At 39.3% G+C, this 72,089-nt stretch overlaps 1 protein-coding gene across 1 annotated transcript; it reads right to left on the bottom strand.

The window, feature by feature from the left end:
- Positions 1–50,153: 50,153 nt before the first annotated feature.
- On the bottom strand, positions 50,154–63,750 carry DLK1 (delta like non-canonical Notch ligand 1). Its single transcript, XM_062577231.1, has 5 exons — positions 63,681–63,750; positions 62,759–62,822; positions 62,151–62,281; positions 56,735–56,876; positions 50,154–51,276 (listed from the first exon to the last, which is right to left on the bottom strand). The coding sequence occupies exons 1-5, from the start codon at positions 63,748–63,750 to the stop codon at positions 50,541–50,543; spliced, it is 1,143 nt and encodes a 380-aa protein (XP_062433215.1). The 3' UTR covers positions 50,154–50,540.
- Between the last annotated feature and the right edge of the window lie 8,339 nt (positions 63,751–72,089).

The raw sequence follows: 72,089 nt of genomic DNA, 5'->3' as shown, positions 1-72,089 counted from the left end.
CTTGTGTGCCAATATTGCCTATATAGGGAAGTGAGACTAGAAGGGGAGTTCAGTGAAATGATCCTTGTCTACTTTGAGTCTTACAGAAAAAAGTAGTTCTATAATCAGCAGAACAGATGAAATTTGGTTTCCTATGCATTTGTGCCTCATGGATGGAGAGGAAAGGGAAAAGAATGCAAATTTCCTGATGTGTCATGTTAGGTGAGCAGCTGTTAATATGGTTCTTTCCTTTCAATTGCAGCCTTTTCTCATAGAACATATAGGAAATTTTAGAGCTCTCCAGCCTTACGTCATGGTTGGCTGAGACTGACAGACAGAGAAGAACATTACTGGGAAGGGTGAGGGACTCACATACCTGTACACAGCCCTCCTCCACATGAACACTTATGCTCATATGGATGACATGATCTCATAATTCTCATATTCTCAGAAAATCAGGCTAAAAATACCACCCATCTCCACATGAATGCCAAACTTTGCCCAGGACACAGCTGTCACTGAAACAAGAAGGGAGCAGAACCAAGAGTGCATGGCAGGAACATGGGATGACGCTTCCCCTTGGGCTTATGTACACCAGCATAACTTGCCCTGTCCAAGCATGACAGATGTTCTCTATAACAAAAGGATTTGAAGAAAGGGATAGAGATTTCTAACAGGAATCAAGTAGGTGGGGACTAAATGTGAGTGCAGTGTTACTGATGTCTGTGCCCGAGGTAGAGCCAGGCACTTCTAAGTCAGCTTGCAGCTGCCATCATCTGCTGTGTCCCCCATCCAGCTGGCATGCAAAACCCTTCTGCGCATGATGGAGCAAGAAGTCTGATGTGGCCATGTGCTGAACAGGTGTTTTGTGGCTGATTTGCTGGAGCAGGAACATCACACTCATACAGTATGCCTTTTAAAGGCAGATTGGTGTTACGCTTTTGTGAATTAGAGGAAATAAGCCACCTTCGTTACTCTGCTTGGCAAATCGATCGTCTTGGGAGGCAGCAAGGTAAGATGAGGCAACCAGTTGCAACTGGTGGAAGACTCTTTTTGGCATTTTTGTAAAAATGGAAAGGAATTGGGCAGGTAGGGATTGTGTATCTGTCCCAGTGCACAGATGAGTTATCTAGAAAGTGTCTATGTTTTGGTACAGAGCAGATCACAAGAGAAACCTATTGAGCAGAGTGCTGTCATTTTGCCCAGTGTTTTCACGATAATATCTCAGAGAAGGAAAATCTACTCACAAAGAGAAAATACCTGTTTTTGTGGGGGAGTCATGGTCAATTAAACAAAATATAGGAGACAAGATTAATCAGCTGTCAATTATACCAAAGCTCAGAGCCATTGCAAGTATGAAAAAGTGGTTTTCTCAGATGGGCCTTACAGAGGAACTCACAGCATTGCTTAATAATGAAGGCAAGAAACAAAAGCACTAAAAAATCCCCACGTTAGTCAGTTAGCCAGGAAAGTTCTATGGAAAAGTCTTAGATGTGCGTCTCCAACACAGGTAACAAATATCTTATTTGCAAATATTTGTGTTAAAATTAGCACCTTACTCATTTGATAAAATCCATCCTTAATGTGCATGTGAAATTAAACTAAGCCAAAATGACAGTCACAGATCCTGGGAAAGCTGAAAAATCTGTTGTGAAGGAAAGCCCTCGCTATTTTATGACGCATTTCAAATATTTAGGTAGTTAAGCAGCTGACAGTGAAACCAGCATTCAGATTGAAAAAATCTTGGCCATTACTCCTTCAAAGACTAAAGATGAAACAGGCTTTCCACTTTAAACCAAATTAAGTTCCCAATGGGCCATCTTTTTCTCTAGGTCCCAAACCCTAGCTGTTTTTGGCAATAAAGAAATCATTTTACCTCAGTATTTTGCTTCTTATGCATCTCAGTGTTGTAAGAAGAGGACAAACAGAATTAGTGTGGTGCTGTTGCTCCATTTGACATCATAACACCACCAGCTCATTGGCAAAAGCTGCTGCATATGCTCAATATGCTCCACTGACTAGGATGCCATGACTTCCATCCTCAAGGGTATCACACCCCTTGAGGGGAACTATGAGCAGTGAATGATTTTTTTGTGCAGAGTACAAAGCTTTACATGCCAAAAAGACAATGTGTGATGATGAATTAATAATACTTGATGAAGACAGAGATAATGCAACCAATAGGTTATACTAACACAAAGCTATAGTTCAAGGCCCACTGTGTCTGCTTTCATCTTCTGGAGAAGAGTGTATCCTTTGGCTCCTTATGTATTCTCCATGTAGTCAAATGTCTTGACTTCAGCTTCTAAGATCCTCATTAGACCGCATCTTCCCCTTTCTGTGATTCCTTCCCCTGTGTGGTATCAACAATCACAGCCTCACGGCTCTCCAATTACATTCCCTAATGATCACTGTATTGCTGTTATATCCTTTCAGAACTGAAAGGATATCCTTTCCTTTCTACAGGCATGTCAGCTCCACACCACATTAAAATGAACAAGGCAGAGACTCACTCATGCTAACTCCACAACTCGTTTCTCCATGCCTCTTCCCTTTATTTTTTTGTATGCTGGACTCCCTGGTTATCTGAAGTCTCTGTCCCTTCAGAGACAGTCTTTCTCTAGGTTTTGGGAAATGGGCAGGGTTTGGAGAGGCCACAGCTCTTGCTGTAAAGACTGTGGATGCGCAATGGAAAAAAAAAAAAAAAAAAAAGGAGGCAGGGTCCTCAGAGGAGAAGTACAATTATCTGTCCCTGTACTGCTGGAGTATTCATGTTACCTAAGGTAGAGACCTCTAGGTGTCCAAGGTAGAAGGGTTTCTGGACTCCTCCTAAAAAAGAGAAAAATGCCTGTCCAAACAGTGATTCAGGGCACATCCTGCTTTGAATTTCTCTGACAGAGCTTGTTTTTTTTCTATTCACTCCATGTAGAGAAGGTAGGGCTAGAGAGGTCGGTCTCCCTTATGTAGGCATTTATACTACAGGCATAAAGTCATCTGATGCAAATACCTTCTTGGTAGCTGAATGATTTAGAGAGCTTACAGGGCCGGCAGTTGGCTGGTCACCCAGGGGAAGGCACAGTCACCCCACTCAAAGTGCGTCTGAGCTCATAAGGCTGCTCTTCTGTTCTTCTGCACTGCACTTCCTCCAGGTGCAGATAGTGCGATCTATCCCCCCAAACTGTGAATTCTCTGAGCACAGAGATCTGCCTTTTTTTTGAATGTTGAACAAGGTAGGCAGTACATGAGGTATAATAAAATTATTATTCATAACAATAGTTACAACAACATATGATTCATACTATATGCTAGAATACCAGATACTATGGTTATAAAAAAGGAAGAAGACTATTTACCCCTTGATAAGAACATTGAATTAAAAGTGAAGAAAAGAATTGACACAATTTGAAAATGAAAGAGCAATAGCAATTCTTTGTGCTGTGTTGGATGACACATTGGGGATGCAAGAATAGTGTTGTGTAAGCTTAGAATTTGTTCTACTACAAGGCAAAGGGACAGAAAATGACACTGAACAACATCCAAAGAAAGTGATACTAGTTTGAGTTCTATGGTGCTTTGATCTAAGCTAAACCTGCTTCAGTAACTGTGTAGCCATATCACCTGAGCCATATTGCAGAACCCGAGGAAGTGGGAGGAAGTAAAATAATAATGATACTGATGCTTTCATCATGTTCAACTGAAAAATAGAAGTAGACTGAAATCTTTTCATTTTTAATTGCCTTTTGATATTTAATTTGATCATTTGATCAAAAGATTCTGAGTTGACTTTAATAGTAACCTAACTTGGCTTTAAAGGTTCTTTGTAGTGATGAGAGTACTAAAAGAAACTATCACAGACAATAGTGCATATGTTGTAAGACTGTAGCTTCAGTACAAAAGTAGCAATGATAATTACAAAACAAATTTATACATGAATTTACAATTCTTTAAATTGATTGTTTTGCTTCCTCTGAGTTGAGGAAATGTCTTCATTACAAAAATTCAATTGGACAAATGCACACTATTGGGCTTTTTGCTTTATGTCATTGTTCCTCTCAGTTCCAGGGACATAATTCTGTCTTTACACAACTGACCGTAGCGGACTTTGTAAGTGTAAAATGAATATAGTTGCAAAATCAGGTTCATTCAGTGGAATTTGCCTCACCACCTGTTACTGTATTGAAAGGTCTATTCATTGTTTAAAAAAAAGAAAAGAAAAAAAGTGGTATTTCTGTGATGCACATCCACCTACAGCTGGTCTGTGGCTGCTTTCTCTTTGGAAAGTTCTGGTTTCAGTTTGGTTTCCCTGGGAACAATGTAGAAATAGGCTGTTGTGCTGTCTAGAAGCTTGACTTATTCACCAAAATACCACAGTATTCCCTTGAGATACAAATATGTTCATATCCAGAGATAGCTGATATCCATTGGCCTCGCTCATAGAAAGGCTTAATTTAGCAAAAAAAGGCTGATCATGTCGCTCCACCACTCAGATTATTTTGGTTGTCTACTTGGTGTGTAAGTCGTAAAGTTATAACAAATGGGTCCCAAAATTCTGTTTTCAAGATTAACCAATCCAGGAAGTGGGCTTTTTCCTCCCAAACCCAGGAGTCATTTTTATACTATGTTTATTTTAGTTTCTCTTGCCAAATGAAAAAAAAATCAACAACCCCCAAAATCATTGCTGATAGACTAAATTTTTCTGTTCTAGATTGAATAAATATGTTTGACGTAAAAACAAACAGAGAATTAATTGCGTGCCACTGAAACCTTGTTAGAGAATTTACGGAGGGTACTGCTTCTGAGGGGCTAGAAAAAACTGCTTTTTTCAAGAATACCTTCTCCACTGATACTATTTCACATTCAAGTGACCATTAATTTCTTAAAGACTGACTATTCATGTTGTATCAGGTGGATGTTACTCCACTGATTCCCAGCCTTTATTCACACTGGTGCACAGTAGGCTCTAATCAGGCAATACTAGACACAACACAAGCTCCAGTTGTGTCTCAGAACTTAATGGAGTTCAAAGTTCTCCAAGCAGAGGAGCCAACAGAATCACTGATATGATTAATGATGCTTATACTTGCTAAATCTGTCACTAAAATGGAAACTTGCTTGGAACAAGAGTGTTGATTTTTGTGTGTGAGGGATGTCTGAACTGAAATGGGATAGACTAACCCTTCTAGATACTGAGCATCCTGAGGCCCATTAAAGTCCCTAGAAGTTCTGAGTGATAAATACTTCAAGTAACACACTGAAAAAAGATTATTGCAAAACCTGTTGAAGTATAGAGACTATCACTGATTACAGCCCACTGGAAGACTATCAGATCAAGCCTGGTGTGAATGTGTATCTGAGTATGTCTGCATAGTCTTTTGCAGGCAGAATACGTATTTCTTTGCCCAAGAGTTCAGCCAGTTGGATGTGTGACAGCCCTGAACTGGAAGCCATGGTATTGCATTTACAGTGCAGAGCCTAAACTAAAGACCCTGCTGAAAGACAGAAAATACCAGTTTGTGCACAGCAGCATGCTCCATCCAAGGATGCCTAGAGTGAACACACATATGTTTAGAGCGCAAACAGAATGATTTCATGCTTGCCTGCAAAATACCACATGGAAAAATCTCCTGAAAGGGGAAGAACATTAAAACTCTGATGTGAACACTGAAATCTTCACCCTCCTGGCCCCAGGGAAACTGAGGAAAACAGATGGATGGGCTCTTTCCTAATACCACTTATTCTGGTTTGTTTCTTTTCAGATGGAGAGACAAGAGATAGCAAGAGAGGCCTGCAGATGAAGAGAAAAAAATATTAATTGAACTAAATTCCAAAGCCACAAAATGATTGACTTTCACTGGCATGAACTTTGCAAGCCTCAAAACAATACTTTAAAGTGTTTAATTTTTTCACATCAATTTTAATTAAGCTCTCATTAGGCTCTTGTGCCCCTAGAATTTGGCGGACAAAAGAAGCTGGCTTGCCCAGTGAGTTTCCCAAGCTTGCACAGCTCTATTCCTAAGGAGATTTATAGCATTTTTTTTCCTCCCCTTGAAAGAACCTTACATGAACCAATTCAAATGAAAAACACATGGACTAAAAAAGACTTCATCTTGCCAGATACCTTTTTATATCCAAAGCAGTGAACTTGTAGTCAGTTTGTCCTTTCATGTGTTGTTTTTTCTGGCATTGGGACCTAAGAATGGTTTTTTACTACGTGCAGTAGTAAAACAACATATTATGCAATTCCATTTTTCAGGGAGAACACTATGTAATTCATAGGCTTTGCAATGCCACATTTTCAGTTCAACAAATACATAAAAGAGACTTCTTTTCCTCTTGTGGGTAGACATCTAGAAAATTACGTTCAGCAAAGAATATTCTAACTTACCTAACTTTGTTTGTTTGTTTGCTTTTTTACCTATTTCAAAAGTGATTGCATAGTGTAACAGTAAGAAGGTTGGAAATTGTATTTTTATCTCAGTCATTCAAGAACTTGGCACATACGATCGATAATATCTTTTATCTGATGTTTCCAGTTAAAGAATACAGGTGAAAACACAGCATAGCATGATTAGCTGGCAGCCTGCAAGGTCTGATAAGGGAGGAAGATCTTTCTATGACATGTACATGATGGATTAGCAGTTCTGTTAATTTAACTTGTTGGAAATGAGCTCACTGGGATGATTTTCCGGATGATACCATCTTCCAAAGAAAGCTTTCATGATGCTTTTGTGTTTCATATAGTCAATCTCCAAAGGAGGGGTTGGTTCAATTATTAAGAGTACTTTTTAAATTGATAGTTTCATTCTGTAATTTGAAACCAGCAAACAGATGTAATCTTGAAAGACTAAGCCTCTCAAACCATCCTGTGGATTTATTTGGTGCCTACCATCTCTTATGTCTGAAAGAGTCAGTAATTGGCTAGACGTGTGTTCACATGATGGATAGTTACCTACTGATTTTCCAAAATCTGAGCTCACAGCTCAAAAGTGATCTATAATGTAGTAACTGGGAAACTTCCCTAAGGAATATGTTCTCTTAGATTTTACAAAGATGTGCTGTCATTTCAAGGAAGATGCCATTATACTTGCATATGTCTTCTCATGTTCAATCAGTGTTAAGAAAAGGCCAAGTATGGGTGAGCCTAAAACAGCTTATCCTCCCCAAATCATGGAAGTGCTCTGCAAGCAAGCAAGCATGCCTTCTGTATAAATTCATGGAGAAGAAATCCATTGATTGCCGCACAAAGATGTTACCTCAGGCTCAGGAAGCTTCTGAGCTACAACTTTCCAAAGGCTAGGAGACTGCTCTGGGATAGTATTGCTCTATGCTTGTCTTACTATTGCTCTATGTTTGTCTTACGCTTTTCCTTAGGCCTTGTTGGTTCTTCTGTTTAGGCTTAGGTGTCTTTCAAATGAAGGCTCAAGACCCTAGAAAGAGCTGGTCCAGCCCTAACCAGAAAAAGAACAGAACTGTCTTTGTCTTGAGAGGTACTAACTGAGGATATACCTGTGACATCTGCTGGAAAGAAATGTACACAGCAGTCCTTCATTCCATATCTGTAACTGCTTACCTTGGCCTCCAGTTCTTCCCAGTTAGCAGCTAGGGAGGCCATCAATGGCAGATGTGTAGCTACCTGTGCACACTAAATGGAAAAGTGTGCAAAAAGTGGCTGAAAAAGAAACTATTTCCTAATTCCAGCTGGTCAGGGCTCAGCAGATGGATAGATGTGAATCTCCTGTGGCATTGCAGTGAGCATCCTTCTTCCTAAAGGTATTTTCCCCTGCCTCTGAGGGGACTCACCCTGCAATCTCTGGTGGTGAATGATCCTGTTTTTGGCTGTTCCATTAACTGCCATCCTCAGCTGCTAGGCACAGTTGACCTGGAAGGCTGCTGAGTAGGTGGTTTGGCATTCCTCTAGGCACACTGGGATGCTCAGGTCTTGGGCTGTGCATTTACCAACAGAATTTATCACAAGTCTGGCTATCTGACCCCTGTGAGCTCCCACAGGTGGGTTCCATGGAGATGGATTAGAGATGGCTCAGACCAAGTGCAGTCCTGACGTTCTTCTGGGCAAAAGCTAACAGTCTCAATCAGGCCCCAGCTGAGCTTGCTCAGGCAAAAGCTTGTCCGTCTACTCCAAACTTCTTTTGTGGCAGGCTGAATCTCCTGAGCATGTCTCCAGCTCTAAGACCTCCTGCTCCAGCCCTTATCGTCACCATTTGTTTTCTCGTCCTCAATGGGAGTTATAGCAAAGCAGGCTTTGCCATTTTTGTCTTAAAGGCATAGCTCTCCTCTTGTTTGGTGAACCAGCTCTCCTAGAAAGCTGCTATTAAGCCTGCAACATCCAATGCACTTTTACTAAAATGCCAGTGGGCAGGATGCAACGAACAAGAAGTGATCATGGACATAATAGTGGCTCATAAAAAGGACAATCTGATGTCAGAGGAGTGAGATCGCTCCTTGAGGTACTATGGTGCAAAACAAGCATGGCCTGATGGGGATTGGTTCAGACTACTTTACCAAGCACACACAGTTGAAGAATATGATGTCACCTGGGTCAAAGTTTTGCTTGATTCCCCAAAGACTGATGGTCTGTGATCTCCTTGAATGTGTCTGCTGGGGCCAGCCATTGTTCCTCAAATGTTGTTCTGAAAATCTAAATGGTATTAAAAATCCTGACAAGGACAGGGCACATGCAATGATCCAGGCCACAGATGAAGGAATATGGAGATGTTATTGAGGTCATCAGTAAGTCCCTTTATACATAGCTGAAGGTCCAGTAGATGACCCAGTGTGACTCTGGCACTGTGAACACCATTGGCCTTGGAAGATTAGGGTCATGAATCCATATTTGTTTATGAAGTGGCTGAAAAAGGAACTATTCCCTAATTCCAGCTGGTCAGGGCTCAGCAGATGGATAGATGTGAATCTCCTGTGGCATTGCAGTGAACATCCTTCTTCCTAAAGGTATTTTCCCATGCCTCTGGGGGGATTCACCCTGCAGTCTCTGGTGGTGAATGATCCTGTTTTTGGCTATTTCGTTAGACTCTTTGTGATCAACAAGCAACAGGAATTGGTCAGGGCCAACCCTTCTCTCACTGTTGATTTAAGTGGGAGACAGTGGACTTCAGTGTGACTTAGTGTAGTCATTCTTGGTTCTGTTATTCTATGTGTATACCTGTCTATAACTGTATGTGGTTGGGCACAATGATCCCCAGACAATCTTTTGGTCCCTTGTCCTAAAGTTAAGGCTTATGTTTGCTTTGTGACTTTCGGTATGAGATTGACCATTGGCAACATATGGCTTTTCTGTCACAGACTTTGCCATGTGTCTGGCATGGAACCAAACAGTGCAGGTCACTTACTGGGTCTCGTTTGTCAGACCAGATCTAACTTAGAGGGTACAATTCATGGTTAATGTATGAGAAACAGAGATATCACAGTTCTTGTATATTGTCAGCCATTTCCTGAGTGCTAAAAGACCAGAGTGCATCTTTTGTGAGAACTGCTGATGGTAAAGCACTGCTAAGATATAGGCATACCTACTACACTAAGGCTTTGAAGTCACCCTGATATAGCAAATGAATGAAATAAGGTGCAGTGTGAAATTGTGGGAGCAGAACTTCCATGTTTAGCATAGAAAAGACATAGCCCATTCTAATGTCATGCTACTACACACATTCTTTATCACACAAACAAGTCAGATTAGCTCATCTCCATAACCAGCTCAAAAAAAAAAAAAAAAAAAAAAAAAAAAAAGCATATATAGCATGAGAGGAGATATGGAATGAACTGAAACAGTGTACACCTCATTTTGATATTTCCTTAGCCTTCCTTGTTGCTGGGATGGATAAATCTGTCTGGCCAGAGTGCCCACAAGAACAGGCAATATACATATATATTGGGGAATTCATCTAGAGTGCAAAGGAGTCTTTTGCTTCTTACCCTGTTCCTCCAGTGGTGAAATCATGTTCTCTTAGCTCTTCTCCCTAATCCTTCCAATTCAGATCCAGTCTGTATGTTCTTTTGCATGAAGATCTCCCTTTCTGAATGTTCCCTTATAGCTATTATGCATGAGGGATATTGCTTTTTGGCTTGAGTTTCCAGGTAGAGTTTTATCTTCCCCATGAATGGATCCTGTCCTACAGACCCTACAGACACTGCTGATACAAGTGCCAGTGGTATTTAGTGATGAGGGAAGCATACTGAGGATATTCTCCAAGTGAAAGGAAGTGACTTAAGATGTGTCACAGTAAGATACGTTACAAGAGAAGGCTAGTTAAAAAGTATGCTATTTATACCATGCATACACAAGGTAGGATATCTCCTAGCATTATATAAGACTACACTTTGCCTCTGCATTTTAACATTTGATAAATGCGAATGTTCGAGATATTTTCACTCATTCATTTTACTGCAAGCATCATGTGCTATGCTTTATATCAGAGAGGAAACTACCTGAAATCACTGAGCTTTCGTTGTTAGACCATACCAGGAGAGACACATGAAACGAACGCAGGGGCACAGGAAAACTACTAGCTCTCTATGTACTGTCAGTGCTGTTCTGTTTCTTGATAGCTCTAAGAACTGAAAACCCCACATTCTTTCTTTGTATGTTTATATTACATCCTCTCCACTGTGATGCATGCCTGTAACTTTGGGGGCATAGACAAACCTGGAGGCTTTTATTCACTGACATTTCCATGTTTTCATGTTGTAGAGATTTCCATACCTTTTCAGATTATTTGGGAAATTAATCTAACTAAAAAAACCAGAGTGACTTGTGCTTGACCTCACATCTTCTCTACACTATTTGTTTTGAACTCTAGTAATTTGTAACTGGTCCAATATTTTGACCAGACACGTGGTATAATTCCTTTTCCCTAACTAGTTGAGCATAACTTCTTGGATCAGACTGCAGCTGCGAAGTCTCTCTGTGTTAATTTCAAATTCACTTTCTGGAAATATTTAGCAATATTTAATTAAAATTTACAGTGACTATCCTTTTTTGCAAGCCAGATCGCAAGATACTTTCTGGGTGAGACTGCATGGAAAGAGTCCGAATCATTTAATTTGACTAGACAGAAAGATGTGCATAGAAAGTTAGTTGTCTACCTCTGCTTAATCATAGTGTATGCACTATGGTACTGAAGACGCTCAATAACTCAATTAACTTTCTAGGTATATAGATCATATACAATAGAGATGAGGAAAGTGTTTTAGAAATATTATGACTTGGACAGCTCAAGATTTCTCCCTTCAGAGCCTATTTCATATTTGCCAGGAAAATCATTGCCATCTTATAATATTTTTACTAAAATATGAAAACAGTTCAAAGACAGCTAGCCCCAAATCTTCCCATATGTCTGCCACAAACAACACCCAGGAAGAATATGGCAGAGGTGCTCTGCTTAGTGGTAGAAGCAGGAAACATAAATTTGCAGAACACCTGGGGAGCAACTTGGCAGACATTTGCCAGTGAGATCTGTGAGCTGGGATAGATGTGAAGCCAGAGCCTGCCACCATTTGGGAAAGCCTGTTGCTTTGCCCTTCTTGGTACAGATTGAAGTTTTCATTTGAAACTGATCCCTACGCCTTTAGGAAGGTGGAAGAAATGGAGGCAAGGGCAAGAAATGTCATTGCCTAGACTGTTGGCTTCACTGAAGGGCAAATTCCCTCTGCACCTCTGAAGGAAACTGGGCTCAGCAGGTCATCTCACCAGCCCTCCTCAGTCTACATCGTGGAGACCGTTTTCATAGTGCTGTCCGGTTGATGCACTGAAGGAACAGCTGGAGTAATTCCTGGCTGGGAAATTTCAAAGACTGCTGTATGGAGATGATAGCAAATTTTTTCCCCAAGAGATATAGAAAAATGTACCAATAAATGCATGGTTTTCACGTGGCCAATATACCTTGCACAAGTTGAGTTCATTCTGAACCAGCTGGCTGTTTCAGGTGGCTAGAGGGAATCAGCTCATTGTGCAAACTCCCTGTTAAAGCTTTGCAGTTAAATTTTGTGTGTGAAATAAAAGTACATCTGTGTTTAATTTTACAACTTTGCCATACATCATAACCTCAGAAGAACCCCTCAACATCATGCAAATTAAATCAAGTATTCAGATGATTTGCATACATGTTTTTCTGGATTAGACATTACATTGGAATGCGCTGGCAGCGAATGACTGTGACTAATGTAACAGAGCCTTACATTTAGCATACTGCATTATACAGTTTTATGCATGGTAATGTAATAATTAGTTTGTCAAGATATCACGCTCAGCTCAAATTTAAATACTGTTGCTCTCTGCTGGTTAGTTTTGTGAACTACACATTTGTTTAATATGAAAACTGCCCATTAAATTATTCTCAAAGACTTCAGGTCCCATTCCACCAGCTGCTATTCAGGCATAATGATTTCTGTGAGAAACAGAGAAACACATGCAGCAACAAACTGGATCACTTTCTGTCTTTCCCTTTCAGAACTTTTCCACAAAATCCTTAGTTCTTATTCTACAGAATTACTATCCAGTCAGTCGTCTTATATTTGCAGATTCGATTGTTCTTCACATACCCTTATTCCTTCTTTCTCCTACTTTTCTCACCTCCTGAATAAACGTGCTGAAGAGTAATACTGAAGGGCAATCCTTTTCTCAATTTTACAAAGAAGTGGCAGCCAAAACTGCTTTTTCTGAGGAAATTGAACTAGTCAGCACATTAGGCATATTCTGATTATACTGCTTGGACTGAGTTTTTTGGAGGACATAAGTTAATCAGGAAACCAGATGAAATGACCAGCACAGTTATTTTGATCAAGTTAAGTTAGTTAATCATGGGTAAAGCAAAATTTTCCATGTAATATTGAGTATTTTATATAAGTAAGTAATTGTGATGAAAAATCATTAATTTGCAGTGAATTTTATCACTTGTTGCAATTCAACATTTTAAATAGCATTGAAAATTTGTGAATTATAGACTAAGTCTTTTCTCTCTATTTACTTCCAAGTACTAAGAACATTAAGATCCACATTCTTCATATCTGATCCTACTGAGGTCAATAACAAAAGCTCCTTGCTGAGTTTACTTCATCACAGATGTGTGTTGCGTGGATTTGCCGAAGTCTTCAAATACCTCTTGGTCTATTTTTCCTTTCCAACAGACAGTCCCTGCAAGTCTCCTGATTTTAATTTTAATTATATGCTCCAGTTGCTGCCATAAAACAAGTTAGTTTTGGCCCTAATGTCATAGAATGTCAGGAAACATTTTTATATGGAGAATCAACGCATGATAATTATATGATATTTCTTGTGAGGAAGTTGTGCTCCCACAGTTCTTATGCAGGCAATATTTCCACTTGTTGCTGGCCTTTATTTACAGTGTTTTCCAATACTGCAAACCCAAAAGTCAAGAAAAAAATATGTCAGTGATGGACTGCATGTACAGTGTTTATAGCAGATTGAGGGTTTCTTATGGGCTGTGAAATATGGGAAACTTGGTAAAAATTCAACACAGATTTTACATGCAGATCACAAATCAGGAGAGGAGATATGCCATGCGGCTTTACTTTAGCTCCATGGAACTGCAAATCAATAGGATTTTGGGGAGAGAAAGGATTGTCCAGCAAAAATCACAGAAATATTACATGTCTAGTTTTTATCCTTTGTAGCAATTAAATAGTATAGGTTATGTCTAATTTTTATCCCTTGTAGCAATTAAATAGTCAGTATAGGTTATGTGTTTTCCAAGTCAAAAGAATTATGTTTAGCTATTCTGAGTAATTCATAGACTGATAGTTTTTTAGACCATAAATAACCGTGCTGGTCATTTCATCTGGTTTCCTGATTAACTTATGTTAGAGCCACTGGAGCACCATGGCTCTTCCTATTCACTTGAATAACGTCTAGAGCCACCAGTGGTTCTCTGCAATCACCGCTGGCCCTCCAGTCTTTTATGGATCTCTCCGCTTCTTTAAGGCAGCTGGAGACAGTATTTTTTCTAAAGGCCAGCCTGATATAAAGAGAATGAGCAAGCTACTGAGCAGCAACCAGATCTCCAGCTATGTCCCGTTCTATTGAAAAATCTAATCACGGCAACTATAGAGGTAGGCTCTATCTTTATCCAGATAGGAGTTTGTGTCTGGAGGAGGAGGAGGAAAAAAAAAAAAAAGAACAGCTTCCTGAAGTCTTTCCTTTTAAAGCAGGTTAATTAGGTTAATTAGTCTTTATCTGCATTTTGTAAAAATATTTTAGAAAGGACACAGTAAAGTTGCCATATTTATAGAAGATAAAAGAAAAGGAAACCCCAGAACTACCTTACCATAAGAAGACTAGTTAAAAGGAAGCTAAAAAGGAGCCGCTCAAATGGCAAAGTTTTCAAGCTTGCACAGACAATGTTTAAAACCACCACATCAGAGGATCACAGTTAATGAACACTACTAATTAAATGGGACCATTCAACAAAAACTCAACTACAGAAAGAAAGAGTCCAGCTTTGTGAAGAAGCAGGATGAAAGAGTAAAGTAGAAGTAAAAAAGACATCCTCCCCAAAGGTGGAAGCCACGTCCAAGTGGAGGGAAAAGAATGGGGCATAAAGAGCAGAACTAGAATGAAAATAGATAAAGTAGACCTAGGAAAGGCATAGAGAAGAGAAACAAGGATAAATATGTGTTTGGAACAACTTTAATACACAATAGACCCCCCCCCATCTGCCTTTTCAGCTTGGAAAAGAAAAATGTATAAAAATACAAATACTGAAGTAAGTAGGAAACAACTGCCTAGCATTTCCTTCTGTGTAAAAGTAAGAAGACACACATGTTTCAAAGCAATGAAAATAACTACTTTTTAAAAGTACTTTTGACAAATTTGAGTATTTACATTACCAAATTTATTGACATGTAATGTGGTAGTGGGAAAAAGTCCAAAGAAGTTCAAAACCAGCCTAACAAAATTAACAAAGAAATATGCATATTCACAGAGTGTATTAAACATGACAGTTTGGATAAAATGATTGATTCAGAAAGTCCTTAAACTTATAGAAATGGAGTAAGTACAGCAAGGGAAATACAATTATCAAAGTATGCTAATAATGGAACAGTCCATAATATCTCTTTTTATGCTAAATCATCTATTTCTTTAACATTACCAGCAGCAGGACTGTCAGTGACCAGCATTGCTGTTCTCCTGCACATTTGCTACATGAGAATGTCTTACAATGTATAAATCAGCAGAATTTTGATGGGTATATAGAATTATCGGTATTCTAGATTTTGGCAAAGAAAGGATCGTACCTGTCTAGGGGCTTGGTAGTGTGTTAAATACTGACGGTATTCGTTTCCTTTGCCCCCTCCTTTCTCCTTGTCTTCCTCTATGTTTTACTACAGTAACTCTAAGACAAAGATTTCATTCAGTAAATGCCAGTGACCAGGATTTGACTTGTGAGTACAGTTCCCTTCTCTATGCTTTCTTCTGTACTCTTTGCTTTAAATGGGCTTTCTTCCCTTAAATTGCTGGCCAGCCTGAGTCAATTTGTTTCCCTCTCTGGAGAGCCTCCTTTAGTATCTAGCTGAGATAGCTTCTAGCAAGCTCTTTCAGAGGCCATAATCTATGTTATGGTCAATGCTAATAAATCTAGCACTACCAGTCAGCTCAGGCTGTGCATGCTGGCCCGTGTCCCACCATATACTCACAAGCAGCTTTAGCTGGAGACCAGTTCTGTATCTGGACAACTCGCCCTTCTGCTCATTAAAGAATACATATTTACTTGTAGTTCTTTTGAGTGTTCACTGCCTGACAGATTTTGCCTTCGACTTCAGAGCACTGGGATGTAAGTGTTCATAGGGAAAGCACAGCGCCTGCCACCTGGCCAAGAGTTTGCCAGGGGCCTCAGACTGGCTTTCTGCTGTGGATACTAACTCATTGCTGCAGCTGAAGTCTCTTCATCTATTTTAAGTAGTGCTTGCTGACAGTGTTTAAGCACTGGCTTTTATTTTTTATATACTGCAGCATGTACCTTCCCCTCAGGGTTAAACCTTTCCTCCTCCTCTGCTTTCCTCCTTCTCCTCTAGTTTGATGGGGTTAGGATCCAGAGTCTGATATGCTGCCTGACAGTTATCATTGCGTTTTCTGGCCTAGCCTCGTATCTTCAGGCACTTATGACATTGGGCCATTTTATGCTGACAACCTGATGTAAAATGAGCTCCTCCACATGGAAACAGCCCTCAGGAGAGCAAGCTCCTTCCAATTGGCTTCATATTTTGTTTACTGAAGCAGTTTGATTGTCTTTGTGTTAAACTCACATATCTTGTAATTTTTCAGTGCTGCTTCCATTACTTTTGCTAATTTCAAAGTTTTGGGCCAGGTTAAGTTCTCCTCTGCCAATAGTCATCCTTTGAATTCTCTCCTCATTAATACCATAAAACAATTTATATTATAGCATGCCCTCTAGGACATTTCCAAATGAACAACATGCAGTTAGCCTTCATTCTACCACACAGAGTTGCAGTTTCCTGTTGCCTCTCATCTTATTATGAAATTTAACACATACTACAGAAATGCTTAGCTTTGTTGAGTTCACTCTTAAGATCTTTTGCAAGTCCTCTAAATTATTACCACAGAAAACAGGGCTGGAATAAAGCTTGTCCTGGGCATCCATCTGCCCCAAGGCCAGAGGAGTTCTACCTGAGTGAACTGTTGTTCCTCTGAGACTGTAAAAACTGTTTGAGTAGGAGAAGGTTTTACTGCCATTGATGAAAAGCTTTTCTTTATCTGTAAATCTGGTCTGCAAGATTAGGGTGATAGAACTTAATGTAAATTGCTGCCAGTCCTCATTTTCTTCATTGCATCTGTTCAGCCTGCCTAAAAAATAGCTGTTCTTATAATTATGACCTCCCCCATCCGCAACAGTTTTGAAATGCGACCAACAGCCCAGAACCTAGTTCTTCCTGTAACTACAGTATTGTACAAAAGCTCGTTGTTCCTTTCTCTTACATGTAGAAACAAGGTCCTAGCTGCTACCGGTCCTTCTTGGTTAACAGTGTTTAACACAGAACCTCAATTTTGGCACCTTTCAGACACAGCTCTGGGCCTGGTGTTTCAGCGTGACTCTCTCTCGACAGTTCCCCTCTCCCTGAAAGAAGTTAGAGTTCACTTTAGTCACAAAGGGGGTTGATACAGCTGGGACAGGAGCTCTGACACCGTGACAAGCCAAGCACCTAATTTTTTTAAGTCATTGCCGAAGCTGGTGCCTGTAACAGTTGCAAAAATCAGCCTTAGGGCTTCTAACACATCTAGTCTCTGTGCTATTGAGAGCAGATTGTATATCTGGCTAGATAATTTTTGTATCTTCTTTGGCCTTGGCTTTTTCAGCCTGCTTCTTAGTGATTCAGAAAGGCTTTACCAAGGCTTTTGTATCTGGTATTACAGATGTAACACAGAGCTCAAGGGAGATGACATACTTTGGATCCGGTTTAGACTTGGCTTCTCAGGGAAATGTTTGCTGTTGTGATTCTACTTTGTAACTTAATACCATTTTTATATTCAGCTCTGAATTCTGCAAATGTTAAGGAGCAAAGCTTCCTGACTTCCCCAGGAGATGCAGCGTTAGCAATATTTTATGTACAGTGGAGTTAAAGGACCAAGTAATGAAAAGAAGTTGGTGACAGAGTCCGTACTAACCTGGAATCTCCCTTCTGATTAAATCACTAGAAAAAGAACATCTTCTGCACTCTGTAAGTACTTTTGAATCAGCTGAAAAACCTCCAGGTCCTGGAAGTTGTGATGCTAATAAGTTATACTGACTGAATGAAGGAGGAAGGCAGATGTACGGTAAAGCTCTCTGGCCTGAGTAAGTGTGACTTTGCCTTCTTAGCAGTGTTGACAAAGCTTTCTACCTTATATTATTCTCACTGCTACACATGGAGTATACATGCTGGATTCAATAAGAATTAAATAAGATATCCAGTTTCTGGCCTAACTGCATTAAAATCATCCATCTTACGTGCCCTTTGGTAGGTTTCATTATTAAAGCTTATTATTCTGAAAAAAACATGACATGAATACCTTGCAGTCCCCAGAGGAGTGGTACTAGAATTAATTTTGTACAGAATCTTCATCAGTGACCTAGAGAAAGGAATGCCCACTGAGATCACCAAGTTCGTAGATGTGATGAAGCTTTTTCAGCTTAGTCTTCATGGACAGTGAAGAACTCCAGAAAGACTTCACAAAACTGAGTGAGTGGGTAGGCAGAAGGTGGGGGTGCAACTTCAGTGCTGAAATATTAGGTTAGGCATCAAAGGAGTAACAATCTAAACCATACGTATGTGATGCTGAGCTCAGAACTGGCAGCTGCAACTCAGGAAAGGGTTCTTGGAGTCATCACTAGCAATCCTCTGCAACCACCAGCTCTGTGTGTGGTGGAAGCCTGAAAAAACAACAAAATTTTAGGCATCATCAAGAAGGAGAACTGAAAACAGGACAGAATGTAATTTGGCTTGGTGCATGGTCTTTTGAATACTGTGCACAGTTCTGGACTCTGCATCTCAAAAGAACATAGTGGAGTTAGAGAGGTATAGAGAAGAACAAATAAAGTGATTGAGAAGATGGAGCAGCTGCCTTATGGCAGAGATACTACAAAGTCTGAGGCTCTTCAATGTGGAGAAGAGAAAAACTGAGGGGGGCAATATAAGTCTGAAGTGGTCTCTCTCCTGGGACCCTGTGAACTTGCCTGTAGCCACTGCTCCATGCAGGATTTTAAAACCTGTACCTTTAATTTGTCTCCCATGCTGATTCTGTTGTCCTTTATTTTTTTTCTTTCTCTTTTGGTGATAAAAACTTCCACGTGTTTGTGTCTGGATGGGGCAAAAGGACAAAGACATGGGGTTATGAGGAATAAAGATGGAATATAAAAGTGTCCCCAAGGTGTGGTTCAGAACCAGACCGTCTAGGTGTTATGCATCTTACCAACAGGCAGTAAGGGGTGAGGAGGCCCAAGAAGGACATTTTCAGGGCCAGAAGAGGTTGGGGGCTACCCTCCCACAGGATTTGACCAACCTAGGAGAGGTTTATGGGATTGATGGGTCACTCCATGGAAGCAGAATAGAGAAAATCCGTGCAGGGAGCAGAAGGGCACCTGTGGACAGGATTGGCAGGAGGACTCTACTCTGACTCCTCCAAAAGTCCTTCTGCATGTGGGGTAGTGGTGGCAGATGGTGTGCTAGATTAGTAGTGAATCTGAATGTGTAAGATATTTCTTTTGTTCTTACTCAGCAAACTAAAGCAAAGTTTAACTCATTCCTAAAGACCTACACAGGCCAACATTAGATAAGGCACAATAAAAATGAAACAAAATGTTAATGAGGAATTTGAAACCTCTTTAGCAACATGACATCATTACTCAAGGATCCTAGAATATGGTAAAATGGAGCAGGGACAGAAGACTGTCTTTATTTTGAATTAGTATTATAGGTAGTTTATTTCTGATAGTTTGTTCAAAGTCCTGCCTTAAAGGCAGAGACTAAAAGAGGCAGAGAATAAAATCTATGAAGCTTGGTGGAGGAGAGAGCATAGATGTGGTTGAAGTGAAAAGAGGCAAATAGGCAGCCAACAGATGCCCTGCAATGTACTGTGTTCAGAGTTTATGAAGAAGGTTGAGAGGTAATGGAGAAACTACATGTAACTGAGTAAATCATAAGGTCACAGTGGCTAACTACAAGGAAGGGTATCTCCTCTGCTTGAGGGGAGACAATGAGTTTTACTGGCTCGTATCAGCTGCTGGGCAGTTCTAGGGGCCATCCTGGCAGTAGCTCTTCTAATGTGACCCTGCCTATGCTCTCTTCCTTGGATGCTGCAGTAGAAGAGATGGAAGTCTGCTCCACAAAAAAACTTGATCTCCTCTCCCCATTTATCCTGTCCTTCTGACTCTGTGCAATTATACTGTTGTCCTTTATTACTGTGGGAGAAGGATCAAGTATTAGATATATTGGAGTGAGTCACCTTTTCTTACTAAAGGAAAGAACCCCTGACAATAACTATCTGCATAGTGCACAACTTAGTACAAATATATTCTTGATCTCTGAATACTTACAGAGATACCAACTGCCTGGAGAATGCCAGAAAATGAGCGAGAGGTGCTGCATGACCAGAAGGAGGGAGAGCCTAAAAATACAGCAGTGTTTACCTTCTTTGACAGACAGACAGCAGTAAAACCATCATCAGAGACAGTCAACAGTTACTGTTGTTCATAATTATGACAGCATCTTATTTTCTGCTGTTGCCTTGGCCCTCAGGTTCTAGTACTTTTTTCCTTGAGGATAAATTCAAATGAATTTCCAGATTATGTCAATAGATTATTTTACATCTCTAACATGCTATTTTTTTTCCTATAAATAATGTGCTCTCTTTTTCCAAACTCCCTGTATGAGATTGAACTAGTGTAGTTTGCTTAGCTTTTTCCTTGGAAGGCTGATAGCAATCAGGCACTTTGAACAATCTATGTAGGTCATTTCAAAGCTAATTAATCCTGCTTTTCAGACTGAAAATTATTTTCAAGGAAATGTTCTAAAACAGCTGTTCCAGGGATTTTAAATGGGTTTTAATCATATGCACATTTAGAGCATTACCATTATTTCTAGAAAATGAAATGGATTCAGATTCATTGACAAGACTTAAACAGCAAAGCCGAGGATGACATGATTCCAGATCTATTTCCTAAGCAAGGAAAGGAAAATTAAAAGGTAATCACTAATATGTTTCTGAATGAGCTGTGTAAAAGAAAACCAGTAATAGAAGAGTGCCACAGAAGATATTTGAGCAGGTATTTTTTTCCACAATGGTAGTATTTAAACCCTACATCCTTAAGGAGGAATTGTGTCAATGCAAGAGCTCTGCCAGATTCAATACAAGAGTTTCCTCATGTGTTAAATGCTTTTCTTAATACAGGGTTATCTGGCTTTAAATTTTAGAGGTCAGTGGATTCAGAAGAGGTATGCAGTTTGCACTGAGTTTTTGATTTTATACTGGTACCACTTGCTTTTTTCATTTGATCAACAAAGAGCCTTTTTCTTTACTCAGAGCTTTGGGTAGGGTGGCAGGAGGGAAATAAATCTGTGAACTCCCTCACATGGTTGATACAAAATTCTCTTCCTCTGCCCCTCAAGCTGGCAATGGCAGCCTTGCCAAACTTCAGAGTTTGCTCAGTGTTGACTGTTGCTGTTGAGCTACAAGACTGCTAATAGCCAAGTTTCATGTATGTAATAACAACATGGCTCCTTATCTGGCAAAGGCAGCTCTGTGCTTACTTTTTAGCAGATGTGTCAGGGAGAGCAGTTAAATGATCAAGTCTAGCATGGAGTTTTCCGACACATAATACATTAGACAGCCATCCTAAGAATCAATGTATCATGCAATCTGCACTCAGTACAAAATCTCCAGTAGTTCTTTTGGGTTGTGTTTCTCAGAGTATGCTCCATGCCTCACAGTTAGTCCTTAATACATTGGAACATGGTCTGTGAAATTAGAAAGAAACCACATATACTCCCCAAACTTCCAAGCAAACAGACTTTCCTTTCATATTGTAATAAATGACCATTCAAACTTTATGTGGCTCATAAATGAAGACAATTGTGGGAACACTGTAGAGATGGTCTGAGAATTTTTCTTTCTAAAAGCATCCTCATGGTTCTTCAATTAAGTGAAATTAAGAAACACTGGCCTACAGAGTGGGTCTGTAGAATCAGGCTGTCAACAAGAATTATAATGCTTGGAGCTAAAGGATCTATATTTTCAGGAAGTAGGTAAGACTGTCTTAGGCATCTGGTTTATAGATAAAAAAGTCCAGGAAAGAGATTTTTCTATCGAAACTGCAATGGATCTTTCCCATCATCTGATAGTGACTACACTGACTCCCAACAGATTGCTTGAGGTGGCATTCTAAATTCATAGGCAAATATAAAGCTGCTTCTGTATACAGTTTGTCTGTAGCACCTCTCCTGCAATGTTATTCTGAACCCCTCCAGTCCTTCCTTCTGTCTTCAGAATATTGCCAGAGGGAGAGGAAGGGAGGGAAGATTCAGGTCTATCTCAAGCATCAGGCATCACAAGGCAACTTGAGGTTTGCTCACATTTTTCTTGAACATTAATTTTGATAATTTCAAGTATTAAAAGTTTGTTTGACTAGATTGTTTTAGAAAGTAAATGAATCTGCTCCTCAAAGTGTTTCATGTCTGAACAGACACCCCCATCTTGAATGAAGAAACCACAGAATGGGCTATTCTGCTGGGGGGGTACTGGTCTTTGGCCTGCTCCCAGTTCTGTGATCCTGAGCCTCCAATCCTCCTTTCAAGAACATCTCTATGACAGACTTTCCAGGTTCTAGCTGCCTCTAGGGATCTGTGAGTACTGATTCCCCTCCTCATTAAGCTCTGATGCCAGTGGTACTCATCCTGGCTGGATGCCCTAACCACTAATATAGTAAAGAACAAGGTGGGCACCATCACCACTTTTTTCTGTATTTTGAAAGGAAGGTTTCTTTAGTGTTCTGTTTCCAAAAGTACAAGTTAGGAACAACTTAGTCCAGGAAGTTAAGGGAATATTGTTTTGACCCTTTACAGGCTTTTACATTCACTGCAGTTACAATGGACTGTACCCAAGAATTACATATTCATATACCAGGTGCTTCTTTTCAGTCCTATATTCCTAAGAAGCTTAGATTTGTGAATTGGAGTTTCATGTTGTCTCGTAACTTGCTGTCTCTTACTTGCAGTTAGGGGAGGAAGTCCAGAAACAGGCAGAACTGGCTGCTTAACTTTTTCCAAACAGGCTGTTTTATGCATGCTACGAGATAGTTCACTGGCACCACACCTCTCCCATTCACCATCTAGGTGCTTCAGAGCCCCAAAAGTGATGTGGAGCAAACCTCAACATCATCATGCCTAAGTCTCTTTGTAGTCCTGGGTGCAAGCCACTTAGGTGGTCTGAACATTTGATCCACAATTTATAAGACAGACTTCACGGAATGTGAGAAGTGTTAATCAAGGGGGGAAAAAAAAGGCTCTAATAAGCATTTCAGCTTTGTTAATTTGCACAGATGGCTGAACTGGAGGGAATATGCAGAAAGAAAAGATAGATCCTGAAAATACGTTAGAAACAGTTTTTCACCCAAATAGAAATAAATTTGTGAAGCAGCCAAATAGGCAAGATTGCTGAGGCAGCAGTGTAGATGCCAGGTTCAGGCAGTAAACAATTGGGTGTCATCACGATGGAAACACATTATTAAGAAAGACAAAGTTTTAAAGAAACAACCCAAAAAGCAGTTGTATAAATCTCATCTCTACTCTCTAATGGGCTTCTTGCTCAGCAAGATCTTGGATCTAGTTTCAAATGCATTACTTTTCATACAGATGCTAGAGATGAGCACACTGTGCTCTCATAAGCAGGACAAAAATAATATATATCATTTACCAACCTGAAATATGTATGGTCCCTCAAAAAATACATGCTGCTTGAAGGATTACAAATCTGCCCATTGAAATAAATGACATTCAGGAATGGCGTGGGTCCCAGCTCCTTACATTATACTCGTGTGTTTTTATAAGTATATCAATCCTGTATTCCCCCTCCCCCCCCATGAGATTGAGAAAAGGAGTTTTACAAGGTATACACATGTAAAAACACTACAAAAAGGGTTCCTCTCTACTGGCCCCACACATTTGCTAATCACAATTAAAAACATGAGACTGGAAAGGACTTCTTAATCTCAGATCCCAGGCCTGTGCTAGCTAGCCCAGACAGCCATGCCACAATTCCTGTCAAAAAGTAGCCTCCTAGTTTTTTTTTTTTTTTTTTTTTTTTTCCTCTAATTAAAAGTCACTTTAGGCTGTCTTAGCTGGAAAATTTGGAAATTTATTTGTTCTGTTGAGGAAGGTATGGGTTGATCTCTGCAAAGCCTAACAGAAACAGCATAAGTGGATTTTGTAATAAAGATACCGAGTGTTCGGACTGCAAGCATGAAGTAACTGCAGTTTTGGTTTGCTGTATAATGAAGAGATTACTACCAATCCACATAACGACAAAGTTAACATATGGCTTACTTAATAGGCTAACTTTAATACATTTGGTTATACAAGGGGGCATGCACAAGCACACTGACACTTCTAACTATCCTGCAAATGATCCGATTCATGCGTTGAGCTTTTTAATCATATGAACTGGTGATAATTGCAAGCGCTCTAAAGTGTACGCCAGCATCATTCCAGTGTAATTGTAGTGAAGAAAGTCTTGGCTTTTGCAAAGGCACTAGCAGAACTCCCATTGTCCTCACTAAGTCAGGGTTGCCCCTACTATCAAACATGATTAGCAACATTCTGTTAATTGTTTATTGAGTGGGACTACTTTGTTGAGCAGGACCCACAACAAGAAAAAGCTAGTCCTAACACTATTACGCAGGTCAGACTTTTCCAGTGCTCTCGGTATGTCCGCAGAGCAGAGACATGGAAAGCGTAGGCCTGATACCACATTGCATGAACGAGCTGTTAGACTGGCAATGATGCAGATATTTGCTTTTCTTTAGTGTGACACTTCTAACGTGTTTTAAAGGGGTACTAAAATAAAGTATGGGAGACTATTGGATACAGAGACATGGAAGAAAAGAAAAGAATTACAAATGTACTGAATGATAAAGGAGGGAGTGATGGAGGTAGAAAACAGGCAATTTCTATGACTGGCTACTTCCGTTTTTCTCTTCCTTCCCTAATGAGGAGCTGGGCCATATCTCAATGTAGATCATCTGTTCTACCATTTGAAGTTATATAAAATGCTTGCAGATAACTTCAGATAATACTATCTAGTAGGTGGGGAAAGGAATGAAAAGCTGCAAAACATTACCAGGAGTCCTGTAAACAATTCTAGTATTCCTGTTGTAAGGACTAATTTCAGCAACTGAAGTGTTTGCAGAAACATTAGTTTTTGAGTAAATATTAGAGAATGTCCATGGAAAATGAATGCTGAAGTCAGAAGAGTCATCACCTTAACCACAGAACTCAGTTACAGAATTTCTCTCAGCTTTCTGGAGGTAGAAAAAGGCCATGTCACTAGTCATCCTACAAAAATTACCTCAGAAACTGAGTTTGAACACTGGTATCTCACAATGTACTGCCTGTGAATAATCTACAAAACGAAACAGGTCTGGGAATGCTTGCACGCACTCTAATTCAACCCACACTCTTCATTTTCTCTCTGTCTCTTTCATTCCTTTATTGTATTATATTAAACTGAATGGATAATTTCAGCAATTAAAAGACAAAATAGTTTTCCTGGGCTAAGAAATTGCACTGTTTCATTAGACTTCTTATAAAAGAACAGGATATTTGTCCTGAGCACTAAGTTTGATTTAAGATTTATATTAAAATTCAGCATTTTGATTTTGGTGTAATACAGAAAGGGTTAAATGGATTAGAAAGGCTAACATAAAAACCTCCAAAAGATTAAAATATTTACCACTTGACAAAGGCATACATAATTAAGTTGGCAGCTCTTTACTACAAATACACGTTTGAAAGTTCAGATTTGGAAAGGTTTTAGAGGATTACTTTTATTAAAATGTCTCGGGTTGCTAGAAATAGACCCCATGGTACACAAACAGTAAACCCCACACAAGGTCACGTACTTCCTACCTGTTGAATAAAGAAAAGCATGTTGGACTTCTTTGCCAAAAATCCCCCCTCGTGCCTTTGTTTTAAACAATCCCAAGTGTGTTATGAAGCTAATTTTAGGGCCTTTCTGCTTCCTGCGTCCCTGTGGCTTAAGATTCCATGTCTAGAAGCAACAGATAATTGGGATCTTTTGAAATCAAGTACTTGTGTTTTCCATTTTTAGCTACGTTACTAATGATGAACTGAAATTCTTTCCAGAATTTCACCTCTTCAGTTTAGGAACGAGTAGTCAAAATTAGTAATAACTCCTTGGTTTGTGTTTTATTTTAACAGCTAAAGAGGCTGAACAGCCTTGGGAAAGGAACAGCTTGCTAGTCTAATTGAAGCTGGCAATACTTCCATGTCTTATTTCAGCTGGTAGGTACTGTAGCAACCAAGGTCATGTAAGAAAGTTTCAGCATATGGTAACAGCTGTGTCTGTGATTGCAATATTTTCTGCAGATGGTTTATTCATCATTAGATAACAGTCATGATTATTAAGGGACTAATTGGACCTTCAGACAGTTAGAGAGTGGAGGAATTAGAAAACAAAAGTTTAGTGTAACTTAGGGGGTGGCTATATTCAACTCCTTACTAAACCTCTTTTTTTCTCTAATATAAGAAAAAATTTCATTCCTTTGTTTGACTTCTGCCAAACTGTTTCTTCATCTCTCGCTAGACAGGAGATGCAGTCTCCATCTTTAGGATTTTCTAAATACCAATGTCATCCTTTTGTCCTGTGCAGTGCTACTAACAAAATCTGTGTTTTGGATATACTATTAAACCCTGGTATGCTGTTCATGACATCAGAGTGAACTTTATCTTTACTCCTGACAGCCTTGCACTTGCTTGTACGAGGTCAAGGAGACTGGATGTAACAAGTTGTTGAGTCAGCCTAGGGAAAGAAGTGAGCACTATTCTCTATCTCCTACAGATCAGCAGGACATTTCCTGCTGTTTCAAATCACAACACAAAATATGTTCCTACTCCTCCAAAATAGAAAGAAAACAGAAAGTTACCAAAGAGAAGTAGTCTGTTAGGATCCTAGAGTTAGCATTATCATTTATGCCAGTGCTGGAATATCCCTTATTCAGGGGATTGGGTTAGATTAGGTACTTTAAACTGTTTTTCTGTGTTTTGTTAAGTTGAGGCCAGCTTATATGAATTTTCCATTGATTTTAGATGAAAAATTGGGGCACAGAAGTACCTCACAGGAGTGTAGGTGGCAGAATCTATCTTCTGGAGGATATCTTGGAAGCTTTCAGTAAATTTTTCCTATGTTCCCTTAGGAATTTGGAACGTTTTGTTATTCCATAGTAATAATAAGTAATATTAACAATAGCAGCAACTATGCTGTGTATGAGGATGAAGCTCTCAGGGGCTTCTGTAAAGCTTTGGAATACTCAACAACACTGTATCATTTAACACACCATCAATATTTACAAACCTGATTTTCAGTCTTTTCATAAAGTTCCTGTAATCAGTTCCTGGTCATGGGGTGTTAGCTACAAAGAGCTATGCACAACAATTCAGCTATTAAAAAAAACAGAAAGACCCACCATTTAGTCTTGCTGGATTTCTACATTACAATCTGCTCTTTTACTTTCTTTCTCTGGAAATATGTATTCTTTTGTTTCAGCTGCAGCCACAAAAAAGGCTAGACTAAAAGGATACTGATGTCTTACATAATAGAAATTTTTTCACTGTCTGATCTTTATTCTTTCTAGGCTGGGTTTGCAAGTTATTTAAGGACACCTTAAAGTTACAGTACTCTAGAGCACTGCTACAGTGACCACAATTCCACTGTTATGCTTGGGATAACTATACTCTCTCGGAAAATAATACTGAATATGGTTATTGTACCACTTTTGAATATGTTATGATCTGCATATTATGTCCTGTCCAACCATATACACGTGTCATAAGGTTTTGCTCTGGCAATATTATTGTATAGTGATTGAGCTTTGGCTAGCTTGAAGACCTATTGGGCTGAGATCCATGGTGGGAAGATGAGGTGATATTCCATCCTCCAATCCTCTTTTCATCCTAGTAAAAGATTACCAGTAAAAGATTGCCAGGCATTAATTTTTTTGAGTCTTTCTCCTCAGATATGGAAAAGATTTTGGGAGACATGCTACTGAATGGAACAAAATTATATTCAAGAATAACGGTCTCAAAGGAGAAATGGGAGTTCAAATCATTGCAGAAGATGAAGAAGAAAAATTAATAACAGTTGACAGGTGAAAAGCACAAGATCTAAACCTAGGAAGCAAGCGAAGAACAGAATAAAGGGCAAGGGCTTATATATCACCAAATAATATTGTTAGGCTGGAGGGGAGCCCTTAATCACTCACTGGAATCCAACAGTGTAACATTACTTCCATCATAGACAGGGAAAGCAATTACCTTAGGGGTAATTGCATCCCCTGAAGGGACACCTTCTGCAGGCTGGGGAAGGGACCAGCCCTCTCAGTATCTCTCTGATAATATCACACCTGGAACATCTGTGCAGATGTGCCTCTGTTGAACTCAGTGCCAAGGACAAGTACAACTGGTTATTCAGACAAGAGCTCTTCGGGGCAGTTTACTTAGGAGATGTCCACGCATGTCAGAAGGACATTTGGGAGACGTTACATTTTCACACTATAGCACATACACTGCCTTGCCATACGTTGTTCTTCATTCAAAGCTACCTCTATAGATTTAATGAATTAACATCACTTTCCATTTGAAACATTCCTTTAAGAAAAATAAATGAATATATAACAGGAAATAATTAGAACAAGGACAAAAATTAAGACCCTAAAGTTGTACTCTACAGTTACCTTAAGCAGATTATTGAAACCCTGTTCCTTAATTTACTGATATTCTACAATGAGGATAATCTTTATCCACAGGATTTTGTGAATGGAATTTGTAAAGTGCTTTGAGGGCTTCTCCATGGAAGTCCTATAATCTGGAATTTCAAAGCTTCATTAAAAGGTATTAGCATAGTGTATTTAAGAAGCAAGTAAAGTAAACATAAAAGTTACTGTGTTATGATCTAAACATTTATGCTCACTCATTAATATACTGAAGCAGTAATTATAATAAGCTAAGTACAGAGCTATATGACTTCCAGAAAGTCATAACCAGCCCAGCACTCAAAAACGCAGAACTTTCTAATTCTTTAATACATACATTACAAAGGACATTAAACAACAATGTACTCCACAGTATACACTGAATACCTTTTCTGATGTTTACTATCTCATTTCCATTATTCTTTTACTACAGTGTCATCATACTCAGCACTGTCAAACTTTAACTTGAAATTCCCTTGAAAGATAGCAAAAAATGAATATTCTAAAGATTCTTGTTGTTTGAAGAATCCATGTTATCCATTTCATGAAATTTTAATTGCAAAATTGAAGGTACAAAATGAGATATTATTAGTATAATAGTTTTTATTATTTCGTATTCCTACTTTACATTAGAGACAGGCCATTATCATCTAGGATCCTTGGTATACAGTATATATCAATTAAGTGTTAGGTAGGTTGCTGAAAAGCAAACTTAATTTGTTCTTGTGCAGAACTCCTTTCTTAGTGTCTTACTATACACAAACAAATCAACGATTTATAATCTCTCTTTAGCCAGATATCTAACCTTTGTTTGAAGAATTAAAGGGAGAAGCAATTCATTGCAACCCTAGGAGCATTGCTTTGGAGATTACTTGCTTCATTTATCAAGAAGAAAACAGATTCACATGTGTTAACTGACTTCTTATCCCAACTTCTGAACTGAATTACGTCTTTTTCTGTCTGGTTAAAGTTTTGTCAGATACCAAACCCTCCACGAAGGTACTAACTAAGCATGATTATGCTGCTTAATCCTCTCTGAGATACTCCTATCTTCCCAGAAATTCAAGTCACCATGTGTCTGTTCTGCCATGTGCATGTGAGCCAGTTTCTGAAGCTATGCAACCATAGGAGTGTGTGTAAGGCTGGACAAATAATCCCTTTTCTTTTTTTTTAGGGGGGGGCAGGATATAGTCTCATGGATTCACCATCTTACTAACTTAGTTAACTACCGGCAAGCATGAAACAACTTCTACCTATTAGGCTGTGAAAGAAGATGAAAAGCTTGCTTTTCTGGGTACACATGCTCTGCTTCTACAGCGCTCACCTCTGAATGAGGCCCAGGGAGTTCTTGTGAATTTTAGGGGGAAACAGAATTGATGCAGAAAAATCTGTGCTCCTTTTAACACAATTTTTTTGGCATAGACAGGAATTTGGCTGCAAGTTTTTAAAGTGCTCTACAGATGGTGTGTGAGACTCTAAATAGTTATTGTTGTTGGATATAATCAATAGTGTAGTTAAGAACCTTTCCAAATCAATACCCACTCAAGCTAAGAACTGGCCTAAACTGCACTTGGGAGGAGGAAGGAAAGAAACTTAGCAAACAATCAATTCAGACATGTTAATGAGGGGAACACAGGTTTATCAAAGCTGGGCTGAACTTTCTGATGACCTCCTTCAACAGCCTCTTCTACTTCTATTAAATCAGATTTTAAATGAACAAGGAATAGAAATCTCCCACAATACACATTCTAAAATTAGAAACAAGGCTTAAGAACATGCTTCCACATCTAGTACACAGCTAGAGTATTTCATTATAGCAATCACAATGCATTTGAAGAGAGACTCATCTAAGCCAGTATTGAGCTGATGGAGGGGGAGAGCAGGACTTAAGAAATGCTTGCTATTCCTTCTATTAAAATTAGAAGAGACTGGTACATTTTCAGGTCATAGGCTGCTTGTGTCTTTGTTAGGTGTCCAAGGAGAGTGCACTGCTGTACTGATTTAAAAGCAGCAACAGTGAGAGAAGAATCCAACCTTAAAGGGAGAGATGGATCAAAAGCACAATATTGAAATCGTTATCAAATATCCTCGGAGCAAGCCTCTTGTGCTTAGCTTTGGACAGGAGGTAGACAACAATTTTCTGCCAACGTAACCTGAAATTTCTGCTGGACAGATGATTCTATGAGAATAGTTGATGCCGCCTCAAAATAATGATGGTAAAATATTTTATTTACCCAAACTGAGCTGTTTTCTCCTCCTCCCCAATCTCCCTTCAAACTAGTCTGTAATATTTAATTTCCAAAAAATGTTAGATTTCATTTCCTTCTCGGCCATTGCCTCATAGATGTTGCAGCCCTGTTTTCCCCTCTGACATAAGACTCAAGTACTTCGCTACAGCATGATTCCTGAAGGGTAGCTGGGACCTGCTGTCCTAGCTTCTGTTTCTTTTATGTTCTTCTGAGAATTTTTTTTCTTTGGCAATATACTGATTTACTTCTGAGACTTGTGGCATGATGTTGAAGTAACATGGCCAGTGCATGGCTGGTGATCGGTCCTGAGGAATCTGGGTACTGGCATCCAGACCTTCAAGCCAACAAAATCTCTTGCAAAACATGGTTTGAGGTTGAAATGAGTTTAAATAAGCAAGAGTCTAAAGAAAATAAAGATGGTTATTTACAATTTAAGCATTTTTTAATTTCAGCTTTTCAAATAATGATGGGGACAGCTTCCCATGGAGCTAGATTTCCTACTTTTGCTTGGTTTCTGTTTGGATACACCTGTCCCCAGGAAAAGAAAAAAACAAGAATATCATTTCCTGGGTATCTTTTCCCTGCACTGGTTCTAGAGCATGCACAGATAGCACAGGAGTGTGTCAGTAGATAGGAACATGGCTAAACGGTTTCTTCATCAGCTCAAGCTAACACATAAGGTGACCTGTTTGCACTGACAAATATGGTACAGAGTGAGGGCTCCGATCCCATCCACCTACCTTTGCTGCAACTATTTCCTTAGAATGAAAGTTTTTTGAGGTAACAAGTAGTAATGCAAAAGAAAGTACCAGCAAGCTATACCTCAACAGTCTGTGCACCAAGTCTGTGTTTCCTGCGGTTTCTCAACAGGAGGGGAAAATAATCTCCTACAGACCACCCTAAATCATCAAAACAGTATGAACTGTACTTGCTATGCCAAGAACCAGGCATCAAAGCTCAAGTGCTTACATATTCTATTAAGTGTTTTAATATTAGAATAGGGAGACCAAAAAAACTGCAACCTTTTGGCTCCCTGAGGTCTCCTAAAGAAGGCCATGGGGGACAAAACACTATTTTTTCTGTTCTTCTCTACAATATTAAACCACTTAATAGAATATGTAAGCTCTTGAGCTTTGATGCCTGGTTCTTGGCATGCCAGAGGCTTTGTTACATGTTTTTACAGTAATTGAAAGAAATATCCATCTGCAGTAATTTCATTTTTTAGCAAGCTGAACAGATTCTTGGGAGGCAGGAGCTGCAAACATATGAAACAGAATAAAATAGTTTCTATCGAGCTGAATTCTTTTAGTTCTGCTTTTGAGGAAACAATCGCAGAAAGTTCAAAAGAGGCCAAGACCTCTGATAGTTAGATGCCTGCTGTGGAGGAGCCCTGAGATCAGTGCTGGCACGTTCACAGTGCTGGGTCAAACAGTGCTGCATGCAGCCAGCCCTGGGGACGCTTGCAAACCTATCACGCCTCATTAGAGGATAAGGCTGGGGTTATGGCAGCAGACCTGGGTGTAAGATAGCAGCTCTTATTTTCCAGCACAGACATGTTTTCTGAGTGATGACGCTCTGGTAACCCAGTCTGATCTGCCCTGTAAGAGATCTTTCCACTTTCTTACCCTTCACAGTATTATGAGTTGTTTACATGCTTTTTGGGACGGTGATTTCTCTCCTGCTGTTTCCATACAGCTTGCACCCATGGGACGCTAATGCTGGTTGAGTGATGCAGGTAATATTAAGTGAAAACCAAGTGGCAATATTCAGGGAACAGCTACTTGGAAAGCAGGTAACTGGAAAAAATGGGAAATACTATGAGCAGGGGTGACCTGATATCTTAGAGGAAAAGCAAAACAGTAAAATGGAACCAAGAAAAAAAAAACTAGAGAATTCTGTAAAGCAAGAACCTTGTAGACATTTGGCAAGGTGCAGAACAGGGAAAATTTCTCTGAATAGTGAAGACTCAAGTTTCCACACTGAAGTTTGTTATGGCCTTTGAGAGCTCAGAATTTTTACAGCTTCAGCAGATGGACTTCGCCCAGGTAATATGTTATTTTTTTGGAATGTCAGATGTGTGGTTAGCAGCACCCCCACCAACATCTTTCATTTCTGAAGCTGGCACTGTTGTGGAGATTGGCAACCAATTGCCTACGATGCGTGCTCACAGCACTGTGACATCCCGAAGCAGAAAATCTCTGCAGTGCTCCGTGAACACTAGTTCCAATTTTAAAGCACAAAATTCAAAAAGTAAGGTCTGTACACTGCTTTATCTTTTGCTTTTATCTTCTTACTGCTGAAGTAAAGCAAGGATTTATTTGCTCCTGTTTGCCCTACACTATTCTCATCTAAAATGCATAGCTACAGAGAAGAATTGCAATGAGATTCCTCTTTTTCTGTCAGATATTAGAGTAGGCTGAGTTTTGCATTTTTTTGGGGCCCTCCAGGTAGCTGAGTATCTCATGGCAAAGGCTTGTAAAAGCCATTCTCTATTTGTGAAGTACATGAGATTTGAACTTGCATTATAAACATCAGAAGCCTTTGACTTTGCAGCTGTCGCCAGGGAGAAGAACCAGGGCTTTTTTGATAAGCAGAGATGATCCCAGCAATGAAATGTCAGTTCAGAGTGTATTGTTGCGTGCAGCTCCTCCTACTCCATTTTTTACTGCCATACAGAAATGCTGGCATGTTCCACGAAGCTGACATCCAGCCTCCAATAGTCAATGCCATCAGAGAAATGGCTTCTTTCCTTCTTATCTTTGTGCCACAAAGTAAGACCATGCCCATAAGTGCCAGAGCTCTAACTTAGGTATAGCTAGACTTTTTGCCATAGCATTAAATCCCACAATGACCACAGCAACAAGACTTTTAATCCAAAAAAGCCAGGTTTTTAGTGCCCTACTTTTAGGCATAGTATCATCTAGTTACTGCACAACACATTAGGAAAAAAAAAAAAGGTAAAAAGGTATTTATAAACCAAGCTGCCTTTGCTTATTGTCCTCTTTTGGGAACATCCCTGATCCAGGTTTGGCTTCAGCCAACTCAGACTCTGGTCTCTAGCGAGTGTTTCTTTCCATCATCATGAAGGTCTGGCTGTGGTCTGCTTACTGCTTTTGTGGCAGTCTATGTCTGTTTGCAGAGCAGGTTCCCAGCTGCTCACAGCAACTGCCTCTGCCTGCCTTACCCTGTTGCCCCCATGCCTCTCTTGCTGTGCTGCCCTCCACACAAGGCATAACCTCTCCCCAAACCCCTAAAAATCCTGCCTGACCTGCTGCCTCTCTTCTTTGCAGGACATAATCTGCTTGTTCTCTGTTTGTGTTAATTACTTCATGTCACAGGTGGCTTACAGCAAAGTGTCAGCTCTGACTAAAAAAGATTTGAGAATAGCTGTAAACGTTCTGGCAAAAAGAAAAAAGAGAATGTTATCTTTGATAAAAATGATGGAGGTCAATAAACTGTAGCTAAAAATGGAGATAGCTATAAGATAAACACCAGCTGTTTTTTAAATCCTTTCAAAGAAGCGTACGAGGTGAATTTCAGGTATTTAAGAGCACATATGCAATGTTCTTGGAAGAGGCACGGCAATAAAGGAATATTAGGAGGAGGAATGTAATGATTGTTGCTGAGCAGAGTAAGTCATTATTAACGTTTGCAATGGACGCCCAGAGAGCAGGCACCAGAACAGTGCAATGGTTTGGCCTTAAAAAGCCTCTAGACACCAACCTTTTTCACGTAGCAAGATGTAAAAGGTCCAGTTTCTGTGTTTTGCATTAGTAGGGGGGAAGTGAATAGAGAAAGCTGACAGCTGCCAGATGGCACAAATAGCTCCACATTACCAAGTACATTTCTAGTCTAAGTTTATGACAGAAGATTTGCAGTTTTGCAAGAGCTCAGCCTTCAGAAGTTACACCTAGAATTTCTTATTGTAAGAAACAGTGTGACTGAACAAGCTGAAGGATTCCTGGCTTTCTCTGGAATATTCCTCAGCTTTATCTCTGGGGCTTCTGGTCATTGGCTATAAATCAAACCTTTGCTTCAGTGAATCCAAATCAGAATTATTCAATTCCTTCTCACAGCTCTCCCTTCCCTTCTCACAGCACCTCTTCAGAAAGTGTTAGTGTTGCTTAGTTTTTAACCTGAACTGCTGTTTCTCCCTCTATCCTTTGCTGGCTGGCCTGAGTTCCTGAAATCAGCTGGGCAATGCTGCAGAGAAGGGCGCTGTCTGCAGGTGTTATGGAAGAGAATGGACAAGGCCACGGAAAAGAGCACAAGCAAGAGTACCGAGGTTTGGGGTGGGGGGCTGTGTGTTAAACCTTACTATCACTTTAGGGGCTTCAAACCCTCAAACAGATTCAGGAGACAAAGAGGAATTTTTAAAGCAGGACCTTAATGAACTATGTGTCCATGTCATTACAGTGAGCTAATCTTAAAGAAAAAATGAAAGAGTGATCAAAAAACTTCTGTGACCAGTCATGAGTGAAGATCACTAGTGTAAGAAGGAAAGGTAGCTCATCTGCACGCATCTTCGTTTCTGGGGGGTCTGCATGTAATTCTACTGAGTTCGGCCAGCTAAAGGATAAAGTTGTTTTCCTGTAAGCCAGGCTCTTTCTTGCAGAGCAAAACAGGAGTAAATAGATCTATATTCTGTTCAGTAGTGAGAGCGCACCAGAAAACTGTTCTTTAGATAAAAGTTGATATGCATGCTCTCATGAAATGAAGACTACAGTCTGGATACTTGCACAAAAACAACTTTTTGCTCTGGCTGAATTTGTTCTGCTTGTTCACAGGTATGTGCTAATGGGAAAAGAGGCTCAACTCTGAGTGTTTTTTGAAGTTTCAACAACAAAAACATGAAAATCTGTTCTGTGTCATCAGTATTAAGCACTGAGTTTGCATGTCTACAATAACTGCCAAAAGAGTTCTCACCCCAGCTTTGTTGTGATTCTGATGTTCAGTAAATGTCAGTAAAATCAGATAACTACCCCTTCCCTAAATAATGTCCTCTCCCTCTGTCCAGGGGAAGAACATATTGCCAGGGAGCTTTAAATAGAATGAGAGATGGAGAGTGCTGAAACAGCCATGTGTACTTCAAAATTCTCCTGATAAGAGCGGTTGCCATTAACATAGGTTATTTTTGTTCATTGCATATGCAGTTTCTAAATACAATTACTAGTGTGCTATTACCCCCTTCTCCAAAAACATCAGGCAGTTAAACCCAAACTTTTAGCAAAAGCAAGTTTTCAGCTGATCAGAAGGCAAAACAAGACACTCAGTGGGAGCAGAGCCAATTTGAGAATTACTGCACATAAAAAAAAAACTCACAACAAATCTCTTTCTTTGGATCAGTGGCACCTGTTTTCAGGCAGACTCAGTGTAGCTGGTATGTGTGCATGTATACACATATGCTGCTTTTATTTATAGAAGGGTGCACAATCCATTAGAAATTATCTTCTAAAAAGAGCAGACTTTAAAGTCTCTAAAGGTGCTCTTATAAAGAAGCATCCAGCTGCTTGGATACTCAGCCAAATCTCTGGTCTACAAGGGCAGAATAGAAATCTATAAAAAAAACAGGTTGTGTTTTTAATTTTCTTCTACAATATCTCTTGCACTTTGCACCGAAACAAAATATAATGACCAAAGAAAACCAAAAGTCAATCTGAGTTCAAAGGCAAGGATCAGCTCAGTTCATGGATGTCTGAACTGGCATCCTCACTCCACAGGTGGTGAAGGCAACTGGTGTCCCTCATGGCCTTCTCTGTAACACTGGCGCAAAGGTTTGCAAAACCAGCCCCCAAAAGAACAACTATGTCTCTTCACATTTGAATGAATGGGATTTCTTTATTGACTTCTTTTTTTTAAAGTGTCTTTAAAAACAATCTATTAGTAAATTTAATTTTTTTATATGTCATTTTAAAATCCATTCTAGGAAAAATCAAGCACTATCATAAGGCTTGATCTGATAGTCTTCATAAAGAGCTGCCTGATTATTTGGACTAAGGAGTAGTACAGAACAGAGTTCCGGCTGTGCAATGTTCATGTGAACATCCAGACGTGCATTAGTATCTGCATTGCACTTGCATCCATTTTCTACTCACCATCGTGACATATTTTCATACAGACTCTGTATCCCAGTGCACCTCCACTTTTTCCCCCCAGCAGATCTTCTGCCATTCATCGGCATATCTGTTATGGAGTCCTATTCTTTGACAGTGCTCTGTTTCCCCAGCATTTGTTGCTTCCACACAGTGAGAGCTATGCTCTCATCCCAGCTTGCTGAATTTAAGTCTTATCACGTAGGTAAAAGCAGTCTACTGGCAGCCAAAACAGACATGTCTTACTTTGCATTTTTCATGATACCAGTACCTGCGAACAGATTTCTTCACAGATTTTCAGATTTAATTACTACTGGCTTAGCTCGCTTTAAATGATAGCGCTGCGGAACAAGAGACAAGGGCAACTAAATGTGGACGTGAGAAAGTACATCAGTATAATGTTTTCTGCTTGTCCTTCACTGATTCTCCCTTAGGTTCAATGGGGTAGTATTTAGATTAGGATTTTCAGGAAAGGCTGGTGCCTCAGGAGTCCTAGGTCAGCTGAGGTATGTTCCTCAGGCTGGGAAGAAATCCACTGTACCCAGTGGAGGGGGATGACCACTTGTGGTGACCAAACTGGCTCTGGAAGCAGGATGGGAACAGCTCTATTGGCATGCTACTGCCCTGCTTAAGAAAAAAAAAACAAAAAAAAAACAAACAAACAAACAAAAAAACCCAAAGAAACAAAAGAAACACACACAGCTGAGGAAATGAGTTTATAAACTCAAGGTCAGCTCTGGGCTAACACCACTGCCCTGCTCTCACAGTCCAGCCAAATGCCTGCTCCATGCTCTCCTGAGTGTGTAGGTTTACACTCAGCCTGGCATTACTTGGTGGGGTTTTTTATTTTTTATTTTTTACTGTGCTACAAGCCTATAGAAACATCAGCTCTACGTAGGATTTAACACATACAGCAAGGCACTAGAACAAAGGGCCATGCCCCCAAAAGTAACGAACACATGCTGTCATAACATGACAGTTAAAGTAACCTCCCTGCCCCTACGAAACCTTTTAATTCTGCAGCCTCCCCAGCACATATGTTTTACCAGCTCCAGCTCACTCCTGCACTGGTAAATATGTATCATCAACTACCCTTTCACTATTTTATGCTAACGGAGTCCACATCCCTGCTGGAAGACATAACGCCGTTGCATTTGGTACAGTAAGCTTACTGAGGGTTTACTCAGCTGCAAGCAATAGTACTGGTTGTTGCATAGAGTGTTTTACCCTCTGACCACAGACACAAAACTAGTACACAAGAGGGAAAAACAGGAATTACACTTCTGAAATTTCTTTTTGAATTTTTGCTCTGGCACAGACATCATTCAACCATCACGAAGCACTGAGTAAAGAAGAAATTTTAAGCTAGCAGAGAGAGAGTGGTCAAGATTCATTTTCTTAAAATCAAAGAACTGTCCTCTACAGAAAAATCCTAGTATTTACCTGTTGCAGGAGCACCAAAAGGATTAGGTAACATTTTTGCAATAAAAATGCTTATTCTAAAAATACGTCAGTGTCACTGATTAAAAAGAAACTCAGAACAGAACTTTGAATGAGAATCAAAACCATTACACACTAGTATGAGGGTTATAAAAATCAATGTCATACTTAGATTGGGCATGTTTCTATGGTACAAGTCAAAACAAAATTTACATTTTTTTTCCATGGGAAAACAGAGTTCAAAACCTAAAACCATTCTAGCATCTAGGCTTTGCTGTGATTTTGGTGATATACCCTTCTGAAATACTTGCACCCAAGAAGAAACTTCAGCACTCTTTCACCACTATCATGTCTCATGGACCTAGCTGTCCTGGAGAGGATCCAACATGATCCTGAGACACTGAGAAGCTTTCAGAAATGATGTTTGAAGGAAAGTTGGTACACACTTTTTTTTTTTTTTTTTTTTTTTAATTCAAGTCACTGTTACAATCTCAGCATGAACAGGAGTGTAACTCACAGCTCCTGTTCTGTTCACTCGCGTCAGTATGCCATCTTACACATAGAATCCAATTACTTTGGGGGAATGTGTTGGTTGGGTGGGTGGGTAGGAGGGGAGGGAAGGAAAAAAAATTTTTTTTGACCATTCAGTACAATGAAAGAATTGCAGGAGCCTTACTCAAGCTGGACCTTTTGAGCCCCACCACTAGATCCGTGTTAAGGCAGAACAAGTTGGCTATATGCACAATGCTTGCTGGTTTGTTGAAGTGCTAAACTTACATACCCCAGCGCTCGTAGGATATTCCCACTGAACTTTGAGACACACACAGTCATGTCAAATGAGAATACAGCCCTAAAGTCCTCTATGCCTTGGGTTTTAGTTCTAATTTTAGACTGAACCTAAAATCTTTTTTCAGATAAAAAAAAAAAAAAAAAAAAAAAAAAAAGAAGCAGCTCTCTCTCTGGAGTCTACTTTCTTCCCACTTCCCCTTTTCAAGGGTATGGATTTCAGAAAGGCTCTGAACAAACATTGTGAAGCTCTTCAGTCTAATATCCTCAATGCACATGTCTCCGCCACTGGGAGGAATTCAGTGCAAGAAGCCTGGGTTCATCGCATACCAAGTGTGGAGACCTACACAGCCCAGCAGGATAATGCATCCCTGTGACCAGCTGTGTCTCGTAACTGTGTATGCAGCTCTCAGCTCACAGCAAACACAAGGCATCATGAGTTCACTGAAACTCAAAGACAAAATGACTCAGATTGCTTTTTATTTGCTGCAGGATAGGCAGATTTGTGCAGCCTGTAATCAGAGACAGTTAAAGGCACAATAGCTTGTTATCTGTGATAGAACAAATTTCATCCAGAAGCTCTGAGAGTTGAGAAGAAATGATCTCTGACCTGTAGAAGGTGTATTTCTACTTTTAAAAGGTTCAGTATTTGTCTGGATCAGTTGTTTCCAATGAACCTGGCAGATGCTCCCCTCACTCTTGCTATTTTAACTATTGCATTAACACAGAGAAATTCTTGGCACCTCAATAAAACTCCTGTTAAAAGAACATGAAGTTTGTATGGGCAGACCTCAGCCCAGTACAGTTATGCTTCAACACAACTGTCATTATTATTTTTCCAATAACCAGCAGAAGAGACTTAATCTATTCTCATCCTTGGAAACCAAGCTGTTTTTTCGCTGAGACTTAAAACAACAACAGCCTGAGCCAGACACTGAGCATGGGAAACCTGAGTGTAGATGATTTGCATCAGGCTTTGCTATTGCAGCCCCAGCCCAGGCACTTAGAAAGGAGTGTTGGTCAAGTTTACGTACACACAGACTTACCTTAGCTAAGTATATTTACAGTAAAATCACAACCCAGAAAATACAAACAACAGTGAATAAGACTTGCTGGACATGTAGATAGAAATACTGCCCTATTTTTCCACATTTATTGTGTGGAATATATATTCTTAACTGCTTTAGCGCTGTTAAAAAAAAAAAAAAAAAAAGTTCCCACTTATCCTGTGACTGAAGTCTTCCTTCTGCAAAGATGAAGCCAGAGCTGCACATAGTAAACATCCCCGAGCATTAACCATTGTAAGGAACAGTTGTCACCACTCTGTTTGGACTTTCTATACAGCCCATGCCAAGTGCACCATCTAGTCACAGCACTACTCACTACTGCAGCGACAGCCCTCTGAAGTACCTTGCCAACAGTCAAGCACAAACTGCCCATGTTTTAAGCTGTTCATTTACAGCTAAACAAAATTTAGAAATAGGCAAGAGGAGGCAAGTCTTATACATAATCAGCTGGATATACTGAAGCCTTATGGCAAAGGTGGTTCTGCAGGAGAAACATGAACGTTGGTTCGGCAGAGCTTTGTGGGCAACCTTGGTTGGAACATTTTCAATGGGAGCCGGCTCAGTTACGGGCTCAGCACTGCCCACAACAGACAGAACATACGTGTTTATTATGACTCCATCTGAAGACCTATTTAAGCTGATAATTTAAATGAAATAAAGCTGATTTAAGCTCCAATACTTGTACCACAGGCTTAAATAACATTTTCTCCTCTTCTAAATCAAGTTATCCCAAAGACTAGAACATGAAAGCAATGAATCCTTTCATGTTACAATTGATTTTTAAAGAACATCACAGTTCTACTCAAACAACAATTTTTTGCCCAGCAACAGTCATCATCAGGCTGCAGACAGCTCACCAATACTGCAAGCATTTAGACTCTTCTTTGCTGAACAAACACACTGGTTACATCAACCCCCGCTCAATCTCCTCTCTTCCGTCCTCTCTTTAAACTGAGAAGTTACTGCAGGCACTCACCTCTGACAGGATGGCCAATTTCCAGTCATCCTAAGGTAATCTCGTACACCCCACCACCTGTAAGCAATAGAGTATCACAAACCTGACCAGCACATGCAGGGAGAGCAGAATAGAAAAAGCCCAAATTCCTTGCTTCTTCTAGCTATGCTGCCTAATTAATTTCCTCCCTTGTTTCAAGCTAGTCATGCCTGCTAGCATGACAAGGCTTTTGCATTTTGTTATTTCGAGGTTAACTGGGTGGCCTTCAATCCCCTTCTGTCTTGGGGCTCTGTGGAGGCTGTCTCACCACAGTATTTTACTTCACATCCTCAAAGGAAACGCTTAGACTCACCATTCTTTTGTCTCTTTAAACTAGGCATTTTCTCATTTTTGCCTGCCAAAACATAGGCCACATGAAGCCCTTTCATAAAGCTGTTACTTGATCATGGCTTGGTTAATTCGGACCTGTTCTTCCATTCCTAAGTGCTCTACAACCTCATTTGATTGCTTTATTTATGCTTAGTATATCTTGGCACATAATTAGTCTCAAAAACAGTTGGCTTTGAGACACTAATCCGTAGTAAGAAACAAGTCACTTTACTCCCAATGCCATGCTACTGCAAAATGGTATCAGTAGACATGATGACCTTGGATCTACCTACTTATAAATTAGAGGGAGCTACTGAATTACCATCTGCCCTTCACACTCCTAAATTTTGTGTTTAGACCAGAGTTAATCTTCTCTATGCTTTTTTTGTTGGCTTCTCTGGAGAAGAAGGGCTGAGACTGAGGACTATCCTGATTTTTTTGCATCCTTTTTCACTGATAATTATTTTTTGACTACCATCATTGCAGAATAGAAAAAAGAAAACTTCTAGCCAAAATCAATGCAGAATCTAGGTAGTAGTGAGCAAAATAAAGGGTCAAATGATACTTTCAACTAGACTGTCGCTTTTTCCTTTTCAGCATCAATGAAAGTGTTAGACAACCCCAGTTTTCTTGGGAGTAGCAGGACTTGTGAGTGCTGAACCCTCTTTAGATGAGGGCCTGTGGAGAGATTTGGAGAGGAAATCTTACCAAACTGTGACTTGTCCTTTCTACTTCCCCACTTTAGCTTCACATGTACTGTATAAGAAAGCACAAAATAAGCTCTCCCCTAATGAGCTTCTTTGTTGGCACTGCAGTGTTTTAAAGAGAATCTCCCCCAGCTAGGTCTCCACATCAGACTCAGTCTCCTTACAGCTCTCTCCCACCAAGTAAATCCTTGCTCTGTTCCTTATGCTTTCATCTCAGGCTTCCAGGCAATCCTTGTTCTCCCCAGCAAGGAGCAATCACTAATTCTTTCTCAAGCTTGAAACTACAGGGATCGCTCCAACTCCCCCTGAAAACAGGCTGCCTTGTATCTCCAGGCACTCCAGGCTCCCAGCCATCTGCTCTCAGTCATATCTCCTTGGTCCTCCAAGACCCATTATTTAGGAAGAAAACCAGGCACAGGTGAGAGATGAGGCTTGAATCCCTTAAAAGCTTACACTTGCCCCATGATAAAATGCAGGACTCTTGGAAATATTTCCAGTAATTTAAACTCTGGAAGGTAGAGTGGAATAACTCAAAAGAACTCCACATGTATTTGGCCTGTGAAAATATTAACCATTCCTTGCTTAAAATGTTTTAGATATATGACTTCCACCAAGTTGTAAGACGTCTCCCAGTGCTCTTCAAGACTGGATGAGATTCTGTCTTTGACATCAGTTTATAAAAGAAACACTAAACAACCCCTCTCCCCACACCCACACCACAGATTACAATACTTATTTTCTCCTTTACAATTTGGACACCTTTGCAAGCCATTAAGACAGAGGCAGGCAAATCAAAACTTCACCATATGGCCTGGGGAGCAGGATAATGAATACGGGATTACTGATAAGATGTCTGGGTGCATCCTTTTGGGCTACAAAACATATCAAAACAAAAGAAGTGAAAGGGGGGAAATTGGGAATGTACTGGTATAGTGCATTTAGTACTATAACTACTAAAACCTTTTTTATTCCAAATTTAAAGTATTTTCTTTGTTTTCCTTATACATTTAAGCTATCTTCATTCGTGTACTTTTGACTATGATGTACATAGTGCCTGTGTTCAGTCTATCAAAATCCAGCTGCAAGTTAGATGAATGGATAAATTTTGCATACCACATGGTAGTGCACCAAAATCCAGTTTAGTTATGAATGTGTGGATGTTCATGTGCGCATGCAGTGTGGCAGAAGATCCACACCGGTTATTCATGTTGTGGTAACCTTCCAGAAGTATTATTGACTCCATGACTTTGTAGCGGTCAGGTCCCTACTCTCTGATTTAACTTGAAAGGAGACTTGTAAACCTGTTGGGGGAATGGCCGCAGCCTTTTCTGTGTAGATTTGGCTTGGGTTTTGCTGTGCCTTACAGGTAACTACTGTTCGTGACCTGGTAAGTGAAGAATCACAGGCAGGTTCTCATTCTCTCTTTTTCCCTTTTTCTGCTACTGGTCACTGTGAATGGCTTACAAACTTCCTAACACAAAGTGTGGAAGATGCATAGTTTAAAGGTTTGCAGATGGTTCTCTGATCAAATGCTGCCATCATGTGGACATGCACAGTGGAAGGCTACAATTAGTAGAGTATTGTTTTGAAAGAGGAAGGTGGAGAGAGGAAGAATAAAGCAGTGTTTTTTTGCAAGTTATATGCACCAAAATATTATATAAAAAAACCCCATGGTTTTGTCTAACCCAAACTTCTGGTCAAGCCTGATTTAGTCTCTTTTTAATACTATCTTCATTTTATTTTGTTACACTATCTTCATATTTTAGCATCTGTAAAGTTGCTTAGACTTACATATGAGTCAATTGACTAAGAGCACGTCTCTCTGACTGCAAAATACCTCTGGCTTACTAAAGATAAGGACTAGAAGATTGCATCGCATTTCCACGGACATGTTCAGGACCCTGACTTAGGAAATATCTTTCCTGAAGATCATATCTATCTGGAGAACCTCTAGAGCAGGGGGATGGAAGAAAGTCACTGTTTCTGAACTTTAGAGCTAACGATCAAAATTAATTATTGTTTTCTTCTACTCCTAGACCAGCAGCTCTGCCTGTATTTGAGACTGAAATAATCCCCTTTACGTAAAAGTCTCATTTTCCCTCTTGCAAAGTTTTTAAAGAACCATATAAAACCTATTCCTCATATGATTTTGTAAAGATAAATTTAGGAAGAAAAGTCAAATGCATGTACACATAGTTCTGCCAGGAAAACCCTGGATTATAAAAAATGGGAGACCTATATCTGCACCAAATTTTTAGGCCTTTAATGTTATGATGGTAAATACAATTTGCCAAAGCTCAGGGAAATTTAATTGCTTGGAGAAGGAAGGGCACAGTTATGTTAACTATCTTACTGAAGCAGTATGGTCTGGACCATTGTATTCAGTGATGATTTGTACATATTCCAGGGAGCCTACAGCAATGTTGTTAACACTGCTTGACCCTCAAAATCTAAAGGTTTGTTTTGGCTAGGAATACCATGGTCCAGCTGGACCTAAATACTGTTTTGTAAAGGGCCCATAGATTATCAGCCTAGAAGAATGGATCAGCTGGGCTGCTCAGCAGATGGTTTAGCGCTTGCAAATAACATCCTTATTAATCAAAAACAATACACTTAGTACTGGAATATGTACACATATCAAGAACTAAGTAAAAAAAAGTTGTTGTACAGATTTTCTATTCAGACATGCTTATCCAAAGTTTGATTTTTATAATAAAATGAATGTAGTAGGATAAATGAAGAAAAGATTACTAAAGCTCTGTAAATAGCATGTTGATGGAAACCATTTCATCCGTGGCATCAAGGAAATGTTATATGCTGATAACATTAACTACTGATATCTGACCAGAAATTCTTCCTTTAGTCAGGCATAAGTCTTTAGTCACTACAACAAAACCTGAATGAAACTCCATGTCCTCTTCTAGAGGATTCAGATTCCATGAATCCTCTTGTTCTCTTGTTCTTTAAATCTATTAATACAAATGACTCTACAATTATTGCTTATATTCATAATGATCATAAAGTTTTAAAGGCTTTTCCTCAATGAAATCAATAACATATGTGCATATATGGTGGTGGCCATTTTGTAGCAGTCAGGCATCAAAAATTTCCTCTAAAAACCCTGTCTTTGTGGAATATATTTAGGTCTTTTCTGTTAATATAGCAGGAACAGGTTATAGTGTCTCAAAGAGACAAAGAAAGATGGATGGGAGCTCATTAACTGATAAGTGCAAACCATCTCAAAAGAAAAAAAAAATCACAACGAGGCTGAGATGCAGGTTTTTTGTTTGTTTAAGGCAGCACAGTAGAGGTGGGGGCTGAAGAAAGCTCAGAGAAGTTTGACTAAGGTAGAGCTTAAGAAAGCTGAAAGGTGAAACACAGCAGGATAGCTGATCAAGACCAGCACCTCTGGCATTGGATATAGTAAATATATTGTTTTCTGTTCTCTGTCTTTAGTAACAAAGATGAGATTTGTCGACAGGAATTGAAATTGTATCAGTGCTCCTCCTTGTATTCTCTTTGCCATTATATCAGTGTTCCTGTACAAAGCAGATTTAAGAATTCTTGCTTTTGAGACCTGTTGCAAGAGACTACTTCAAATACTGCAGTTTTTCTCAAGTTAAGTCTCTTATTATTCCAATTCTCTATCATTTATGTGGTTTGGAACTATTCACTACAGCAACACCACAAATACGATAGAAACTCTCATACATGTTTTTACCTCTGTTCCAGAAAAGAGTTAAAGAGAGATTACTTCTTCCTTTCATGTTTTAAGACAAGACTTTTTTCCTTCTGAGAGTATAGCAAGACTATATGAGCCTCCTAAACTTTACTGACACCACAAAAGATAAGCAGGGTGCTAGGAGCCAAAAATCATTGTTCTTTCAATACTGAGTCACTGACCTCCTCTTCAGAGAGGATCTCCTTTCTGTATATGAGGAAATACGCTATCTGTGATGGAAGAGCTGCCAACAGGGTTACCATAGCCAAAAATCATGTGTGACACTTCATAAATGTGAATTTAAATCCTTGCATTTTGTAGTTTAAACACAAACTTGTTACTCAAAGCCTTTTTCTAGTCTGCAAGGGATGACGGCATCTCTGTCAAAGGCAGAGGGAACTGGCACAGCTGCTAGAGTGACAGCCATGGGAACACTGCTCAGAGCAAGGGAGGAGGCGAGAATGGTAAAGCTGAATCCAGGCTAGATGGGTTTAGTGAGGAAAAGTAAAATATTATCCTAGTATTTGAAGTAACTGCTACCATACCTCAGCATACCTCCTTCATACAAACATGCACCAGTTTGCTCTTCTTAGATCCTGATCTCTTGGGTGTCTTTGCCTGTAAGCCCATTTTGTCCTGAGCTTGTTTCAAGCCATCTTCTTCCTCAAACTCTGGTATACTCCTCCAGCACAAAAGCTCAGCCCTGTTAACTCTGTACTGATATTGGCACCAGTTTCTTTCCCCGCCTAAGACAGCCACAGCTCTGTGAGCTTTCTAGGTTTGCAGGTTGCCTTTTCTGAGACATGTGGTATCTGGAGCAAGTAGACACAAGGCAGGACTGGAGTTGTGCATCCAGCTGGAGGCAAGGTGGATTACCTGAAGGCATCTCAAATGGCACTAGAGACTTATACATAGGCAAGCATGAGCAATTAGATAGCTAAATGTTGATTCACAGCCTACTCACTGGTCAGTGGAATAGTTCTCTAGGCTTCAATGGTAGCCAATGACTAGTTCTCCAATAGATGTAATTGGAGCCTAGATATTTAGCCAACATAAACACCAAAATGTACATGTCTTAACCTTGATCTGAATCTCACCAGTAGAGTTAACGATTTGAAGGGTGTTTCTGAGGCACAATCATTCCCAGTAGCATTTTCAGCAGTGAAGTTTGCACTTCCCATCTTTTAACTAGAGCTCTTTTTTCTTTCGTTGCTCAATTACAAGGACAGAACTTGCCATAGGCACTAAACTGCTAGCTGAAAACAAAACAAAACAGAACACTCCCCCTCCCCCAAGGTTTAAAAGGTAACTATGTCAGTGAACTGACACAAAAAAGAAGAATCTTTCCCATAATCAACTGCTTTAATACCTCCAAAGCCAGTATCCCTACTGGCCAGTAGGCCTACATCCCATTTACAATTCTAAATGTTTGCAATGCAGTTCAGTTTTAGTACAGTAGCACTAGTAAGTATTTTGATTAAGATCTTTTTGGTTTTAGTATTTTATTTCAGATCAAAAGTACTTTTTCCTGTATATTGTATTTTCAGTAAGAAAGTCATCAGCTCCCTCAAATGTTCTCAGTATTTTATGGTATACTATGTTAAGTAGCTAATATTCTTCACTGACTGATGACTTCAGAGGATCCCTGAAAGCTGATATTGGAGGGGCATCATGCTACCCTGCAAGTAATGACTGGGCCAGTTCCCATAGACCAGCAAAGATGGATGAGTCACTGCAAATTTAACCAGCCCTAAGGAGGTGCTATTGTCCATATTCTTTCTTTCTGCGCATAGTCAGGCAGGACAATTTGCCCAACAAAATGCTGCAGTTGCTGCTGCTTTATGTTATCTTTCCCTGCTCTGCTTTCAAAATAAGTATCTTAAGATTTAAGAAGAAATATAAAAACTAAGTCAAATTACAGCTGAGGTAAGGACCAGATCCATCTTATCTCAAAAACTAGATTCCAGTTAAGCCACTTGGGCATTCACTAATGTTTAGGGTGGAAAAAGAACAGAAACAAGTTTCCTGATTATCTCAGATTTGGTTCTTCAGTTAATACCCTAAAGGATCCTAAATGAAATGTTTCAGTCCACTGGAAAAAGAAATCCAGTGCAAATTGTGAAGCATTTTAAAAGCTCTTTCTTCACTTTCTCCTGCATAGCTTGATGTTTTTGGTGGAAAGAAAAGAACTTTTAAAAGATGAAACTCCCATCCCCCCACAAATAAGAAACTTGACTGCCTTAACAGAGGGCTCTAAAATCAGAAATGATGTGAGAGAAAGCTGAGGTGACAAACCATAAGCACATAACTCTCTGTACCTAGAGAATTTGCTAGAGAATAGCAAAGGACAGGTATACTTCAACTACACCTTTGTTATTGACTCATCAGACCAGGCTGTTGGATTTAAAGGGGTGGTTAAGTAGAAACTATTTCCTATTTCGACCTGAGTCTGGAATCTGATGACTGATTCGTAGTTGATATCCATTGTTATAACGGATTTTGAATCAAAGCTGCATTTTTTTTAAAGAGTTGTTCAATGTTTCTAATTATCTCTGAGTTTACCATAACATATGCCTATCACATAACAGATCACATATTAGAATGCACAATACTGGATTATACGCCTTAAAGTGAGTTAAGTGAGTTCATGCTTCAGGCTGACTTACCTAGGTTTACTTTCATCTGGACTTCCAGGTTAGTTATCTTTGGTTGAAAGACTGGTTAAAAAAGCTTCTGACTTTCTCAATAGAAGCTTTGAGAGGAAGCATCCACCTGCCTTGAAATTTTCATCTTGTTATCTAGAAGTTAACACTTTCCACAGAAGTACCTCTACACACATTTTTTCTATTAGCTGTAATCTTTGCACTGCATTGTAGTGCTATAGCATGTATGAATGTTACCAGCAATACAGCTAATTTGCTATGTACTCAAGATGATTTAGAGACATGTCAACAGAAAAGATTATAGGATAATGAACTGAATATGTGCTTTAAAGCTTTTTGTTTTTGAGCAGTTGTTAATAGATTTCAGAGTAGCATAGTTATCAGACAGTACAGAAGAAGTTGCTAAATATTCCTTTCTTGGGTGGCTAGGGCAATTGAGGTAAATTGTTAATTAACAGCATCTAAAGACATCTTCAGGAAGCACAGTTGAGATCAAGTTGTTTTCAGGGAGTGGCAAGAGCAAGGTTGTTCCGTGAGGATGAAGAACTGGGAACTGAGGCGACCCCAGTGTGGGCTGAGCCCTTGCCATGGGGATTGCTGTCTTGCAGCGGCTGAGCGTGACAGGTAGAGACGGCACTGCTAACAGTGTCCATCAATGGTCCCAGACATGGCAAGCAATGAACCAAGCCCAGAGACCATCCAGGAGCTCCAGTCAGGAGTGGAGGGAAACAGAGCTAGAGACAGGGCTGAAGACAACAACCATGGGTCCAAAGCCCACCCAGGAGGAAAAGTTGTGAACAAGATTGTAGACAAGCTACAACATCTAGAGTCTATCCAGGAGACAAACTACTTACAGCATGGGTCCAAGGATCATCCAGAAGGCAAGGCTGGAGACCAACACTTCTACAGCAGAGCTTAGGAGGGACTGAAGGTCCTAATCTGACCTGAAATGGAGCCCAGGGTGGAGTGTGGAGGAATGGTTGGAGGCCCCAGGTGAGGCTGGTCAGAACCATTACAGCCTATTTGTGCCCCTAGGGCCCTGATGATGTTGTGGCTTCTGTGAGCCTTTGCCTGTATGCCAATGCAGCTTTTGATTCTTGCAAACCTTGCCCACTCCTTAAAATATGGCAGAGAAAAAGCAGAAATGAAGAATTTGAAGAGCTGAACTCTTTGAGGTGACATACTCTATCTTATGTTTTTCGCTGCGACACAGGTGAAGAACACTTCTCTGCAGAGGTCCTTAAAGAAAAATCAGAATCAGATCCTTTACATTTTGATTAGATCTCCATATAGAAAGTTTGACCAAAGACGTTGAACATTTTTGTTGATAGCTAAAACAATTCTGGGGGTAGTATCCAAAGCAAGAGGGATCTTTAACCTGAAATTAATATCACAAAGACCTATTAGACTCTACAGAAGTAATCTATCTTACAAAACAGTACAACTAACTACACAGGTGAGACATCAGTCTAGATTTGCTCCTATTTATGCCTCTCTCTAAAATATTTATCACAGACAGGATAAGCATTAGGCAGAGACACTTGTGACAGGTTTGCTGTAGCATGACAACAATTACAAATGAATCAATAAACCAATACAGCCCTTAGCTGCTATTTATTCAGAAATAAGCATCAGTGAGTAATTTACCATATTTGGTACCATATTTGCCAGACAAACTACACACAAGACAAGAAAGCTGCAGAACAGTTCCAGTAGTAAATTATCTTTTAAATAGCTGCTTTAAAAATAAATCAAACTACCATTCCTCCATTCCTTGCTCTTCAATCCTTTTTTTTTTTTTAAAAAAAACCCCTTTTATTATGGGGAATGAAAGAAATCATGTAGCAATACAGACATATTATATTTCTTCTTTACCACTCAGCACAAGTTACAGCAACTGTACTCATGAATACTGAAGCCAGTCATAGGTAATCAGTTCAATTTTACATATTGCTATGAAAACTTGCAAATTGCTGCTAGGCTTTTGAGGGCCTAGATGGCAGTATAGTTCTTAGTGTAATTAGTCAATTTGATCTTCTCTGGAAAGATAATATTAACGGAGAGGTTTTCCCCATTGCTTGATTTCAGAAAAAAGTTCTTTTTCTTGCGTAGGAGATGACTATATTTGGCATTAGCAAGCCACATTTCACATTTTGAAAAAAATACAATCCCGGTTGTACCCAAGACAACAAGACATGTAAGCAAGCCCAGGACAATGAAACATATCACCTGACTTTTACTGAGCAAGGGATCTGTGTTTTGGATTGTTTCTTTCATTGTTATTTTCAGGACTTGATGTTCTTGATGCACTGATTTGTGATGAGCTTTTGGGGATGGGTTGTAATTCTGTATATTCTTTGAATTCATTTCAGAGAGGCTTGTGTTTTTGCTGGGATGTTTGCAGGTTGCACCAATAAATTCTGGCGTACAGATGCATTCGTATCCTCCTTGGGGATGTTCACTGCATGTTCCTCCATTCTCACATGGGCCGCTTGCACAGAATATGACACGGCTGCTACAGAGTTTTCCTGTATAGCCATGGGGGCAAAAACAGCTGAAACCTGCACCAATATCTGTGCATGTTCCTCCATTTTCACATGGACTGGATTCACAGTCATCTATATCTATTTCGCAGAAATTGCCAGCAAAACCTGAAGGGCACAGACAGGAAGCATGCGGTGCAAAACCACTGTCATCAACGCACGTTCCTCCATTCTGACAGGGAGAGCTAGAATATAGAACAGATACGTATACACTGAGGTGAATCAAAGTCCAATGAAAGAAACCATTATGAAACACTTTGTATAATAAAAAGAGCTGGTTTTGTTCAGAAGAGCCAATTCCTAATGTAAATCCAGTGAAGTCAATGAAGTTCAATCAAGAACGAGTTTGTTTAACAGCTTTGTCAATACAGATTATAATAACTTTAGCTAACCCTTCAGGCAGGATTAAAATATTATAGCAGTATATAAATCCTACCTGAAGAGCTGTGAAATGATTTTAAATTATTTCAAACATTTATTCAAATTAAGCTTCCCATTCTTTTCATATGCTTAGAGCTATTTAGCTGAATGACTATTTAGACAAGACTGAACAAAGACACTAGCAGCATGGCTTGGTTTTCCACCTCATTAGTCATAAAATAATCTATGTGTTGTATTGGCAAAGCAAAACATTCTGCCATGGCAGCCAGATGTGAAGGTGATTGCTTTTATTCTGCCTGATAGCACTCTGTGACACACTGAAAATTTAAAGGTGAACAGATAGTTTGGGGCAAGTTTTGGACCCCCAAATTTGAAAATTATAGTAAGCAAATATAAATGGGATGGTGTCAGCCCTAGCAAAGGCAGCTGTAATGTAACAAGACCAAAGAAAATCAAATATTTCTGCAAACCCTTGAAGAACTTAATTGTCTGGTATTCTAAGTGACCTAAATTCACTGAAAGACCCTTTTCTTTCTTTCTTTCTTTCTTTTTTTTTTTAAACTTTGCAGTACAACATTGCCTTTCTGGATACAGGGCTAAAAGACTGGCTCTGTCGGCAAAAAAGGGGTCTTGGGTAACAGGTTTACAGATAAAGCTCAAAGCCACTTTCATGGCAGTTTATAATGTAGGAACAAAGATTTTACAGCTTACATTCTAAAAAATGAATTTCAGACCTGAAAAAGACAACATAAACCTGGGCAAGACTCTTAGTGCCCCTGACAACAATGGTTCTCCTAATAATTATAAATCCTTAAAGACACACAGCTTAGTAGCAGGACAGTTGAAAAGATCAAGCTGTTAAGTGTTACATTTGCAGTGGAAAGCCTTGCAGTACTGAACATCACAGCTTCATGAATGTTGGTATTTCACATAGCAATGGTCAGTGGTAACTAGCCGTGATGGATTTCCACAGTGGGACTTTGAGTGGATTTAAGAGATCTGTTGATGCCCAAGTGAGATGACTTCAAAAGAGAAATTAGCTCCTGAATGCAAATGATCCTTGGCCACTGGTGGGATAATGACTGAGCCTCTCAAATGCCATCACTGTACTGGGAGCAGCTGTGCTGACTACCCTGAGCATCCTCTGGCTCTACTGGGGAATGAAACACTTGGTGGCCCCTCATCAGAAAACCTGGAATATTGTGTGGAGGAGTAGTCTGCCTGTTTGCTACTAACACATTAAACAATCTGCTCTGCTCTCATGCTGCTCTTTAGCATAGCTGTTTGCTTGGAAAAAGGCTACTACAAGAACAAATTAGAAATCTGGAAGCAGCATAGGGAAAGCAAAATGTGTTGTTGCTGGATCTTGACAAAAGAGTTATCAGAGGGAGCCTGGTGACAATTTGAGGTGATCATGCAACCAGGGAATTTTGCCATGATCACTAGCCACTGTTTCTTCTTTAAGCAAAATAAGGATGCTTTAGCTGTCATATGATCCTTGAGCAACTGAATGGTTACGGTCAGCCTTGAAGAATCTACCTTCTCTTCACCTTAGGCATCCCATGGAAAATCTGACAAGCTTTTTGGGTATGGCAATATGAGATGGAGCCTCATATCTGAGTTGGATCACCTTATCAACTTTTTGGGGAAGTGGGAAGAAATTGTTGGAGAATTTAAAATGATTCATTCTCAATGTTTTATATATATTCAAATTTTTAGTAAAATCAGTTAAGAGGAAACATGTAGAATTTCACATGTATTCTTTATTTTTTTTACTAACACTAGTTGCATTTGCTTAATTTTTAATATGTTTAAATAAATAATATATTAGAATTAATCTCCCTGAGTGTACATATCTTGAATTATTTTAAACATTTGGCATTTAAGACATGTTCAGCAGGATACGGTACGTAAAAGAATAGCTGCAGAAACATGGAAATACCACTCAGCTGCTTTCCAAATACTCCACATTCTCACTTTCTTTTTAAAACATTTATCTCTTGCTACTCTTCTTCAGAGCAAAACTTCAAAACATCACACAGATGTCATTAATGCTAACACATCTACCTGATTTTGTAAACAGACTAGAACAATTACTTTCGTTGGTGAGTTGTCATCATTCCATCTATAAAGATTAACTAAGGAGCCAGTGGCAATACTTAGTAATACCAATTTTGTTAACTGTACCACTGAAGTAGCAAGGAAGAGAGATGAGAGTGAGATGACCTCCCAAGATGGTTTCTTTCCAACCACCCACCTTTCCACCAAGGTGTGAGGTGCAATACTTTCAGACTCTAAAGTATTATCAGACACTGAGTGATAATGCTGGGAACAGTTGTCTTTTTCACCTAAAAGCAGATTTGCAGAGAATGCTGCTTATTTTTCTGAAAAAAGACAGAAAAAAGACAGGATCTTCACAGAGAAAGGGAACTGTTGTTTCACGAACCATTATAAAAATTTGTTCAAGATTTCCTGACTAGCTCATGAGCATTCAGCCTAGACATAGCATTACCAAAATGTACTTTCAGCAATTAAAAATATGATGATTTAAGTGAAAAAAAATGGAACTAATCTGTACTATTTATCTCCCCTGTTCTCTAGGATAATTAATATATGTCCATAATGAATTACTGGAATATTTGCTATAGAGATGAAAAGCAGAAAAAGAAAGCTATTCACACTACCTATGTTAGGCAAATAGCCTGGATGTCATTCAAAGCACTTGTGAGGAACCTAAGTTGATGTAGATGAAGAGAAATAGGCAAGTCAGATCTCAGATGCTGATGCCCAAATAGGCCTGTGTGACTATTCCCCACTAAATGTAACAAAAAAAACTTTCCAGTGGCCTAAGGACGTAAGAATAAAAAGAATGGCATTTCTTGGAAGAGAAAGTGAAAGGAGTTAGTGACAAAATGTATTTTTTAAAAAAGGTGTGTATAAATATCCAGAGAGATTTATCCATAAGGAAGATCTAAAGATTTGTAATCATCCATTGCTGAGCTAAAGCAGAACTAGAGGGTATTAGTACAGAGCTGTAGAGACACAAGGCAATCTTAGAAGAAAAGAAAATGTTTCAGATTAAGATAATAATATTACCAAGCTTGTACCCATCAGAAAGGCATTTCATATGGTTATGGGATCAGGTTATTGATGAACTAAAAGAGAACAGGTACCTCTAGATTTCCACAATTAGACTCAACTACAATTTAACTTTAAAAAGGCATCCTTTTTTCAAACAATTCTATCAGTAATGCTGCTGAAAGTTAATATCCTTGAAACTGTGAGCAAAATGTGCAGTCAATATATCACAACAAAGCCATATGTGTGTCTAATAAAGGTGTTTTGCTAAAAGCCTATTTTCCCCACAGTAACTTCAGTTCATCCACTAATAAAATACTAAGTGGATAATTTGTGTTGTCAGAATGTTTCCATCATTCTTAAACTGTATTCCTTCAAATTCCCTTATGGCTCTCTCACCATCTGAATACTTTCCTGATCAGTCTTTTGTTACATGCTTCATTAACAATGTATTTAAGTACTGATTTGATCTAGACTGCACATTATTGATGTACTTTATATATCAGCTCTTAAGATTATTTAAAATCTAATACAAATATTTACAAAGACTTCTGTATGGGCATATGGCTACTCTTATGCAAATGCGTGTGTGCCTAATTTGCACATTCATATACTGTAACAGTGTACAGTCCCAATAGATAAGCAGATGAGGGGCTAATCAAATACATAACTGGCCAGCTCTTACATATCCTTATTATGTATGTATGAGAAAAAAACTACTGAAGCATTAGTCTAATGGGTATCTTACAAAGAATATCAGTCAGGTATTGAAGTGGTTTAATTTCACTAGGCTTTTGAGAAGGATCAACAAAAAGCCATTTTACAAATGTGGGCAACTGACTAAATAAATGGTCATCTGGATTCCCCAAACTAAACTGTCCCAGCTGGGAACAAGGAAGATGCTCAAGATAAGGATGCTTTGGCATGAAGGGAAAGAGCTGCAGGAAACTTGCTCTGAACAGAAAGCTTCAGCTCTGGAGAATCCAGTTCCCCAAAACAAACAAATCACACTGTTTAAGGTTTAGAGCCTGCTGAAAGCTCAACTTGCTGGACTGGATTTTTGGGAGAGTGGAGGGTATATGGACTTAGTTAAGCACAAAGTTAGTTCAGGCAAGGAGTGCCAAAATCTGGAAGAAAAGGAATCATAGAATTGCTAAGTTTGGCAGAGACCTCTGGATATCATCTGATCCAACCCCCTTGCTCAAGCAGGGCCAGTAAGAATAGGTTGTCCAGGACTGTGTCCAGTCAGGTTTTTCATATCTCCAAAGATATGCAAAAGGAGAGACTCCACACTCTCTCTTGGCAACCTGGCCCATTGTTCAACCACTCTCATAATAAAAGCATTTCTTCCTATGTTTAAATGGAATTTTCTGTATTTCAATTCATTCTCATTTTACTGGGCATGGAGAAGAGTCTGGGTCCATCTTCTTTACATCCTCCCATTTGGTATCTATGCACATCAGTAAGATTCCCTCTGAGCCTTCTCTTCTCCAGGCTATACAGTTCCAGCTCACTCAGCCTCTCCTCCTACGATAGAGGCTCTGATTCCTTAATCATCTTCATGGTCCTCTGCTGGACGCCCTCCAGTATGTCCACATCTTTGTTGCATGAGGAGCCCAGAACTGAGCAGAGCAGAGGGGAACGAGCGCTTCCCTTGACCTGCTGGCAACACTGTTCCTAATATCCCATTTCTCTTCTAAACTGGAAATTAATGCCCCCCCATGTCCTCCCACTCCCATTTTGGTTAAAATGAAATTATCTCCTTGAGTTAACCATAATGGACATACCACTATACGTCAGTTAAAATATGACAAACTGGTGGACTAGATATCTTTGTGCAGAGAGCTTATGGGCTGGCTACTGTTCTTCTTTACCTGGATTGTATATATAATTATCTTTCATTAGAGATGAGAACAAAGGGCAGCAAGTACCTTGAAGTTTGTTTACTAAAATCACGGGAAGGCATAAATTTACCGCAACAAATGTGCAATTTATCACTTAGAGTACTCAAATTATGCCTATGAGATTTGTAAAGTTTGATAAAAGTATCAACAACAAATCCCCATAGCAGAAGCACTATATGTTCTAGTATAGAGATATTTCCACTTAAGAAAGAAATCTGAAGAATAGTCAGTTGAAGTGGGGATTTTAAATTCACATCAGAAATCAGAAATCAATATTTACCCATTAATAATGCAGGGTCCTTTCTTGAGATGACAGTTTTTTCCTGTAAATCCCTGGGCACACAAACAAATATATCCTCCATCACCAGTCTCTATGCAGGTTGAGTTATTGATGCAGGGCTTTGCAGAACATGGGTGAATATCTGTTTAAAAACATATGTATTTTGTTCTATTAACATTGCAGTGCAGTGCTAAACAGGCAGCAGATGAGTAAAATCAGGAACTCAATTAATCAAATAAGACAGAGTCATTAAATAGCAAACAATACATTAAAAAAAATATAGCTCTAATGGTCCTTCATCATGCATTTATATGTTGTGATTTATTTCTCCTTCTGTTAAAATGGAATACAGATTATTATTATTGCAAGCACTTTCAGCTTGGTTCTTTCCTCTTAGGTCCCTCTTGTAAAATAGGTTTGTTTGAGTCTATGAATAAGTAATATTATCAATAAAATATTAGAAGAAGAGAAAGAGCTTCTCAGTAATATAGTCATCCTTTCATATCCTGTGTCTCCATGCACAGAATTCTGATAAAGCAATAGACAAACAGGAATTCTCCCCCCTCCCTGCCTGAAAGACTAATGTTATGTGCTCGTGTACAAATATGTCATAATAACAGACATCAGCAAGTTACAAAATCTGTTAAAATTTCATCTTTTGGCTGGGTTGCATCTAACTCTTGTATAACTATACCAGAAGAGAGAGATGTATGACATGTTTTGACCAAAAAGTCACACGCCTTATTTCCTTTATGATTTCCCTGCTGCCTCCTGCCCCATCCTGAACTACTGAATTTTTAAAATAATTAAAAATAAATAAATAAAAAGTGCATATTTGAACCAACTAGCGGAGTAGCTGCAGTGACATACCGACTACAAGTTATCTGACATGCCTTGTGTGTTCACATGCACACCTACACTTTTTAAAAAGACGAAAAGGGATTTAAAGGCATTTATATTGTACTTCCCACAGCACAATACGAAACTTAGATGGTATCATGACGTACTGCAAAATTTTAACCATAACAAAACATTTCAACAGCTTTAGTTTTCAAATAGAATCTTCCCTGGATGAAAAGCTCTACTTTCTAATGTATTAGACTGTTCTCATTGCAACACAACCACTTTGCATGCGCTTTGAGTGCAAGCTCCAGTATTCAAAAGAACCAGAACAACCTTGAAAGCTTTTTGGAGCAGCGTTGTGCTCTGCTCTAAACCACCTAATTTGGTAGTTATAGTCCGTTCTCATTGCAACACAACCACTTTGCATGTACTTTGAGTGTTAGCTCCACTGTTCAAAAGAATGAAAACAACCTTGAAAGCTTTTTGGAGCAGAGCTGTTTACCACCTAATTTGGCAGGCTTTAAAGGCACCTATGCAAACATGAATGCTGATACATGAGCAAGGAAACTCACTGAAATATACATATATATATACACACATATATACACACACACTGAAAAAAATATATATACACATATACACACATACATGCACACATACACATGTATACATATATATGCACTGTCAGTATTATTAAAAATAATTTCAAAGACATATAAAAGTTCCTCAGGAAGGAATTTAAATTTAAAGCACAATTTTAAATTTTATAGGAACAGATCTTTATTAAAACATAAATAAATAAGTTGCCAAGTAGCCCACTTTTCTCTATTTTTCTCTACTTTTCTTCTCAAAAACCAAAAATCAAGTAATTTACTTCCTGTGATAAAAGTCTGAGAAATGAAATAAAGACTTTACATTTACACATGATGTAAATCATATTTATATGATATAAATAAGGATAGCCATAACTATGTTACCATCAAATTAATTAATATTTCCCTGAAATTAATTTTTCATGCTTTAGTACATGACACAGTCACTGACTGGTTTTGTGAGGAAGGTTTATGTCCATAGCAGAATTTCTAGACTCTTCCTCTTGAATGCCTGGCATGGGCATGTGGTAAGGGGCTACCCCTGTATTTGTTTTGGTGACAGTCTCTCAGCTTACCAAGTGCCCCTGCCAAAGGAGTCAGGTGACACATATCACAGTATACACTGACCTCATACTACCTGTTGATTTTGGCCAAATTGAGGCTAGGGCTTAAGTGGGAGGTCAGGAGCACACAAATATGACTGTACCAGCACAACCAGAGGTGTTAGCAAACTGATGAAACTGGTTTTCCCTTTGTTTTGTCCACTGTTTGATGTGGTACTGGTTCCAGTACGATGATAATATCTGTCTCAAGAGAGTTGCAGATAGGGAAACCCCTTCTGTGCAGCCACATTCCAGATGTTCATACACCTGGTTTCAAGGATGTGGTTTTTGGAGGGTTAAAAGATGGCACGGCAGTCAGCTAGGCAGGCTGGTGCTCTCCATTGCAAAGAAGGTGATCAGCAGTGTTATCACTAATGCAACCTTACAGATTTCTCTTAATTTCTTCATTTATGTGACTGCAATGAGAGCCATAAATGATACCACTAATCCTGGCCTATTTGTTTACAATGAAATAAGCCCAGCCTATAATCTACATACCTCTAAATTACAAAGAGGATCGTTCTGGACAGGAGCTGAGGACCAAGCTGTCCATTTCAAAACTAACAGCTACACAGCCAGAGGTGTTAGCAAACCACTTGATAATCTAAAACCACTCTAAGTAGGAACTTCCATGGTCCATGCTGAGGAGCTTACTACATTATCTTTCCTAAGAAGTGGAAAATGATAGAATGCCACTGTTCCAAATGACTTCTTTCCTTCTATGCTTAATGAGCAGTTAGGTGCTGAGACTATACTCATATTTTACAAGTATTTCAAAAATTTACAATAGTGGTCAAGTGAACTTCAGACCCTGTCACATTTTTCCATTCCAGATTTTGCCAGCCTTGTGAGTTGGCATTCACTCAGTTAGCAACATGAAAATAGTGGCTATGCCAGAAATTCCCTGGCAAATATATGCATTTTCTATAGCAGCAAAAAAGCATTAATTTTAAAACAATGCCAAAACTGTATTACTCATGATCCTTCTCAAATCTCTACAGAAACAACTGAAATATGGCTTTTGAACATGGCTTGTTTCGTCATATGCTTGAAGCTAAAAATTAATGCCAGAAGCTGGAAAATGCCACTTAATGTCATTTGCATGTGAAAATATAATAATTGTGGCCTCTTCTCATCAGGCATAAAACTCCTATATTAGAAGAGAGAGGCAAGAGTCTGCTATTTTATAGTAAGAAACTGACAGGTTTGTATTTCCACATTGAAAAGTCAGTTATACATATATGTACGCCAATGATCCCCAAAAGAGCAGGAGCCTTCAAATTGTCCTTTTCCCTAACATGATCAAGTTTTGTTTAGTGGTTTCTGTCACTGAGTGAGTTGCAGCAGTTCATAACAACTTTACAGACCCAAGAGACTGACACCAACTTTTCAGCAGAGGGTGATCAGATCAGCGGCTGAGCAGTTTACACCATTTGATGTTACAGCGGTTGGGATAATAATTTTCAGTAATCATCTGATAGCAGGAAAGGAGGACCCTTCTCTTAATCCCTTGTGGCATTTACAGTAGGTAAATCCACTGAGGTTAAAGACTTTCAGCATGACAAGTTCGTGCAGATGAAAACATGGTTAGTTCTTTGTGACTGAGTATTCTTGGCTCCTCTGCTTGGGGATCTAGACTTAAACTGGCAAAAAAACCTCTGAGCTGACTCTGAGTGTTGAGAGAAATAATGGTTTCTGGACTTAAACAAGGGATACGCATTTTGTAATTACAGAACTATTTTAATGAATACCTTTTAAAATAATATTTTTCCAAGAGATATGGGTACAATTTGCAAAATAGTGTTTTGCAGACTAAGCAGCAGTTGCAAGAGTAGAAGGTTGCAAGGTTCAGAATTGCAAAGGTTTTAAGAGTGTAGAAATTCAGCAAGGCACTTAATGTGGCTTTTAAAAGAATGCCCAGCTTGAAAACTTGAAAACACAGTACACTTAGATATCTTTAGATGCTTACACTGCACCTTTAAAAATCTGGGCCTTTGGAGACATTGATAGGTAATAGAAATGAGTCTCCTAAAGTGATGGTGTGGAAGGAGGAGTTCACTCCATTTAATTTTAGGAATCTGGGATTGTACACCTTGACATCTTGAGCTATTTGTCTTGCACTTTCTGAGCTGGCTCTAACTAAGCACAGTGGCCTATTTCTAGGTCAGGAAGAGATACATCAGAACACAGAGGGACCCATTTCTCCTCACTACTTGTAACGAGAATCTACATAGCTGTCTCAGGTTAAAAACAGACCTGTCAGAGGTCTCTAGAACTACATAATTAAAGCAATTATCTCTGAGAGCCTATAGTCATATCTACACTGGTGCTACTGCAGCTTGTATAAACGTACCTGAACTAGCTTTAAACTAAGTAGTTTGGATATGCCTGTGTGTGCAAAACCCGACGAGAAGCTGAGTGAATACCTGAGTGCCTTGCATCAAACTCCATGACATTGCAAAGATGTAAGCTAGCTAAAATCCTCAGTCTTTTTATCCCATTCAAATTGTGTTGTCATTAATTACTGTTTTGGGTGTTAAATGGCAGAACATACTCTATAAATTTAAAGTCCTATAATGACCAAAGTGCTAATGACAAGAAAACAAACTGAGGCCCCAGAAACCTGTCCTTTTCTAGCTGCAGCTATGCTGGCTGAAAAGACACATGTGTCTAAGACACTCTTGCAGTTTCTGTCTCCTCATATCCGTTGACTGATCACTCATCTTGCCCATCAGCCTAAATAAACTAGCTCAGCAGAGGCTGATTCTTCAAATTGCTTACGCTAACCTGGCTCATTTTGACTGGAAAGAGGTTAGGGACTGCACACCCGAGCTCTCAGATCCGAGAGGGAGATGGTAGCCTGTTCAGACAGACCTTCTTCTCAGTTATGCTAGAATCATCATGGGGTTAAGTAAACGAAGAGATGAGCACAGTATTTTCCTTTGCAAGAAGAAATTTGCTTAAGTATTATGCTCATATCTGCCTGTACAGAAATTAGTATATATAAGGTGTCAGACAAATAATACAATTGGCTTAATATGTAAAAGATGATGTCCTTCTGGAAAAGAAGACATATATGACAAGAAGTTAGTAAGTTAGCAAGTAATTTGCAAGCTTTCTCTACAATGATCAGTGTTTAAAATAGAATGACGAGTTTACATCTTGCTTGCATACATGCCCAGTGCCAAAGGATACTACAAGCTTAAATTATACAAGCTCCAGGCTTCTGTGCCGCTGCCCCGAATCACCTTATATTTTGGCTCTAACGTTCACTAAAAAAAAAAAAGAATAGTTAGGCAGAAGGACTTTTGTACGTTTCCAGCACCAGAGGGAGCTGTTTCACCTCGCTTGCTCAAGGAGAGGAAAGTCTGTGCAAACCTATGTCACAGAGGCTGCCAACCCAGCCCTCCTCGCAGACGCACTGCCAGGGTTTGGCACAGCTGCCGTGCAGGCAGCCAGGGAAAGGCACGCACTGATTGCAAAGAGCGCCCTGCCAGCCAGGTTGACACCTGAAAGAGATAAAAGACAAGACAGAGGCACAGTTTACTTTCAACAGACGCAATTACAAGGATGTTCCCCTTTTCGAGACACGATAAATAAACTTTCGGATGCAGAATTGGACGACGCAGCGCATTTGTACACAAAGATACTGTCAGCGCTTCTAGGATACTAGAAATTAGTACTAGAAACAGATTAAAGAAAACTGTTTCATTCAGTGAGAATAAGTAAACAAACGCTAGTCAATGTAAAGACTTTTCGTACTGGAATATGTAGATTATTTGAAAATCAAGACTTTAATTCCACAAGGCTTCTAGACCCCTACATTGTATGACTCAAGTTATTGTATGTTAATAGAGTGCTATTTCATTACAGTACCAGATTTACAGAGGGCAAATTGTTTCAGCTTCTGTCTATTTTACAAGGACAATAAATTATTAAATCAGTCTGTTCCTGGGCTAATAGCCTTATCCAATGGATCTTTTTACCTGCATTCACTGGGAAATTCACAAAATCCGTTCACGGGGTGGCAGCCAGTTTTACAATTCACGCCTAGAAGAAATTTGTAGTATCATAGTAGAAAAATCAGCTCTCAGAAAAATCATATCATGTCCTATGCACATTAGTGATGTTTTAAAAACTACTAGGCTGCATAATATTCCGATTTTTTTCCAAGTACATGTTTTTATAACATATAATTTCAAATGAACCTAATTTATACCATGTTACCCAATGTTGCTATAGGACAAATGAAATAACTAAAAAATAGTACAAGGTACACTACTGCAAAATTGTACAAAGTACATCACTTTAGCATATGCAAAGTGCATGTAATATCACTATGCATTAGTTTAAAAGGGAAATTTTAGAACAGATCCATATATGTCATTTCACAGCATGCTACTCTAATTGCATTCTTTTTAGAACTACCTGAAATACAAAAGTACCTGCGGTCAGAAATAATTTCCATTTAAAATGATTTGTTCTAAGTGTTGAATTCACTTCAACCCTCTGTAGGATGAACAAAAACCGTTTGGATTTTGCATGAAAAACTGAAGCTAAAGAGATGTCAGTGGCCTTATGCGTGTGTGTGTGAAATATTTACGTTAAACACACTAAGCCATACTAACTTGAAATACCGTCATTCACTGCTTACATCCTGTGCAAACCACACGACGAACAGGCGAAGCGGGAGGAAAGCAGCATCTTCCCAGCGGCCGGAGAAGCCTTTAGCCGGGGTGAGAGGCCCGGACGGGGCTGCCCGCGGGAGGCTCCCGCCGCGGCGTCGCACCCAGCCGCAGCCACTCCGCAAACTTTCCCGAGTGCTGCGCGGCGCGGCCCCTCGCTGCGGCTCTGCGGGCGGACACGCGGACACAGGGACACACGGACACGCATCGCGCGGGCTCTTACCTGGGGCGGCGGGGCGGACGAGGGGCAGCAGGCAGCAGCAGCCGAGGAGCGCGGCGGCGCGCAGCCCCATGGCCGGGCGGCGCGCCCGCTGCGCGCGGCGCGGAGCCCGGCGGAGCGCCCGGCGTCCTGCCCGCGCGGCGGAGCGGAAGGCGGGACCCCCCCTCCCGCGCCGCGGGGGCGCCGCTGCTGCGCGGAGGCGGCGGCAGGCGACAGGGAGGGAGGGAAGGAGGGAGGGAGCGAAGGAAGGAGGGGGCCGCGCGCCCCCGCGGCCGCGCTCGGCCCGGCCCGGCAGCGGCAGCTCCGCGGCCCCTGCGCGGGCGCGCGGAGGGGAGCTGCGGTCCCTGCGCACCCGCGCACGTGCCGTCGCGGGGAATCTGGGAGCAGGGGAGTCCTGGCGGAGGTGGTTTGAACACGCCCGTTCCCTTCTCGCTTGTGACCTTCTTAAAACTTACTCCGACTGTCCCCAAAGAGCAGATTCTCTGCTCAAAACCTCCCCTTCCTCACTCAGATCAGGGCAGAGAGCTCCAGCTTTCTCCGGAAAGACCCCAGAAAAAAGCAAGGAGGTTAAACACAGTGTGTTTCTAAGGGTAAAGAGTTAAGAAAAAACAACCCCTGAACATTACCTTTAGCCAGGTTTTATATACTGAACAGATCAAGAGGAAGAAACATTATTTCCACTACAAGTCACCTTAAATACTGCACTTTATTCTATGACCGTTCCTTTCCCCCTTTTGTCTTTTACTCTTCCTTTGAGTTGTCCCATATGGAGATAGACTGTCTATTTCTTACTCTTTGCATTTTTGTTCTTTGTTCTCTTCTTTTAAAGAAGTTATGCCTCGTTTTTAGGTTTCCTCGGGGATCTATTTTCTTCTGCTTGCTGATGTAGTGCTTTCTTCTACCTGACCTCATTTACCAATTCATCTACGTTTATGAAGCAACTAGGAGATCCCTATAACATGGTAAGAAAACTATACAGCCATCTGCTTTTTCTCTAGAATTACAATGGGCTAATTCAAGATTCCCTACTGAAAAATATACAAACTGAAAAGCATACATTAGCTTCAAATAGCCCATTTAGTGGTACTTGAAGATAATGATGTCACTTAGGTTGAGAAAGTTTGCTTCTATTCATGCTGATTTTTGTCTTTAATGAAGAATAGGGAAGTGAAGGGCAGAAAAAGGAAGGGCATGAGAATGAGCAGTGATTTAGAACACAGTACCCAAGAGTAAGGAATAAGAAGTGCGGGCTGCTTCTTCAAAGCAGAAGTTTTGATATTTGAGATATGTTGACCTAAGTCAACAGGCATAAATTGCCCCAATGCCTGCTTGTCGTACTTTCCTTTTACAGATGAAACATTACTTATTTTTGAAAGGTTGCTTTGCCATCGTAACTTTCCCTGTAGCTCACAAGGCCAACCCTAGCTGGGACTGAATGACAGATGGACACTCAAGAAATGAAAATGTGGAGCAATAATGATGACTACTTAATCCTTTATGCTACTGTCCTTCTCTGAACCCGTCCTTTTTGAGGATGAATATCAACAGCTCTTTGTTAGTCCTGATCAAACTTTCCTTTTATCCAAGCTTCCTTAATCATTTGTTTACAGTCTGGTTGTCATAGGTTCATGGTTGCTGATCTCTCCTTTAGGTCATAGGTTTTCTGCTTAGTAATGCAGAAATCATTTCATGTTAGACCTTTGTTTGTGCTTTTTGACCAAGAGTTAATTTGGATAGTTAAAATGCCTACAGATGTTCTGCGAGTTCAGATGCTTTGATAGTGTCTTGGCCGACTGGCCAAAGAAGGTTTCAGTCCCTGCTTTCTATCCTAAATAGCTGGCAATAAATTTCTCCTTGTATTCTTTATTTTTCAGAGCAGAGAGTTTGTAGAATTCATAGGTTTTGTACACTCATCACTGTCAAATTATCTGATCTTATTTGAATTGTAAATACATACTCTGACATATAATAAACTTCTATTTTCTGAGTTAACTGTTGAACATCAGCTGTATTGTGCAAAACTGATTTCTTATGAAAAAGATCTTTAGGAAAATCTTGTCATCATGCTACTATATATACCATGATTACAAAGTGAAAATTTTGATGAGTCTGTTTTTCTTGCTTTTTCTGCAAACTTTTAGATTTTTTTGCATGGATACATTGTTAGACAAAAGCAAACTGTTTTTTAGAACAACTCTACTTGCTACTATGCTGTGTCTCAGTGCCTCTCAAATGGCTGAAATTAGGACAAATCTCCCTCTTTCTGTCTTTTCTACTTACTTTGATAGTCATCTAAACAAAACCTGCCAATGTTATTTCTGAAAAGTCAGAACACCTTCTTTAGAGCAGAGATACCCATTATATCCAAAATAGGTTGGAAAAGAGTCTGCCCAGATACTAATCCAAAAATAATTTCAAAACAGAAGCCCTAGTGTTCTATAAATTCAGACTAACTCCTTTCTCTCCTCTTTCCACCTAAGCAAACCAAGCTGCAGATCATTTTTACTAAGCTCATTTGCTGCCAAAACCACTCTGATCCAAGTCTTCACTGTCTTTTTTTTTTTCTTTTCTTTTCTTTTCTTTTTTTTTTTTTTTTTTTTGAGATCTTTACACTGGAAGTTAAAAGCAAAAGAACCTTTTATAATCATTGTAAGTTCAAGTAGATCATTCGAGGTGTTAAGGATTGTACTCAGTGCTTCAAACGTCACCAAAAAATCCATGAATGGTGAGTATAGAATAAGGAGTGCTGATTAGTAAGCTCCCAAAACTTTGTGATTTTGGGGAAATAGATAGTTTTATGGAAACTCTGGAACCTTCAGACATTTTCTTTGGAATAACTTGTTATAGGAATCTGGGCATGGGAAGTATCAAAGATAAGTGACTACAACAACTGACTCCAGAAAAGAGGATCCTTTTCCACAGTCTGACATACGTTTTTTTTCATGTTTTCCAAGGTGGCACAAAAAAATCCTTCATTCTTAGAGACCTACAGGAATAATGAGCATATTCTAGGACTGAGCTACTGAAAACAGCAGGCTGAGATTGAGAACTGAAGCTTGATAAGATCTTCTTTTTATACACCAAATGTAGAAACGGAATGCAACTTTGGTTGAATTCTTCTCAATGCTTCAAGCTTCTGTTCATCAGCACAGAAACAACTGTGCAAAGACTGAAAATCCAGATGCTGCAAGGAATCCTTGAAGTTCTGTCCTGGCTACAAGTAGTCATACTCCCCAGTGCCAGATATTATACTATAATATCTTTTGACTGGAGAGAAATTCAGTCAGGTTTTTATGTTGATACTGAAAGAACATGGAGATGGAGAATCTGCATCAGTGATAAGGAAAAAGAGAGAGTCAGTATAAGAGCTCTTAAAGGTTCCTGCAGCCTCCTGGTGGCTAAAACCTGAGAGTAACAAGAGATGCACCCAGAAACCATATCTGAGACTCCACATGGAAGGTAGAAATAATCATTAATTGGACTGTTCTTATGAATATCTCAGAGAGAAAGAAAAAGATATTGATTACAGGGTGGTACCGTCGCCCTGGAAAATCAATAATATCCTATGAGCAAGAGTATCGGAAATGCTAACATCTTCAGCACAGAGGTGGAACTTTTATATTTTGAAGGGATCTCATCAGCCATGGACATATGTAGGCACGAAGTTTTAAGATATGTTAGCTGGTTTTAAGACTTTGTATTCCGTACTGTGCTCTATGTGTGTACTGTACTTTGTGATTGGTGTTGTCCATTAAAAAAAAAAAATCTTCAGATCTCTTTAAGGCGGTTGGAGCCCAGGAGAACTATTTTAAATGCTTCATATCAGCATATCCCATCCTAGTGTGTGGCTGGACAAGATGAACCGAGCCAGCTAAGAGCTTGTTGTGGCTGAGCAGGTCAGTCTCTGCTCTCCCCCTTTTTTCTTGTCTCTTTTCCGTGTCCCAGCTGTGTGGTTGCACCTTCTCTTGTGCCAGCTTTAGCCTTGTCACCTAAGGCTCTTCAGTGAGCTGATGCAGTACACTAAGCTGGCAGAAGACAGATTTTTTTATCACGGTAATTTTTTTCCCCTTGGAACAGTAGTGTGACTAAGAAGAGCTGGAATATACAGCAGTAATTTACAGGAGTTAAAGCCAAGCCCGTTCCCTTGCCTACCACTCCAAATCCTCATAACCTCACCCTCTAATTAATGACAAAACACTAGCTCACTGCTGTCTATCAGCCAATTACTATAGCATAGAGAATTTTGTCATCTATTTTAGAAAATACATTACGTGAAATCTTGGCCACTCTGGAGCCTGAAGCAAAACCCTCACCACTAGGATAGTCTTCCTCTGACTGCAACAGTCTTGAAGAAATGAATGCAATTTCACCCCTTCTCAATGTTAGAAAAGTTCAAAGTGGGAGATTTGGCTGCCTCTGAGCTCATAGTCTAGCACTTCTTTAATATTGTTAAAAAAAAAAAAAAAGGAAAAGGAAGTTGTAAATATTCAACAAAATTTTACATTTGAAGTTATTCCACTGGTAGATGCACACAGCTAGCAACTAAAAGACAAGTTTAAGGACTTGTATATGAAAAGCAAAACAATACTACAACAACAACAGCAACAAAGTTAATCCTCTAGCTGATTGTTTCTGTCCTCCTATCAAGAGGACAAAAGATGAGAAACTCGAGGGGAAATCTACATAGCATAGGCATAAATTTGAATAGATAAAAATAATAAATGACAAAATAATAATAAATTATAAATGATAATAAATAATAAAAATAATATGCTCAGGAAATATGTTTCAGTGACTAATGCGAATAAAAATTCAGATCTTTTTGATGATGTTACAAAATAACATATATACTTTAAAGAAATCCATGCAAAGACATTTTTCAAGGAGCTGGGAAAGTTCCACTATCACTTTATATGCTACTGGATCACCTATGCTTGAAGTGTAGAATAATGTAGACCGTTTCATTGAAAGGCAATGTGAGAATGATAGATGGACTTTTTCAGCTTAAGGAGAGAGAAAAACTGAAACATCCATAACAATATGTGAAAACAGCAGAGACAGAAATGCAGAGGGAATTATTTGTAGCAGGCAGAAGTAATGGTCAGTACTTTGCTTGGAAGAAAGATCAACTCGGGCACACAGGGACTGTCTTTAGCAGTGAGATTAATTAATCTTTATGGCACTTTGCCAAATAAAGTAGAGACAAAATAATTAGATGCCTTTAAGGAAAGGTTGTGTGTGTTTATGGGAAGACCAACATAAAACCATCACTGCCTGAAGCAGGTGTTTGGATTAGATCATGCACCCAAGTTCTCCCTTTCAAAGCCATCATTTATGGTTCTGTAATATATTTCAGGCTAGAAAATGTTTCCTTTAAACTGCCATTAAAAAAGCCTGAATCCTAGGATTCAGGCTTTTAAGTGCTTAAAAGGTGCTTAACAGTCTGACAGATGCCAATCCTAGCCAGGAAATCTGTATCATAGTATGTCCAACATATCCAACACACTTTACCATTTGAGATGAGGATGATATTTAAAATTTACACAACTTTGTTATGTTTTTCTGTCCCCCAGTGTGAAAAATTTGATGCAGTGAATATACATATAAATTCTTAATAGTCAGTGAGTAATAGAATATTTTTGTTGCCATGTTAGTGATAATATATTTTAAGTGCTTTCTTGCGGCCAGTAAAGTAATTTTACTTTCTGTAAAAAACCTAACTAGATTTCAGACTTCGTTTCAATGAAGGGGGCTGCCTGTGTGTATTCAAGAGAGAAAGTGAGAGAAGGAGAGATAGTCTCTGTATTAAGGCACTAGTTCTTATGGTTTTCGGAACTGATGGAATAAATTGTTCTGTCTTCTGGCTGAAAGGGATATTTATGAAGAAAAATGGACAGGCAGGCAGTTTGCTGTGACATCAAAACATACATCAAAATTAAGAGCTCAATTTCAACCACACTGAATTTGATTAAATGTCTAAGGGAGAAGTTCAGAATTGAACCACAGTTCAAGTTTATTTGAGTACTGTCCACAAATGGATGATCAAGAGAGCGTTTCCATATATTTCTGATATATAATAGGTATCAGTATAGCTCTATCTATATCTCTCTATATGATATCTATATATGGATAGAGAACAGGAGAACAGAGGCAGATACAAGGGAAATGTATGCACAGAAAATATATATTCATGATGAAATAAAATAAAAAAATCATTCACCAGTATAAAAAAAAAAGAGATACCTTGACAACTTACAAAATTTTAAAACCTCTATTCTCTTCTAATACTGACAGTTTCGGCCTGTGCTCTGATCCTTAGAGGTTCCCACTGTTTTTAAAGCTTTGAACGGGCCATGATGCAGGCCCAAGGTGCTTGCAATAACCTTGAATAATTTGGTGGTGGGCAAAAAATAAGTGAAAACCAACCCATTTTCCTCTCTGGACTTATTTCTGCTGTTGAAGCTCTAGCTGCTATTTGATCTTCGATTTTGTCTTAATCTCAGCTGGATTTCTTTGCTAAATACAGAAGCAAGATGGTATTTCCACTCTTAGTGCTTTCTGTGGTTTTGTGCTGTTTTAATGGAAAGATGCTGTGTTTACTTCTGTTGTATTCAGCTCAAAGTAACAGTTCTGTTGTTGCTATATATACACTTCCACACACGGGTATTTATTGTCTGCTATCTGTTTCCGGTCACATGTAAAAAGTTTCCAGGGTTTTTAATTTGCTCATCTTCTGACAGAGGAACCGGAACATTCCTCTAGTTCCCCCCCCCCCCCCCCCCTTTTTTTTTTTTCCCTGGTATGTATTTACTTGCTGAATTCCTCTGTCTTTTGTTTTATATGCCTCTACTCACACACGAAATCAAGTTAGCTTAACTATGTCATAGTCTCCATTCACAGTTTCTTTTTTGGTTTCCCATTTGCATTATAAATGTTGCTATTCTGTACAATTCTTTCCTTCTCTACACCACTTCTAATTGCTTTCTCTGCTGCTAAATTTTTATGTATTTAGCTTATAAATACGCTTTTTCTGCTCTTTTTATTGGTAATATTAAACTATAAAATGAAATATAAACTAAGTTCTATCTGTCTTAATACGTTTACCTTGCATTTTGTCTAAGTTTACATAATCTTTATTTTCTTACACAATATTTTATAACTATCAGTCAAAAATGATCGGTTTTAATGAAATTTCTGCTGTTCTAAATTAGTGCATTTTTACCTCCTGAGTAAGGCACAGGTGAAGAAATTGCCTCAAGAGTGCTGTTTCAGTTGTAAATGTAAAGATAATATTTTATAAAAATTGATGCTATAAAAATAATTATTTGAGAAATAAAAAGAACTCAGACCAGAAGGAGCATCTAACGGGACTAATAAAGCAGAGCATGCCAGAAGCAAGCCTATTTTCTGTAGCTAGAAGCTCTTTTCCTCAATCCAGCACTGAGGACAAGAAAAATAGAGATGGGCAAAGTATCAACCCTTTATACACATGTAATATCCCAAAAGTCCATTTCACAAAAATATGCAGCCTCTTTCCTATGATATAATTTATGATATAAATTATAGAACTATATATATCCCAGGATACTCTTCTTTCAAGGCTCGTCTTTAAATGAAACAATTTATAAGTGAAGGACAAATGTTCAATAATGCTACCACAATAATACATTCGCAGTTGTAATGCTAGAAAAAACTAGCAGTCAGGAAGCCTGAATTCTCACATAGCAAAAGACACAACTTTTTACTTTGTAGTTCTGGTATCAGCCCCGATATTCTATAACTTTAGAATGACAGTTTTCAGTGAAAGATTTCCAGTGACACAAATTAACTGCTCCAGTAAGCTGATTCAGTGCTTAATACATATTAATGTAGGATGCTCAGTGATAGGAAAGTTTTTATAAAACATGGGTTGAGATTAAAATTCAAAATAGATTAAATGGGAATTTCATTGTTGTTCTCTCTGAAATACCTCCATTTCTTAGAAGTGAAAATTAAGAAGGCAGCTGAGGCCAGACTGAATTAGCACTGATTTGTTTTTCCTGAAATCTGATCTAACTGACAAGGTTTTGCAAAACCGGTAAAAATAAATAACTTGACATATAAGAATGAGGGTCTTTTATTCCCTGTGGAGTATGCAGAGACCCTGCTTGTGTAGGAGTGTTTGTGGTTGACTCCCATTTCACAGAGGGAAAGCTGAGGCTCAGAGGCAGAGCGTAACGCGTTCAAACTCACAGCACATGTGGCAAAGTCGCACATACGCAGTCAGGTCTCCTGCATCCCTGTTCCTTCTTCTCACTATATTGCCTCTTTTGGCATGAACCACAGACTTGGAGAAAGGAAGAAGGAAATTAAAGAGAAAGGAAGAAATGTACTGTATTCAGTACAGGGCAAGTTAAAAATTAGAACTGAGTA

Source organism: Rhea pennata, chromosome 5 (assembly GCF_028389875.1).
Source record: "Rhea pennata isolate bPtePen1 chromosome 5, bPtePen1.pri, whole genome shotgun sequence".
Taxonomy (NCBI): Eukaryota; Metazoa; Chordata; class Aves; order Rheiformes; family Rheidae; genus Rhea; species Rhea pennata.
This window is presented reverse-complemented; position numbering and strand designations above follow the sequence as displayed.

Coding starts and splice junctions, on each gene's coding strand:
- DLK1 (XM_062577231.1), bottom strand. CDS start 63,750: ATGGGGCTGCGCGCCGCCGCGCTCCTCGGCTGCTGCTGCCTGCTGCCC. Junction 62,823..63,680: donor CGTCCGCCCCGCCGCCCCAG/GTAAGAGCCCGC, acceptor AATTTCTTCTAG/GCGTGAATTGTAAAACTGGC. Junction 62,282..62,758: donor GAATTTCCCAGTGAATGCAG/GTAAAAAGATCC, acceptor TATCTCTTTCAG/GTGTCAACCTGGCTGGCAGG.